Source organism: Pyrus communis, chromosome 4 (genome assembly GCF_963583255.1).
Source record: "Pyrus communis chromosome 4, drPyrComm1.1, whole genome shotgun sequence".
NCBI classification, from domain to species: domain Eukaryota; kingdom Viridiplantae; phylum Streptophyta; class Magnoliopsida; order Rosales; family Rosaceae; genus Pyrus; species Pyrus communis.
In genome coordinates, this window is record NC_084806.1 from 21353791 (window position 1) to 21425879 (window position 72089).

The following is a 72089-nucleotide window of genomic DNA, read 5'->3' on the forward strand; positions in this document are numbered from 1 at the left end:
TTGATTGATAACTTATTTATGTATGTTTATTGAGAATGCGCGCTTAATTTTCATGCATGAATATGACGCTAGAATATAAGTGAGTTTCACCTAATAGTTACGAACTTATATTCGCAAGTAGTGGAGGTTGCTTATAAACAATCGCGTTAAACAAATTCTTGGCATAAGTTTCATGCAATCATAGTAACGAATGCCTCGTCAACACTTATAATTTTCATAGAGCGTAATGATTCTTGCTTGTACCTCTTCTATGCATTCATGTTGAGGACTTGTGGGGAATGTTTTGAATTGTCGCATGCATCATCCAATTCAATAACGTTAGGAAGATTTGAAGGTTAATTAGTGCATCACGGTTAACTTGGGGTGTTGAGTATCATGATTTATTGAAATGCAATTGGAAATCATTTTATTATGCAAGTATAACATGTATGGAGATGAACCCCTTAGCTAGGTGATGCGAGAATTATACGCACACAAATTAAACCCTCTTTTTGACAATTGTAGTAATGATATAAGTAGGGATCGTTCTGGACCGGGGATTAGGAGGGATTGTTAATCACTTGGATTTGACTCAAAAACGTAAAAACACAATATAAAACACTATACTAGACTCAAAGAATTCAAAAATACTTTAAAACATAAACTAAATTGATTTCTAATTAAATTGAACAATAAAGTAAAGGGGGGATTGTGTTTGGACGAGATTAAATTAAATGGACAAATTGTAATTAAAGGCAAAACGTAAATATGAAATTGATGAAATGGAATGAATGGATGGTAGAATAGCTAAGGGGGTCATCTCCACATATGTTACACTTGCATAATAAAAAGATTTCCAATTGTATTTCAATAAATCATTAATTCTCAACGCCCCGGGTTAATTAGGTCCGCTTAAATTAACCGTCAAGTTTTCCTTAAGTTAATGAATTGGATGGGTTAGCGCAACGCAATTCACAACATTCTCCAAAAGTCCTTTACGTGAAAAGCACAATAAAGATACAATCAAAGATCATTAAGCATCATGAAAACTATAAGTATTGACGAGGCATTCGTTACTATGATGAGCATGAAACTCGTGCCAAGAATTCATTTAACGCGATTGTTTATAAGCAACCTCCACTACTTGTGAATATAAGTTCATAACGATTAGGTGAAACTCACTTATATTCTAGCGTCATATTCATGCATGAAAATTAAGCGCGCATTCTTAATAAACATACATAAATAAGTTATCAATCAAACGGTTAAACAAATTGAATCAACAACTTATGAAATGCAATTAGAAGTAATCAAATCAAAATGCAAGCATAAACATATATTTCGAATCCCCCCCTAGCCAAGGGGGGTTTAGTTCCTCATGGTACAAAACAAAGAGAATCAAAGAAACACCTAAACATTCCAACAACTCAAACTTGAATTGTATGAACGTTTAGGCCCTCTTCTCTTCCATGCCTCATTCGTACAAAACAAAGAGTATTGAAATTAAACATAGAAATCAAAGAAGCACCTAAACATTCTAACAACTCAAACTTGAATTGTATGAACGTTTAGGCATTCTTCTCTTCCTCTTCGTTGTAGCACAAGGTCTAGGGATAGTTTGATGGTGTGAATGGTTTGGGGAGTGGTGGAGGAATGGAAGAGGAGTTGTGGAGATGGAAGGATGGTGTTTGGATTTGTAGGGGAAGGGGGACTCACGGCAATGAGGGAATGGAAGTGTTTGTGGTGTGTTGTGTATGAAAATGAGATGGTCCATGAATGAATGAATGCAAGGGTATTTATAGGAGTAGTGGAGGGAACATATGGCTATGTCATTTGTAGGTGAAGTAAGTGTGTGAGGTTGGTGAAGTAGGTGGATGTTGTAGGTGAAGTAGGTGGATGTTGTAGGTGAAGTGGATGTTGTAGGTGAAGTAGGTGGATGTTGTAGGTGAAGTAGGTGGATGATATGTTAAGTGATAAGTGATAAGTGATATGATATGATAAGTGGTTAAGTGGTGATGATAAGTGATAAGTGCATGTGGGTTAACTAATGAAGGAAATGCATGTGCAATGACAATGTGTTAGAATGGATGTGTGTTATGCATGGCATGATTGGGATTAGGAAAGGTTTAAATGTCCTAAAACTAAAGAGAACAAGGTTCCAACACTTTGGCTCCAATTAGGTCTTCAATTTCGTCCAACACTTTGGCTTCAAGCATAAGCTATCCGTCCTTAGCCCAAAAGTGCTCCAAAAGTCTCCAAAATGCATCTTTTTGCTCCTTTAGCCCTTTGGACCTACAAACACACGAAAATAGCTTAAAGTACTAAAATAACTAAAGAAACATAACGTAAATGTACGAGAACAAGCCATTTAAGTCGCATAAATATGCTCCTATCAAATACCCCCACACTTAGCTTTTGCTAGTCCTCGAGCAAAACAGAAAAACAAAACAAAAAGAACAAAACACAACCTACACCTTCCAACAATCGTATCAGGGACTTCCAATGCACATGACAAGTTAAAAATCATTATTCTCACAGATTTGAGCCATCTTTACACTTAAGTACATTCTTAATCATAGTCACCACATACTAGTTCACAATTAAGCAATTAAAACACATTTCAAATGTAGTAACATGCCTTTAGAGAATTCCCTCAATTTCTTACTAGATGTACTCTCGTTTTTCACACAGATTTTCTGACTACACACCCTACACTAGGTATATGTGAGAAGATTGATGTAAACATGTAGACGAACACTCACATATGTTATAATAAGGAAAGCATTTTCTGGAGTTAATAAGCATGTTTAGATATGATCTCATGAATGGAATGCTACTACTTAGACGCGAGAACCAGTGACACCATAAGCTCATACCAAGTTCAAACTCCACAATTGAAATACATAACACTCAATATAGAAGTCAAAGGGTAGTAACGGGGCTAAGGTATTGGCTAACAATGAAAGGTGAAGGATAAACAAACATTCTTAAAGCAATAGTGAGCAAAGTATTGAATTAGGCACTTAGAATTCCCTTAAGAACGCAGAAGTCAACTTTGAACACCCAAGGGAAAATCACACAAAACTTAGGGCCATATTCAACTTTTTGGACCCTTTCTTCAACCATCAACGCTCGTGAGTTCATTCTTACTTATTTTCACTCCTTTTTTTTTTTTTTTTTTTTTTTTTTTTCTTTTCTTCTTCTTTTTCTTTTGAATCTCAAAACATACATATAAACGTAAGAACAAACTTTTACTCCCCCACACTCATTTTCTTGCATAATGTAACTCAAAAGGAATTCATTTAAGTCATGCTCACTAAACTTTAAGAACAAGGGTATAGGAAAGTCCTACTCTAAGCTAGGTAAGGGGTGATGTGGGTAAACAAGGAATAAAGGCAAAACGAGGCTCAACGGGGTTAAAACTTACAACATATACGAAGTATGGGAAGTAAGGCTATTTGGCTATGGTGGTGGTCACTACACAACTTCTTCTTGAATATGTGTTATGCAAATCAATAACATGCTTTGAATGAAATGGGCATGAGTTCTAGCATTTGGAACTATATGATGAAACGCCTTCTAAGTAGTAACCAAGCAAAGAATAATGAGATCATGCAACGACTTTAGAAAACAAGAAATCACAGATTATACTCTCCAAAGAACGTTATAGGCTCAAGTCTCTCAGGGTTGTAGCGTTTGTTTGAGTTCCTTCCTTCAAGCATGTTACAAAAACGAATTTTTTTCTTTTATGATTGCATGTGAAGTCATACATTATAACCATAACCAAGCATATACCAAGAGTAAATCAAACTTTTCTCTATGTTTATAACTCTTTCTAACCGTCATGCAATTATAAACCAAATCCTTATCATTGTGTTGGAAGGTACCCTAAGACACAAACACACAAAAACGACTCTTAAAACAACTCTTTTTGGGTTTTTCAAAACAATTTTTTCAAATTTTTATGGGATTTTCGAATTATAAAACAAAACACACTAAAACACTCTAAAACAACTTAAAAACACCTTAAAACTGGAAGGACAACATTTGAAGTTATGGGTGATAAAATCCCACGAATTTGCATTAAATATACTTAGTTACCCCCCCCATACTTAAATCAAACATTGTCCTCAATGTTTTAAGCATATGGTTCACACAAAACATAAGTAAACACACAAAAAGCAACTAAACATACTAAACATGGCAGAATGTAATTAACAAAGAGAAGAGTTTAGGGACGCAAATCTGGTTATGGAGTGTAAATTCCCTCTTCTCCTTGGTGATTGTATTGAGGCATGATCTTGTGATTCCACAGGCTTACTCTTGAACTGGTTTCTGCCCATCGTTGATTTTCCTTTGTGCTACTTCTTGAACTGGGCAGCAGGATGGTTCTTTTGGTTTCCCCCGAAGGTCTGAGCTTCCTCCTGTTATCTGTTTCTTTGTTCAATCTTTGCAGGAGTGGTCCCTTCTCTGGAAGTGTATCAACCGTTGAAGATGACTACTCGAGAGCAACGCTAGGTAAGCAATCAGGAATAGATTCCAGGCAGTTGGCTCCAGATCGGAAGACTGACTCCAAGTGCCGGCTGATTGCTTCTTTTACTTTGCCATGCAAGTAAGAACAAGGACAAAGAAAAAGACAGGGAAAGAGCATGATATGAGATACTTTTGCTTTTGACCTTGATGATATGAGATACCTTTGCTTTGAAGAAGCGGTGAATGAATCAGCACATGCTTCAATCCGCCGTTTCCTCCTGGGTCATATGTACTCCAGGCATCTGGTATCATCTTTGGGGAAGAAGAAAGAATTGAGTATTTTGAAAGGCTTTGCTGGGAGTGCGCCCTCAGAGGTGAGGGAGAGTTGGGCATTTTCTTCAGGTTTGCCCTGCCATAAAAGACGAAGGTCGACATATATAGAGATAATATCAAGTGGTGGTAATTTTTACCCTTGTCGACAAACGTTTTGATCCCGCAAATCCGGTTCTTTGAAATAGTGGCGCCTCTTCGATCTTTGAATACGTCTCTTCGATTTCTGAGCAGGCGCCCCTTCGATTTCTGAACGACGCCCCTTCGCTTTCTGAACGACACGTGGTAGTGCAGATGCGGCTCCTTTTGACAAAGCTGCACGCGTCTTCTGAAAAGCAGAGAAAGCGTCGCCGAACTTTGCGCTTGTCGGCTAAAGATGTGTAGATGCGATGATGGCCTCCACGTGTTTTCAGCTTTGTCAGAAATCTTTTGACAAAGTTGAACGCGTTTTCTTGAAAAGCCGAGGAGGCGTCGCCTAAATTACGCCGGAAAATCCGGCTCTTTGAATCGGTGGACGCGTCGTCTTGGCTTTTTATAGAGCTATCAATCACCCCAACACACACACTCTGAAGATTTCCCATTCCTGAAACTCGACTCCGGCCCTTTGTGAAATTTTAACTCCATCCACCCCTTCTCTTTGAACACTTTTGAAAAAAATGGCAAACTCATCGAACCTTAGCTTAGATTTGAGTCTCAGCAGCGATCCGGTTGCGCCCCGTCAAGGTAATGTATGGCGCCCTTCTTTTTTATCTTCTAACGGTCCTCTTTCAGGTGAAGACTCTGTGATGCAGGACGCCACAACAGCTACAATAGTAGCTAAAAACCTCCTCACTCCAAAAGATAGTAGGCTGCTGTCAGGACGGTCCGATGAGTTGGCCGTTCAAGAGTCCCTCGCACTTAGTGTTCAGTGTGCGAGTTCTGTGTCCAACATGGGCCAACGCCTGCTTGCCCGCTCCCGTCAGGTGGAATCATTGATGGCAGAGGTGGAAAGATCCAGCAGCTTAAGTATGAGAATAGAAGTTTGCATGTGCTTGCAAATAACTATTCGTCGGGCATGAAGAGGAAGCTTGATGAGCTGCAAGAATCTGAGGGTCGAATTCACAATGACCGTCAAAGGCTTGCGTCTTATCTCCAAAGGCACCTTTTTCCTGGGTCATCCAGCGCTTGGCCAAGTATTGAGGCCTGGAATGCTCTAGCTCCGATGGCTTCTGCTCCGATGCCTCCCGCTTCTATGCCTCCCGCTTCTGCGCCTTCCGCTTCTGCGCCTCGTAGTGGGGCTTCACGTAAACAACCTTTGTGAAGCTCCACCTTTCTCCATGTTTAGTATCTTTTTTTTTTTTTTTTTTTTTTTTTTTTTTTTTTTACATAAATAAAATCAAACGGCATGGAATTTATCTTTGAATGGGCGGTGATACTTGAAATGATCCGGTAATAGTTTAAATTCCAGATTGGGTGCCTGAATCATTAAAAACAACAAGTTAGTATAAAATGTAATGGAATTTGAAAAAAATGACTTACTTGTTTTGTCTGACAAGAACTCAATGACAAACACCACTCCTTTGAAAGTTTCAGGGATATTGGACTTGGCCAGATTGCATGTGATGGTTATGACTTGTCCAATGTCATCAAATTTAACTTCTTTGGATTTTGTGGTTTCAAGAACGTCCTCTTTGATGAATTCATGACATTCCTTACTTGTCACCTTTGGAAGGGCTTCCAAGATGTCTTTTTCACCTTCTTCTTCCTTGGAAGTCATGAATCTTGGAACAGGGTTAAAAATAATGAAATTTGGAACAACCATACCTGTATTAGATGGCATAGGAGCAATAGGTGCCTCCGGTAAAGGTGTTTCCACCCTTTCCGTGGGTTGGGTGTATTCCTCTTCCTTGTGATTTGATTTTGATGGTTGAGGGTCCGTTCCAACCTCCTTGTCACTTCTCAACATGATTTCCTTGGCAGTTTCAAATTCTCCTTTCGGATTTGCAATGGTTGAACTAGGGAGTTCGCCTTGGTCTCGAAACTGTCCTACGAACTCCGCGATCTGCCCAATTTGCTTATCCAAGTGGTCCAACCTTTGTGGTGGCTGCATAGGCGTTGAATAGAACTCCTCATATGGCTGCCAATATCCTTCTTGTTGAGCCTCATTGTCTTGAATTTGTGAGCCCTGCACCAAACAAATTAATTCATTAAGCTTTTGATTATAATCTATTGACGAACTTGAGTTTGGTTGGGCATATTGAATATGAGGTTGTGGTGGCTGCCAATATCCTCCTTGTTGAGCATTTTGAGGTTCCCACCACATAGAGTTTGAATGATCACTCCGATCCGAATTGTAAGTATTGGAAAACACATTATTCCTTGATTGAAGATTAAATATATCAACTCTTTGCATTTGGGACCTTTCCATGAGCTGTGACAAAAGAGAAGCGTTATCAAGTGCCATGTTGTTCTTAACAAACAAAACACAAATAAAAACTAAATCTAAAAGACAATACAGAAACAAACAATCCAAGGGATTAGCAAATTTTCTAATCCCCGGCAACGGCGCCAAAATTTGATGCGAGAATTATACGCACACAAATTAAACCCTCTTTTTGACAATTGTAGTAATGATATAAGTAGGGATCGTTCTGGACCGGGGATTAGGAGGGATTGTTAATTGATAGGAGCATATTTATGCGACTTAAATGGCTTGTTCTCGTACATTTACGTTATGTTTCTTTAGTTATTTTAGTACTTTAAGCTATTTTCGTGTGTTTGTAGGTCCAAAGGGCTAAAGGAGCAAAAAGATGCATTTTGGAGACTTTTGGAGCACTTTTGGGCTAAGGACGGATAGCTTATGCTTGAAGCCAAAGTGTTGGACGAAATTGAAGACCTAATTGGAGCCAAAGTGTTGGAACCTTGTTCTCTTTAGTTTTAGGACATTTAAACCTTTCCTAATCCCAATCATGCCATGCATAACACACATCCATTCTAACACATTGTCATTGCACATGCATTTCCTTCATTAGTTAACCCACATGCACTTATCACTTATCATCACCACATATCATATCACTTAATCACTTATCACTTATCATCACCACTTAACCACTTATCATATCATAACCACATATCATATCACTTATCACTTATCACTTAACATATCATCCACCTACTTCACCTACAACATCCACCTACTTCACCTACAACATCCACCTACAACATCCACTTCACCTACAACATCCACCTACTTCACCTACAACATCCACCTACTTCACCTACAAATGACATAGCCATATGTTCCCTCCACTACTCCTATAAATACCCTTGCATTCATTCATTCATGGACATCTCATTTCATACACATCACATTACAAACACATTCTCCCTTCCCTAGCCGTGAGCTTCCCATCTCTCCCCTTATAATCCAAAAACCATCTTTCCATTTCCATCACTCCTCACTCCATTCCACACTTCCATTCCCCCAAACCAACTATCCTTAGACCTTATGCTACAATAAAGAGGAAGAGAAGAGGGCCTAAACGTTCATACAATTCAAGTTTGAGTTGTTGGAATGTTTAGGTGTTTCTTTGAATTCAATGTTTAATTTTAATTCTCTTTGTTTTGTATGAGGAACTAAACCCCCCCTTAGCTAGGGGGTGATTCGAAATATATGTTTATGCTTGCATTTTGATTTGATTACTTCTAATTGCATTTCATAAGTTGTTGATTCAATTTGTTTAACCGTTTGATTGATAACTTATTTATGTATGTTTATTAAGAATGCGCGCTTAATTTTCATGCATGAATATGACGCTAGAATATAAGTGATTTTCACCTAATCGTTATGAACTTATATTCACAAGTAGTGGAGGTTGCTTATAAACAATCGCGTTAAATGAATTCTTGGCACGAGTTTCATGCTCATCATAGTAACGAATGCCTCGTCAACACTTATAGTTTTCATAATGCTTAATGATCTTTGATTGTATCTTTATTGTGCTGTTCACGTAAAGGACTTTTGGAGAATGTTGTGAATTGCGTTGCGCTAACCCATCCAATTCATTAACTTAAGGAAAACTTGACGGTTAATTTAAGCGGACCTAATTAACCCGGGGTGATGAGTTTCATAATTTATTGAAATGCAATTGGAAATCTTTTTATTATGCAAGTGTAACATATGTGGAGATGACCCCCTTAGCTATTCTATCATCCATTCATTCCATTTCATCAATTTCATATTTACATTCTGTCTAGTTTATTAACTTGTTTCGTTATTTCAAATTTCGTAAAACCTCAATCCCCCTTTTGCTTTAATGTTCATTTTAGTTAGAATTCAATTTAGTTTGTGTTTTTAAAGCATTTTGAGTTTTTGGTTTGTCTTAGTGTTTTAAACTTTAATTTTGTATTCTTTGAGTCTAGTTTAGTGTTTTAAACTGTGTTTTTAAGTTTTTGAGTCAAATCCAAGTGATTAGCAATCCCTCCTAATCCCCGGTCCAGAACGATCCCTACTTGCACCTATACTACAAATTGATAAAAAGAGGGTTTAATTTGTGCGCGTATAAATCTCGCATCAAATTTTGGCGCCGTTGCCGGGGATTAGAAAATTTGCTAATCCCTTGGATTGTTTTATTTTCGTTTGTTTTTATTTTATTCCAGATTCTTATGTTATTTTGTTTCTTGTTCTAGGTACTAGTTTATGACTCGGAGTTCTCATCCGATTCGTGAACGTATCCTGGAGTGATTGGGTTCTTCGTCTGGCTGCAAGACGTAAAAGAAAGCGCTACTTGGGAGGCAACCCAATGCATTTAAAAAAAAAAAAAAAAAAAAAAAAACATGGCAGAACGATGGAGGCTTTACAAAGGTTGTTTACTTAAAGACCCACTACGTGGCAAAACTCTTGAAGCGGAAGGCATCGAGACGGAAGGCATCGGGGCAGAAGACATAGGAGCGGAAGGCATCAGAGCTGGAGGCATCGAAGATAGAGCATTCGAGGCCTCAATACTTGGCCAAACGCTGGATGATCCAGGAAAAAGGTGCCTCTGGAGGAAAGACGAAAACCTTTGACGGTCACTTTGAATCCGACCTTCAGACTCTTGCAGTTCATCAAGCTTCCTCTTCATGCCCGTCGAATAGTTGTTGGCAAGCACGTGCAAACTTCTATTCTCATGCTTAAGCAGTTTGATCTCCTGCTTAAGACTTTCCACCTCTGCCATCAATGATTCCACCTGACGGGAGCGGGCAAGCAGGCGTTGGCCCATGTTGGACACAGAACTCGCACACTGAACACTAAGTGCGAGGGACTCTTGAACGGCCAACTCATCGGACCGTCCTGACAGCAGCCTACTATCTTTTGGAGTGAGGAGGTTCCTAGCTACTATTGTAGCTGTTGTGGCGTCCTGCATCACGGAGTCTTCACATGTGAGAGGACCGTTAGAAGATAAGAAAGAAGGGCGCCATACGTTACCTTGACGCGGCGTGCCCGTATCACTGCTCAGGCTCAATTCCAAGCTAAGGTTCGATGGGTTTGCCATTTTTCAAAAGTGTTCAAAGAGAGGGGCGGATGGAGTTAATTCTCAAAGGGCCGGAGTCGATTTTCAAGAATGGGAATTCTTCAGAGTGTGTTTGTTGTGGTGATCGATAGCTCTATAAAAGCCAAGGCGACGCGTCCACCGATTCAAGAAGCCGAAATTTCCGGCGTAATTTAGGCGACGCGTTCTCGGCTTTTCAGAAGACGCGTTCAACTTTATCAAAAGATTTCTGACAAAGCTGAAAACACGTGGAGGCCATCATCGCAACTACACATCTTTAGCCGACAAGCGCAAAGTTCGGCGACGCTTTCTCTGCTTTTCAGAAGACGTGTGCAGCTTTGTCAAAAGGAGCCGCATCTGCACTACCACGTGTCGTTCAGAAAGCAAAGGGGCGTCGTTCAGAAATCAAAGGGGCGCCTGCTCAGAAATCGAAGGGGCGTATTCAAAGATCGAAGAGGCGCCACTATTTCAAAAAGCCTGATTTGCGGGATCAAAACGTTTGTCGACAAGGGTAAAAAGTACCACCACTTGATATTATCTCTATATATGTCGACCTTCGTCTTTTATGGCAGGGCAAACCTGAAGAAAATGCCCAACTCTCCCTCACCTCTGAGGGCGCACTCCCAGCAAAGCCTTTCGAAATACTCAATTCTTTCTTCTTCCCCAAAGATGATACCAGATGCCTGGAGTACATATGACCCAGGAGAAAACGGCGGATTGAAGCATGTGCTGATTCATTCACCACTTCTTCAAAGCAAAGGTATCTCATATCATCAAGGTCAAAAGCAAAAATATCTCATATCATGCTCTTTCCCTGTCTTTTTCTTTGTTCTTGTTCTTACTTGCATGGCAAAGTAAAAGAAGCAATCAGCCGGCACTTGGAGTCAGTCTACCGATCTGGAGCCAACTGCCTGGAATCTATTCCTGATTGCTTACCTAGCGTTGCTCTCGAGTAGTCATCTTCAACGGTTGATACACTTCCAGAGAAGGGACCACTCCTGCAAAGATTGAACAAAGAAACAGATAGCAGGAGGAAGCTCAGACCTTCGGGGGAGACACTAAAGGGAATCCTGCTGCCCAGTTCAAGAGTAGCACAAAGGAAAATCAATGATGGGCGGAAACCAGTTCAAGAGTAAGCCTGTGGAATCACCAAGATCATGCCTCAATACAATCACCAAGGAGAAGAGGGAATTTACACTCCATAACCAGATTTGCGTCCCTAAACTCTTCTCTTTGTTAATTACATTCTGCCATGTTTAGTTGCTTTTTGTGTGTTTACTTATGTTTTGTGTGAACCATATGCTTAAAACATTGAGGACAATGTTTGATTTAAGTATGGGGGGGGGGGGGGTAATTAAGTATATTTAATGCAAATTCGTGGGATTTTATCACCCATAACTTCAAATGTTGTTCCTTGCTGTTTTAAGGTGTTTTTAAGTTGTTTTAGAGTGTTTTAGTGTGTTTTGTTTTATAATTCGAAAATCCCATAAAAATTTGAAAAATTGTTTTGAAAAACCCAAAAAGAGTTGTTTTAAGAGTCGTTTTTGTGTGTTTGTGTCTTAGGGTACCTTCCAACACAATGATAAGGAGTTATAAACATAGAGAAAAGTTTGATTTACTCTTGGTATAAGCTTGGTTATGGTTATAATGTATGACTTCACATGCAATCATAAAAGAAAAAAAATTCGTTTTTGTAACATGCTTGAAGGAAGGAACTCAAACAAACGCTACAACCCTGAGAGACTTGAGCCTATAACGTTCTTTGGAGAGTATAATCTGTGATTTCTTGTTTTCTAAAGTCGTTGCATGATCTCATTATTCTTTGCTTGGTTACTACTTAGAAGGCGTTTCATCATATAGTTCCAAATGCTAGAACTCATGCCCATTTCATTCAAAGCATGTTATTGATTTGCATAACACATATTCAAGAAGAAGTTGTGTAGTGACCACCACCATAGCCAAATAGCCTTACTTCCCATACTTCGTATATGTTGTAAGTTTTAACCCCGTTGAGCCTCGTTTTGCCTTTATTCCTTGTTTACCCACATCACCCCTTACCTAGCTTAGAGTAGGACTTTCCTATACCCTTGTTCTTAAAGTTTAGTGAGCATGACTTAAATGAATTCCTTTTGAGTTACATTATGCAAGAAAATGAGTGTGGGGGAGTAAAAGTTTGTTCTTACGTTTATTTGTATGTTTTGAGATTTAAAAGAAAAAGAAGAAAAAAAAAAAAAAAAAAAAAGGAGTGAAAATAAGTAAGAATGAACTCACGAGCGTTGATGGTTGAAGAAAGGGTCCAAAAAGTTGAATATGGCCCTAAGTTTTGTGTGATTTTCCCTTGGGTGTTCAAAGTTGACTTCTGCGTTCTTAAGGGAATTCTAAGTGCCTAATTCAATACTTTGCTCACTATTGCTTTAAGAATGTTTGTTTATCCTTCACCTTTCATTGTTAGCCAATACCCTAGCCCCGTTACTACCCTTTGACTTCTATATTGAGTGTTATGTATTTCAATTGTGGAGTTTGAACTTGGTATGAGCTTATGGTGTCACTGGTTCTCGCGTCTAAGTAGTAGCATTCCATTCATGAGATCATATCTAAACATGCTTATTAACTCCAGAAAATGCTTTCCTTATTATAACATATGTGAGTGTTCGCCTACATGTTTACATCAATCTTCTCACATATACCTAGTGTAGGGTGTGTAGTCAGAAAATCTGTGTGAAAAACGAGAGTACATCTAGTAAGAAATTGAGGGAATTCTCTAAAGGCATGTTACTACATTTGAAATGTGTTTTAATTGCTTAATTGTGAACTAGTATGTGGTGACTATGATTAAGAATGTACTTAAGTGTAAAGATGGCTCAAATCTGTGAGAATAATGATTTTTAACTTGTCATGTGCATTGGAAGTCCCTGATACGATTGTTGGAAGGTGTAGGTTGTGTTTTGTTCTTTTTGTTTTGTTTTTCTGTTTTGCTCGAGGACTAGCAAAAGCTAAGTGTGGGGGTATTTGATAGGAGCATATTTATGCGACTTAAATGGCTTGTTCTCGTACATTTACGTTATGTTTCTTTAGTTATTTTAGTACTTTAAGCTATTTTCGTGTGTTTGTAGGTCCAAAGGGCTAAAGGAGCAAAAAGATGCATTTTGGAGACTTTTGGAGCACTTTTGGGCTAAGGACGGATAGCTTATGCTTGAAGCCAAAGTGTTGGACGAAATTGAAGACCTAATTGGAGCCAAAGTGTTGGAACCTTGTTCTCTTTAGTTTTAGGACATTTAAACCTTTTCTAATCCCAATCATGCCATGCATAACACACATCCATTCTAACACATTGTCATTGCACATGCATTTCCTTCATTAGTTAACCCACATGCACTTATCACTTATCATCACCACATATCATATCACTTAATCACTTATCACTTATCATCACCACTTAACCACTTATCATATCATAACCACATATCATATCACTTATCACTTATCACTTAACATATCATCCACCTACTTCACCTACAACATCCACCTACTTCACCTACAACATCCACCTACAACATCCACTTCACCTACAACATCCACCTACTTCACCTACAACATCCACCTACTTCACCTACAAATGACATAGCCATATGTTCCCTCCACTACTCCTATAAATACCCTTGCATTCATTCATTCATGGACATCTCATTTCATACACATCACATTACAAACACATTCTCCCTTCCCTAGCCGTGAGCTTCCCATCTCTCCCCTTATAATCCAAAAACCATCTTTCCATTTCCATCACTCCTCACTCCATTCCACACTTCCATTCCCCCAAACCAACTATCCTTAGACCTTATGCTACAATAAAGAGGAAGAGAAGAGGGCCTAAACGTTCATACAATTCAAGTTTGAGTTGTTGGAATGTTTAGGTGTTTCTTTGATTTCAATGTTTAATTTTAATTCTCTTTGTTTTGTATGAGGAACTAAACCCCCCCTTAGCTAGGGGGTGATTCGAAATATATGTTTATGCTTGCATTTTGATTTGATTACTTCTAATTGCATTTCATAAGTTGTTGATTCAATTTGTTTAACCGTTTGATTGATAACTTATTTATGTATGTTTATTAAGAATGCGCGCTTAATTTTCATGCATGAATATGACGCTAGAATATAAGTGATTTTCACCTAATCGTTATGAACTTATATTCACAAGTAGTGGAGGTTGCTTATAAACAATCGCGTTAAATGAATTCTTGGCACGAGTTTCATGCTCATCATAGTAACGAATGCCTCGTCAACACTTATAGTTTTCATAATGCTTAATGATCTTTGATTGTATCTTTATTGTGCTGTTCACGTAAAGGACTTTTGGAGAATGTTGTGAATTGCGTTGCGCTAACCCATCCAATTCATTAACTTAAGGAAAACTTGACGGTTAATTTAAGCGGACCTAATTAACCCGGGGTGATGAGTTTCATAATTTATTGAAATGCAATTGAAAATCGTTTTATTATGCAAGTATAACATATGTGGAGATGAACCCCGTAGCTAACTTTCCATCCATTTGTTCTTTCTTTTCTTGTTTCTGTTTTCATGTTTAATTTAACTTGTTATTCAATTATGTTAAACATGTGAAACTAATTTCTTTTTAGTTAGAGGCGAATTTGAAGCCATGGACATATGTTGGTTATGATTTGATTTACTCCAGTTATGAATTCATGAACTTTAGATGTGGGTTACTTTTCTGTTTTGATTAAGAACTTGTTTATGTATGTGGGTTGAGGGTCGACACTTAATTTGCATGCCTAAGATTTGATGCTAGGATATAAGGGAATTTCACCTAATCGTTATGAACTTATATTCATGAGTAGTAAAAATCGCTAGTCACGATTGTGTTTAGTAAACCCTAGGCTGGATTAACATGCGTATTCCATAGTTATGAATGCCTAGTCAATGTTTATGATTTCCGTTGAACTTAATGATCTTTGTTGAATGTCTCTATCATGCGTATTCCATGTGAGAGACTTTGATTAGGAATAATTTGGTTGTAATGCGTATCCCATTCAATCCAATGAATCTAGGGAAATCTGAAGGTTAATTTAAGCGGACCTAATTAACTTGGAGCATTGTCATTCATCGTTTGTTGAAGTCATAACTGGGAGTCAAATTATATGCTTATGTTAATGTGTGGATAAGGAACCCTCTAACTAGTTTTTCTTCATTCTATTCCATCAATTTCGTTTGTACAATCTGTTTTGTTTCCAAGTTTCTATTTTAGTTTAATTTCGTCCAAAACCAATCCCCCATTTATTTTAAAGTGTTAAATTAGTTAGAAATACATTTATTTTGTGTTTTTACGTTTTTTTTAGTCAAATCCAAGTGATTAACAATCCCTCCTAATCCCCGGTCCAGAACGATCCCTACTTATACATATACTATAATTTGACGAAAAGAGGGTTTAATTTGTGTGCGATTTGACTAAAAAAAAACACAAAATAAAATACTATACTAGACTCAAATATTGCAAAACTAAACTTTAAAACACTAAAACAAACCAAAAGATTCAAACAAGTTCAAAAGACTCAAAACTCTTAAAAACACAAACTAAATTGATTTTTAACTAATTTGACATTAAAGTAAAGGGGGATTTAGATTTTAACGAAATTAAACTAAATGAACAAATTGCAAATTAAAGCAGAAGGGGGATTGAGGTTTTACGAAATTTGAAATAACGAAACAAGTTAATAAACTAGACAGAATGTAAATATGAAATTGATGAAATGGAATGAATGGATGATAGAATAGCTAAGGGGGTCATCTCCACATATGTTACACTTGCATAATAAAAAGATTTCCAATTGCATTTCAATAAATTATGAAACTCATCACCCCGGGTTAATTAGGTCCGCTTAAATTAACCGTCAAGTTTTCCTTAAGTTAATGAATTGGATGGGTTAGCGCAACGCAATTCACAACATTCTCCAAAAGTCCTTTACGTGAACAGCACAATAAAGATACAATCAAAGATCATTAAGCATTATGAAAACTATAAGTGTTGACGAGGCATTCGTTACTATGATGAGCATGAAACTCGTGCCAAGAATTCATTTAACGCGATTGTTTATAAGCAACCTCCACTACTTGTGAATATAAGTTCATAACGATTAGGTGAAAATCACTTATATTCTAGCGTCATATTCATGCATGAAAATTAAGCGCGCATTCTTAATAAACATACATAAATAAGTTATCAATCAAACGGTTAAACAAATTGAATCAACAACTTATGAAATGCAATTAGAAGTAATCAAATCAAAATGCAAGCATAAACATATATTTCGAATCACCCCCTAGCTAAGGGGGGGTTTAGTTCCTCATACAAAACAAAGAGAATTAAAATTAAACATTGAAATCAAAGAAACACCTAAACATTCCAACAACTCAAACTTGAATTGTATGAACGTTTAGGCCCTCTTCTCTTCCTCTTTATTGTAGCATAAGGTCTAAGGATAGTTGGTTTGGGGGAATGGAAGTGTGGAATGGAGTGAGGAGTGATGGAAATGGAAAGATGGTTTTTGGATTATAAGGGGAGAGATGGGAAGCTCACGGCTAGGGAAGGGAGAATGTGTTTGTAATGTGATGTGTATGAAATGAGATGTCCATGAATGAATGAATGCAAGGGTATTTATAGGAGTAGTGGAGGGAACATATGGCTATGTCATTTGTAGGTGAAGTAGGTGGATGTTGTAGGTGAAGTAGGTGGATGTTGTAGGTGAAGTGGATGTTGTAGGTGGATGTTGTAGGTGAAGTAGGTGGATGATATGTTAAGTGATAAGTGATAAGTGATATGATATGTGGTTATGATATGATAAGTGGTTAAGTGGTGATGATAAGTGATAAGTGATTAAGTGATATGATATGTGGTGATGATAAGTGATAAGTGCATGTGGGTTAACTAATGAAGGAAATGCATGTGCAATGACAATGTGTTAGAATGGATGTGTGTTATGCATGGCATGATTGGGATTAGGAAAGGTTTAAATGTCCTAAAACTAAAGAGAACAAGGTTCCAACACTTTGGCTCCAATTAGGTCTTCAATTTCGTCCAACACTTTAGCTTCAAGCATAAGCTATCCGTCCTTAGCCCAAAAGTGCTCCAAAAGTCTCCAAAATGCATCTTTTTGCTCCTTTAGCCCTTTGGACCTACAAACACACGAAAATAGCTTAAAGTACTAAAATAACTAAAGAAACATAACGTAAATGTACGAGAACAAGCCATTTAAGTCGCATAAATATGCTCCTATCATTAATCACTTGGATTTGACTCAAAAACGTAAAAACACAATATAAAACACTATACTAGACTCAAAGAATTCAAAAATACTTTAAAACATAAACTAAATTGATTTCTAATTAAATTGAACAATAAAGTAAAGGGGGGATTGTGTTTGGACGAGATTAAATTAAATGGACAAATTGTAATTAAAGGCAAAACGTAAATATGAAATTGATGAAATGGAATGAATGGATGGTAGAATAGCTAAGGGGGTCATCTCCACATATGTTACACTTGCATAATAAAAAGATTTCCAATTGTATTTCAATAAATCATTAATTCTCAACGCCCCGGGTTAATTAGGTCCGCTTAAATTAACCGTCAAGTTTTCCTTAAGTTAATGAATTGGATGGGTTAGCGCAACGCAATTCACAACATTCTCCAAAAGTCCTTTACGTGAAAAGCACAATAAAGATACAATCAAAGATCATTAAGCATCATGAAAACTATAAGTATTGACGAGGCATTCGTTACTATGATGAGCATGAAACTCGTGCCAAGAATTCATTTAACGCGATTGTTTATAAGCAACCTCCACTACTTGTGAATATAAGTTCATAACGATTAGGTGAAACTCACTTATATTCTAGCGTCATATTCATGCATGAAAATTAAGCGCGCATTCTTAATAAACATACATAAATAAGTTATCAATCAAACGGTTAAACAAATTGAATCAACAACTTATGAAATGCAATTAGAAGTAATCAAATCAAAATGCAAGCATAAACATATATTTCGAATCCCCCCCTAGCCAAGGGGGGTTTAGTTCCTCATGGTACAAAACAAAGAGAATCAAAGAAACACCTAAACATTCCAACAACTCAAACTTGAATTGTATGAACGTTTAGGCCCTCTTCTCTTCCATGCCTCATTCGTACAAAACAAAGAGTATTGAAATTAAACATAGAAATCAAAGAAGCACCTAAACATTCTAACAACTCAAACTTGAATTGTATGAACGTTTAGGCATTCTTCTCTTCCTCTTCGTTGTAGCACAAGGTCTAGGGATAGTTTGATGGTGTGAATGGTTTGGGGAGTGGTGGAGGAATGGAAGAGGAGTTGTGGAGATGGAAGGATGGTGTTTGGATTTGTAGGGGAAGGGGGACTCACGGCAATGAGGGAATGGAAGTGTTTGTGGTGTGTTGTGTATGAAAATGAGATGGTCCATGAATGAATGAATGCAAGGGTATTTATAGGAGTAGTGGAGGGAACATATGGCTATGTCATTTGTAGGTGAAGTAAGTGTGTGAGGTTGGTGAAGTAAGTGGAGGTTGTAGGTGAAGTAGGTGGATGTTGTAGGTGAAGTAGGTGGATGTTGTAGGTGAAGTAGGTGGATGATATGTTAAGTGATAAGTGATAAGTGATATGATATGATAAGTGGTTAAGTGGTGATGATAAGTGATAAGTGCATGTGGGTTAACTAATGAAGGAAATGCATGTGCAATGACAATGTGTTAGAATGGATGTGTGTTATGCATGGCATGATTGGGATTAGGAAAGGTTTAAATGTCCTAAAACTAAAGAGAACAAGGTTCCAACACTTTGGCTCCAATTAGGTCTTCAATTTCGTCCAACACTTTGGCTTCAAGCATAAGCTATCCGTCCTTAGCCCAAAAGTGCTCCAAAAGTCTCCAAAATGCATCTTTTTGCTCCTTTAGCCCTTTGGACCTACAAACACACGAAAATAGCTTAAAGTACTAAAATAACTAAAGAAACATAACGTAAATGTACGAGAACAAGCCATTTAAGTCGCATAAATATGCTCCTATCACTAGGTTCCCATCCATTCATTTTCATCAAATTCATCTTTACTATCTGTTTTAACTTAGAATCTGTACATTTTATTTAATTTCATCAAAAACCAAATCCCCCTTTACTTTATTGTCCATTTTAGTTAGAAAGTATCTTATTTTGTGTTTCTAAGTATTTTGAATCAATTTATTACCCAATTTCGTCCAAATTCACCAAAGTGCTCAAAACTGCCCAGAAAGTGATTTTAAGGCAGTTTTGAGTGTTTTGGGTGATGTTTGAGTCTTTTGGTTTGTTTTAATGTTTTAAGTGTTTAGTTTTACATTCTTTGAGTTAGTTTAGTGTTTTATATTGTGTTTTTACGTTCTTGAGTCAAGTTATTACTTAATTTCGTCCAAATTTGTGTTTGTGCTCAAATCTGCCCAGAAAGTGGTTTTTAGGCAGATTTGAGTGTGTTTGTGTTGTTTTGAGTCTTTTGGTTTGTCTTAGTGTTTTAAAGTTTAGTTTTGAATTCTTTGAGTCTAGTATAGTGTTTCATATTGTTATTTTACGTTTTTGAGTCAAATCCAAGTGGTTAACAATCCCTCCTAATCCCCGGTCCAGAACGATCCCTACTTATACATATACTACAATTGACAAAAAGAGGGTTTAATTTGTGTGCGTATAAATCTCGCATCAAATTTTGGCGCCGTTGCCGGGGATTAGAAAATTTGCTAATCCCTTGGATTGTTTGTTTCTGTATTGTCTTTTAGATTTAGTTTTTATTTGTGTTTTGTTTGTTAAGAACAACATGGCACTTGATAACGCTTCTCTTTTGTCACAGCTCATGGAAAGGTCCCAAATGCAAAGAGTTGATATATCTAATCTTCAATCAAGGAATAACGTGTTTTCCAATACTTACAATTCGGATTGGAGTGATCATTCAAACTCTATGTGGTGGGAACCTCAAAATGCTCAACAAGGAGGATATTGGCAGCCACCACAACCTCATATTCAATATGCCCAACCAAACTCAAGTTCGTCAATAGATTATAATGAAAAGCTTAATGAATTAATTTGTTTGGTGCAGGGCTCACAAAATCAAGACAATGAGGCTCAACAAGAAGGATATTGGCAGCCATATGAGGAGTTCTATTCAACGCCTATGCAGCCACCACAAAGGTTGGACCACTTGGATAAGCAAATTGGGCAGATCGCGGAGTTCGTAGGACAGTTTCGAGACCAAGGCGAACTCCCTAGTTCAACCATTGCAAATCAGAAGGGAGAATTTGAAAACACCAATGCTATCATGTTGAGAAGTGACAAGGAGGTTGGAACGGACCCTCAACCATCAAAATCAAATCACAAGGAAGAGGAATACACCCAACCCACGGAAAGGGTGGAAACACCTTTACCGGAGGCACCTATTGCTCCTATGCCATCTAATACAGGTATGGTTGTTCCAAATTTCATTATTTTTAACCCCGTTCCAACAAGTATCCCTATTCCTTACAGATTCATGACTTCCAAGGAAGAAGAAGGTGAAAAAGACATCTTGGAAGCCCTTTCAAAGGTGACAAGTAGGGAATGTCATGAATTCATCAAAGAGGACGTTCTTGAAACCACAAAATCCAAAGAAGTTAAATTTGATGACATTGGACAAGTCATAACCATCACTTGCAATCTGGCCAAGTCCAATATCCCTGAAACTTTCAAAGGAGTGGTGTTTGTCATTGAGTTCTTGTCGGACAAAACAAGTAAGTTTTTTTCAAATTCCTTTACATTTTATACTAACTTGCTGTTTTTTATGAATCAGGCACCTACACTAGAATTCAAACCATTGCCGGTTCACTTCAAGTATCACCTTCCATTCAAGGACCAATTCCATGCCGTTTGATTTTATTTATGTTAATAAAATAAAAAAAATAAAAAAAAAATAAAAAAAAAAGAGAGAAAGAAAGATACTAAACATGGAGAAAGGTGGAGCTTCACAAAGGTTGTTTGCGTGAAGCCCCACTACGAGGCGCAGAAGCGGAAGGCATAGAAGCGGGAGGCATAGAAGCGGGAGGCATCGGAGCGGAAGCCATCGGAGCGGGAGGCATCGGAGCTAGAGCATTCCAGGCCTCAATACTTGGCCAAGCGCTGGATGACCCAGGAAAAAGGTGCCTCTGGAGATAAGACGCAAGCCTTTGACGGTCACTGTGAATTTGACCCTCAGATTCTTGCAGGTCATCAAGCTTCCTCTTCATCCCCGACGAATAGTTATTTGCAAGCACATGCAAACTTCTATTCTCGTACTTAAGCTGCTGGATCTCTTGCTTAAGTCTTTCCACCTCTGCCATCAACGATTCCACTTGGCGGGACCGAGCAAGCAGGCGTTGGCCCATGTTGGACACAGAACTCACACACTGAACACTAAGTGCGAGGGACTCTTGAACGGCCAACTCATCGGACCGTCCTGACAGCAGCCTACTATCTTTCGGAGTGAGGAAGTTTTTAGCTACTATTGTAGCTGTTGTGGCGTCCTGCATCACAGAGTCTTCACCTGAAAGAGGACCGTTAGAAGATAAAAAAGAAGGGCGCCATACATTACCTTGACAGGGCGCAACCGGATCGCTGCTGAGACTCAAATCTAAGCTAAGGTTCGATGAGTTTGCCATTTTTTTCAAAAGTGTTCAAAGAGAAGGGGTGGATGGAGTTAAAATTTCACAAAGGGCCGGAGTCGAGTTTCAGGAATGAGAAATCTTCAGAGTGTGTGTGTTGGGTGATAGGAGCATATTTAGGCGACTTAACTAGCTTATTCTTGTGCATTTGTGCTATTATTTCTTAGTTAATGTCGTATTACAACTCAATTTCGTGTGTTTGTAGGTCCTATGGGTTAAAGTATCAAGAAAGTGCATTTTGGTGCATTTTGGAGCTATTTTGGACACTAGGTGGTGAGCTTGCATGTGGGCTAACATGGATGGACGAATTTGGACTTCAAGAAGTTGGAAATGTGATAAGAAGAGGAAGGAACTAAGCTAAGGACAAAGTGGATAAGGAAAGTGCAAGAAAAGAGGAAACATTATCCAATTATCCAAAACATTATCCAACCTTATCCAACATTATCCAATTATCCAAAACATTATCCAAACCTTATCTCATCTTATCCTATCCAAACCTTATCATGTCTTACTCCTAATTACATGGGGACTTAAATGGATCATTCTAGAACCTATTTCTAGAAGCATCCTAGTCTAGAAGGCCCAAATCTGCCACAAAACCTATTCTTTCTAGAAACCCTAGAAAAGTGGCGCCCAAACCTTTCTAGAAGGCTTTACCTTGCCTTGCAAGCCAAGCTACCCTCTCCCCTAAATCAGCCGCACCTTCCTAGGCCTAATCCCTTTGGGATTCTGAATTCCAAGGCCTAATCCTTGTGGATTTGGGTATACAAATCAGTTTATAAAAATATGTGGGCCAAAACCTTCTCCTAAGTGGATTTGATTAACCCTAGCCGAATTCTAGGGCCCTAATCCACCAAACCTGTTAAGTAAACCCTAATCTAATAAACCCTAGGACTATATAAACATATTTTCAGCCACAAATTCGTAGACCCCTTATGCTAGACAGAAAACCCTTGTGCCGCACCTCCATTCTCCATTCTAAGCCTCCATAGACCTCCCTACACATCCATACATCTCTGCCGCACCCTTCCCCACCATAATCAACCATCCTCCATCCCTCCAAACAAGAAAACACCACCCAAAACCACAAATTCCATCACCCAAACTTTGTGCCGCAGCAAGGAGGAGGAAGAGGAGCCAATCTGTGCATCGAATCCATCTTGGAATTGCTGGGCATTTAGGTGTAATCTTTCTTATGATTTCAATGTTTAAATTCAATACTTTTTGTTGTGCAAGCATGAGGAACTAATCCTCCCTTTGGCTAGGGGGGAATTTCGAAACCATGGTTATATTTGCATGATGATTTGATTACTTTTAGTTGTGATTTCATGAATGATGAATTCAATTTGCTTATCTGTTTTAATTAAAACTTGCTTATGTATATGAATTGAGAGTGCACGCTTAATTTGCATGCATAAACATGATGCTAGGGTATGAGGGAACTTCACCTAATCGTTGGGAACTTATATTCATGAGTAGTTAAGATTGTTGGTCACAATTATGATAAGTGAATTCTTGGCATAAGTATCATGCGCTTTCATAGTTACGAATGCCTCGTCAACACCTATGATTTCCATAGAACCTAATGATCTTTGATTGTCTTTCTATCATGCGCTTTCATATAGAAAACTTTTAAGGAATAATTTGATTGCAATGCGCTAATTCCATTCAATTCAATGACTTAAGGGAAATCTGAGAGTTAATTTAAGCGTACCTAATTAACTTGGGGTGTTGAGGTTCATAAATTCATCGAATAAGCAACTGGAGATTATTTTGTATGCAATTATGCCATGTGTGGAGAAAAACCTCCTAGCCATCTCACCATTCATTTAATTTCACCAATTTCGTCAGAATCTGCCTATTTTACATATTTGTTTTGTTTGTTTGATTTTCGTCAAAAACCAAATCCCCAATTGTCTTAGAGTGTCTAATTGGTCCAAATATGTTTTAGATTGTGTTTTTAAGAGTTTTGAGTCAAGTTAGAACCAATTTTCGTCCAAAAGTGTGTTTAGGCTCAAAACTGCCCAGATTGTGTTTTTGAGCCAGTTTTGAGTGTTTTTAGCCTATTTTGAGTTTTGTGAACGTGTTTGAGTCTTTTTAAGTGAGTTTAAGTGTTTTAAAGATTAAGTTTATTTATTTGAGTCAGTTTAGAGTGTTTAGCAAGCCCTCCTAATCCCCGGTGTAAGAACGATCCCTACTTATTTATATGCTACAATTGTCAAAAGAGGGTTAATTTGTGTGTTAAGTTAATTTTCGCATCAAATTTTGGCGCCGTTGCCGGGGATTAGCAACTTTGCTAATCCCTTGTTATTTCTTTTTAGTTATTTTCGTGTGTTATTAGTTTGTTATTTGTTTTAGTTTCTGACCTATTTGTTTCCTTGTTTTAGGCACTAGTTTATGACTCGGAGTTCTCAACCGGTTCATTCGCATATCTTAGACTTTGACGACGATTTTGAGCGAGCCTTGAGAAGAAAGAAGAATCAACAAGAGCCTCAACCATCTCAACCTGCACCTGAGCTTGAAGAGGACGAAATACAAGTGGAGGAGGAGGCCACGGCAAGGGTTGTTGAGGAAGAACAAGTTATGGCAGCCGACAACCGAACAATCAAGGAGCTTTCCGCTTCGGGATTGGTTAATGCCACGCCTCTATGCATTCAATATCCAAGGGCAGCCCCCGACAAGACTGACGAGTTCGAACTCAAGTCCAGTTTATTGCACCATATTCCTAAGTTCCATGGGTTGTCCATGGAAGATCCTAATAAACACTTGAAGGAGTTCGAGGTTGTTGGCTCAAGTATGACCCCGGTGAATGTTGATGGGAGCATTTTAAAAATGAAGGCTTTTCCCTTTTCTCTCTTGGAAAAGGCTAAAGATTGGTTGTATGAACTAGCCCCCGGAACTGTCACGTCATGGGAGAGTATGAAAAGGGCGTTTTTAGAGAAGTTTTTCCCAACTTCTCGAGTCATTCTTTTACGTAAAAGAATTAGTGGCATTCAGCAAGATCAAGGTGAATCATTTCCAACTTATTATGAACGTTTTAAAACCCTTGTTGCTTCATGTCCACAGCACCAAATGAAGGAGGAGCTTCTTCTTCAATATTTCTACGAAGGGCTTCTACCAATTGAACGTCAAATGCTAGACGCCTCAGCGGGTGGAGCTTTAGTGGACAAAACACCTATGGCCGCCAAGACTCTCATTGCCAACCGAGCTTTGAATGCTCAACAATACGAAGGAGTTGGCCAAAGAGACATGCCACGGCAGCAACAAGTTAATGAGGTAAGTGCTATTTCCGAACTTCAAAATCAAATGGCTAATCTTACTTCTCTACTTTCGCAGGTGGTTGAATTACCGAAGGTACAAAGTGTGGCTGTTTGTGGCGTGTGCTCCATGAATGGACATCTCACGGACAAGTGCCCTCAATTGATTGAGAACGGAGGGTGGGAATCTGCCAATGCCGTGGGTTATGGGAACCAAAACCAACCAAGGAATGATCCTTTCTCTAACACATACAATCCCGGTTGGAGAGATCATCCAAATTTCAAATGGAGGGAGCCACAAAAACCTCAACAACAAAGCACATTTAGGCAGCAACCTCCGGGGTTCTACCAAAGGCCGCATGCACCCACACCACCCCAAGCACAACCTACACAACCGAAATCAGGTTCGTCCATAGATAATGATCAAATTTTTCAATTACTAACTTCTATGGCGCAGGGAATGCAAACTAGGGACAAAAAGGTTGATGAATTAGAAAAGCAAGTAGGGCAGATTGCGGAGTTCATGGGCCAATTTAGAGAACAAGGTAAGTTACCTAGTTCAACCGTTGTCAACCCAAAAGGAGGATTTGAATCTGCCAAAGCAATCATGTTGCGAAGTGGAAAACAAGTTGGAACGGCTTCACAACCCTCTAACTCAGCCCCAACGGAGGATGAAAAGTTGCAATTGGAGGAGGGGGAGCAAGAACAAGCCACGGCAAGGGTAAAAAGTACCTTGCCGCAGCCACCTAACCTACACCATTCGGCTTCCAAGGGTAAGAATGTTCCAAGTTCGATTATTTCTAATGCTATTCCTCCAAATGTACCCTTTCCTCGCAGATTCATGCAAACAAAGAAGGAGGAAGTTGAAAAGGACATTTTAGAGACATTTAGAAAAGTACAAGTCAATATACCACTTTTGGATGCAATTAAGCAAGTTCCAAGGTATGCTAAGTTTTTAAAAGAACTTTGCACCACTAGGAAGAGAATTTCTAACAAAGAGGTTGTAAAGGTAAGTGAAAATGTCTCAGCCATCTTACAACGTAAATTGCCCCCTAAATGCAAAGATCCGGGTAGTTTTACAATTCCTTGTGTTATTGGCAATAATCGGTTTGAACATGCCATGCTAGACTTAGGTGCATCTATTAATGTTATGCCTTACTCAATTTATGCATCTATGAACCTAGGTGAGTTAAAAAATGATGGTGTGATTATCCAATTGGCCGATAGATCTAATGCCTATCCAAAGGGTGTTTTGGAAGATGTGTTAGTGCAGGTTAATCATCTAATCTTTCCGGCGGACTTCTATGTATTGGAAATGGAGGAATCAAACCATGCCCCGTCCTTGCCAATTCTTCTTGGCCGGCCCTTTATGAAAACCGCCCGCACAAAGATTGATGTGTTTAATGGGACCTTGACAATGGAATTTGATGGGGAAGTGATTAATTTCAATCTTTCTGAATCTATTAAGTACCCTCTTGATGATCATTCATGTTTTGCTATTGATGTAATTGATTCGTTGGCGCAGGACCATTTTGAACAATTGAACGAAGATGCACTTGAATTGGTCATCACAAAGGGAATGGAACTCAAGGACAAGGAAGTAGGGCAAGTGCATACCCACGGCATGCATGGTGAGCACCATGCCGTGCCCCCTAGTAATGACATGGTTGAGATAGTGGCTGCCCTTGAGTCATTGCCACTACAATCTGGTAAGTCCTCGGACCCAATTTCAATTCCAATTTCGACTGATAAGCCCATTCCTTCAGTTGTGCAGCCACCTTCCCTTGAACTTAAACCATTGCCAAGTCATTTGAAGTATGTTTTCTTGGGAGATCAAGAGACCTTGCCCGTCATCATATCCTCCTCACTCACGGCACAAGAAGAAGGTAAGTTAGTGAGGGTGTTAAAGGAGTACAAAACCGCCATTGGGTGGACCTTGGCCGACATCAAGGGAATAAGCCCGACTACGTGCATGCATCGTATACTTTTGGAGGAGGGGTCCAAAACATCTCGAGAGGCTCAACGCCGACTCAACCCTCCAATGATGGAAGTTGTGAAGAAGGAGATAATCAAGCTCTTGGATTGTGGAGTGATCTATCCAATTTCAGACAGTCGGTGGGTGTCTCCGGTGCAATGTGTTCCAAAGAAATCCGGAGTAACTGTGGTGACAAATGCCGAAAATGAACTTGTTCCTACGCGAATCCAAACAGGTTGGAGGGTTTGTATTGACTATAGGAAGCTCAATGCCACGACAAGGAAAGATCATTTTCCCTTGCCATTCATTGATCAAATGCTTGAAAGGTTAGCGGGTTATGCTTTTTATTGTTTTCTTGATGGATATTCAGGTTATAATCAAATTGTGATAGCTCCGGAAGATCAAGAAAAAACCACTTTCACATGCCCTTTTGGTACATTTGCTTATCGTCGTATGCCATTTGGTTTATGTAATGCACCTGCCACATTTCAAAGATGCATGATGAGCATATTTTCCGATTATGTTGAGAAAATTATTGAAGTTTTTATGGATGATTTCAGCGTTTTTGGTGATTCATTTGATGGTTGTTTGAATAATCTTAGTTTGATTTTAAAACGATGCATTGAAACTAACCTTGTGTTAAATTGGGAGAAATGTCATTTCATGGTTAAACAAGGCATAGTTTTAGGTCATATTATTTCTGAAAAAGGTATTGAGGTAGATAAATCAAAAATAGATCTTGTGCGTCACTTACCCTCTCCTACTTCGGTTAGAGAGGTTCGTTCGTTCCTTGGCCATGCAGGTTTTTATAGGAGGTTCATCAAGGACTTCTCGAAGATCTCCCAACCTTTATGCCGCCTCCTACAAAAAGAGGCACCTTTCGACTTCACCAAGGAATGCACGGCAGCTTTCCAACTCCTCAAGGACATGCTAACCACGGCACCCATCATTGTGCCACCAGATTGGAGCCTTCCGTTCGAGCTAATGTGTGATGCATCCGACTATGCATTAGGGGCTGTTTTAGGCCAAAGGAAGGACAAGCAGCCGCATGTTATCTACTACGCATCTCGGACGTTGAATGACGCTCAATTGAACTATTCAACTACTGAAAAAGAACTTCTTGCCATTGTCTTTGCTTTAGATAAATTTCGATCATATTTACTTGGTACTAAGGTTATTATTTTCACTGATCATGCAGCTTTAAAGTACTTGTTCACAAAGAAGGAAGCCAAACCACGACTAATTCGATGGATGCTACTTCTTCAAGAGTTTGACATCGAAATCAAGGACAAAAAGGGAAGTGAAAATGTGGTGGCTGACCACCTAAGCCGCATGATACATGAAGAGGAGCCGTACCCTATTGTAGAGACCTTCCCCGACGAGCAATTGTTATCCATTAAGGTAAGTGAGCCTTGGTATGCGGATTTGGTAAATTATTTGGTGACTAAACAAGTTCCTAACACTTTAAATAGAAACCAACGTGATAAATTGAAAAAAGACGCTAGGTTTTATGTTTGGGATGATCCATATTTGTGGAAATATTGCTCGGATCAGATTATACGTAAGTGTGTGCATGACATGGAATTCACTTCTATTTTAACATTTTGTCACACTTATGCATGTGGGGGACACTTTGGGACACAACGCACAGCCCTTAAGGTTTTAGAATGTGGATTCTATTGGCCAACTTTATTTAAGGATGCTAGAAACTTTTGTATGTCTTGTGATCGTTGCCAAAGAATGGGCAACATTAGTGCAAAGGATCAAATGCCGCAAAATGTTATTCTCCCGGTTGAAATTTTTGATGTTTGGGGTATTGATTTTATGGGTCCTTTTCCTTCCTCACATGGTTTCTTGTATATCTTACTTGCTGTGGATTATGTGTCGAAATGGGTGGAAGCAAAAGCCACCCGAACTAATGATTCTCGAGTGGTTGCAGATTTCATTAGAACTAACCTATTTGCAAGGTTTGGAATGCCACGAGTGATCATAAGTGATGGAGGATCTCACTTTTGCAATCGAACCATTGAGGCTTTGCTCAAGAAGTACAACGTCACGCATAAGGTTTCAACACCTTATCATCCTCAGACCAATGGGCAAGCCGAGGTTTCCAATAGGGAGATTAAGCAGATTCTAGAAAAAACCGTGGGCCCTACAAGGAAGGATTGGAGTGCACGATTGGAGGATGCGTTGTGGGCATATCGCACGGCTTACAAGACCCCCCTGGGCATGTCCCCATTTCGGCTCATTTATGGCAAACCATGCCATCTTCCCGTGGAATTGGAGCACAAGGCGCATTGGGCCATCAAGACATTCAATATGGACATTGATGCCGCTGGAATTCACAGGAAGCTCCAATTGAATGAATTAGAAGAGATTAGGAACGAGGCGTATGAAAATGCTCGACTTTACAAGGAGAAGACCAAGGCTTTCCATGATAAGATGATTCGAGGCAAATCATTCTCCATTGGGCAGAAAGTGCTACTCTTTAATTCCCGCCTTCGCTTGTTTCCTGGTAAGTTGCGTTCTAAGTGGGTTGGCCCGTTTGTTATTACTAATGTTTTTCCTTATGGTGCAGTCCAAGTTCAAAGCTTGAAAACAGGACAAGAGTTCACGGTGAATGGCCATCGATTAAAGCCTTACTATGAGAAGTTCGAGGAGCATGTGGTGGATGATGTACCCCTCCATGCCGTGGGTACTACTAGTGAAGCTTAGCATGGCGTATTCGTCCGGCTGGAAGACGTTAAAGCAAGCGCTTCTTGGGAGGCAACCCATGCATTCAACAAGGAGAAGATGGAACTTCCACTCCAAACCCAGATTTGCGTTTCTAAACCCTTCTCCTTTCTGTTTATTTTATCATGCTTAGTTGTTTATTATTTGTTTGCTTTTATGTGAGTCTTTGTGTGAAACATTGAGGACAATGTTTGATTTAAGTGTGGGGGGGTAAACAAGTGTTTTTATGCAAAATTCGTGGGATTCTATCACCTATCACTTCTAATGTTGTTTCTCACTGTTTTTAAGTGTTTTTAGTGCATTTTAAGTTGTTTTGGTGTGTGTTGAAGTAAAAATCCGAAAATTTGAAAAAAAAATCGAAAAAAGTGTTTTGAAAAAGTTAAAAAGAGTTGTTTTTGTGTGTTTGTTTGTGTCTTAGGGTACCTTCCAACACAATGATGAGGATTTGGTTTTTAATGCATGACTGTTAAAGAGAGTTACAAACAATGATGGAAGTTTGATATGCTCTTTGATTTATGCTTGGTTTTAGTTATAGTTTACGAATTCACATGTAATCATAAAGGATAAAATCAGTTTTGTAACATGCTTGAAGGAAAGAACTCAAACAAACGCTACATCCCTGAGAGACTTGAGCCTAAACGTTTATTTGGAGAGTTATTAATCTGTGCATTCTTGTTTTCAAAAGTCGTTGCATGATCTCATTATTCTTTGCTTGGTTGCTACTTAGAATGCGTTTCATCACTATAGTTCCAAATACTAGAACTCATACCCGTTTCATTCAAAGCATGAAATTGATTAGCATAACAAATAACAAGATGAAGTTGTGTAGTAGTCACCACCATAGCCAAATAGCCGAATCCACCCTTGTCATTTGTATTGTAGGTTTAAACCCCTTTGAGCCTTATTTAGCCTATTTTCTTGTTAACCACATCATCCTTACCTAGCCTAGAATAGGACTTTCCATACCCTTGTTCTTGAAGCATAGTGGAGCGTAACTTAGAAGGAATTCCTATTGAGTGACATTTGTGCAGAAAGCAAGTGTGGGGGAAGGGATTTTGTGAGTGTGGGTGTGCCAAAGTCTTAAAAGGGGCACAAGAAAAAGAAAGAAAAAAAAACGAAAAGAAAAAAAAAAAATTTGTGAAAAAGAAGAAAAGGAAGAAAAGGAATGAAAATAAGTGAGAATGAACTCACAAGTGAGATTGTTGAAGAAAGGGTCCAAAAAGTTGAATGTGGCTCTAATTTTTGTGTGACTTCCCCCTTGGGTATTCAAAGTTGACTTCTACATTCTGAAGGGAATTCTAAGTGCCTAATTCATTACTTTGCTCACTATTGCTTTAAGAATGTTTGTTTCCTCTACCTTTCCTTGTTAACCAATACCTTAGCCTCGTTACAACCCTTTGACTTCTATCTTAATTGTTATGTGTTTCAATATGTGGAGTTTAAAAATTGGTTTGAGCATATGGTATCCCTGGTTCTCGCGTCTAAGTAGTAGCATTCCATTCATGAGATCATATCTACACATGTTTAATTACTCCAGAAATTGCGTTCTTTGTTATAACATATGTGAGTACTAGTCTTTCATGTTTACATCAATCTTCTCACATATAACTAGTGTAGGGTGTGTAGTCAGAAAATCTGAGTGAAAATTGAGTGCATAACTAGTGAGGAATTGAGGGAATTCTCTAAGGCATGTTACTACAGTCAAAAATGTGTTTTCATTGATTAAATGCGAACTAGTGAATGGTGACTATGATTAAGTATGATCGAGGGTAAGGATTGCTTAAATCTATGTGAGTAGTGATCTTTAACATGTTATGTTTCATTGGAAATCCCTGAGGCAACGTTGGAAGGTTTAGAGTTATGTTTTGTTTCTTTTGTTTATTTGTTTTGCTCGAGGACTAGCAAAAGATAAGTGTGGGGGAATTTGATAGGAGCATATTTAGGCGACTTAACTAGCTTATTCTTGTGCATTTGTGCTATTATTTCTTAGTTAATGTCGTATTACAACTCAATTTCGTGTGTTTGTAGGTCCTATGGGTTAAAGTATCAAGAAAGTGCATTTTGGTGCATTTTGGAGCTATTTTGGACACTAGGTGGTGAGCTTGCATGTGGGCTAACATGGATGGACGAATTTGGACTTCAAGAAGTTGGAAATGTGATAAGAAGAGGAAGGAACTAAGCTAAGGACAAAGTGGATAAGGAAAGTGCAAGAAAAGAGGAAACATTATCCAATTATCCAAAACATTATCCAACCTTATCCAACATTATCCAATTATCCAAAACATTATCCAAACCTTATCTCATCTTATCCTATCCAAACCTTATCATGTCTTACTCCTAATTACATGGGGACTTAAATGGATCATTCTAGAACCTATTTCTAGAAGCATCCTAGTCTAGAAGGCCCAAATCTGCCACAAAACCTATTCTTTCTAGAAACCCTAGAAAAGTGGCGCCCAAACCTTTCTAGAAGGCTTTACCTTGCCTTGCAAGCCAAGCTACCCTCTCCCCTAAATCAGCCGCACCTTCCTAGGCCTAATCCCTTTGGGATTCTGAATTCCAAGGCCTAATCCTTGTGGATTTGGGTATACAAATCAGTTTATAAAAATATGTGGGCCAAAACCTTCTCCTAAGTGGATTTGATTAACCCTAGCCGAATTCTAGGGCCCTAATCCACCAAACCTGTTAAGTAAACCCTAATCTAATAAACCCTAGGACTATATAAACATATTTTCAGCCACAAATTCGTAGACCCCTTATGCTAGACAGAAAACCCTTGTGCCGCACCTCCATTCTCCATTCTAAGCCTCCATAGACCTCCCTACACATCCATACATCTCTGCCGCACCCTTCCCCACCATAATCAACCATCCTCCATCCCTCCAAACAAGAAAACACCACCCAAAACCACAAATTCCATCACCCAAACTTTGTGCCGCAGCAAGGAGGAGGAAGAGGAGCCAATCTGTGCATCGAATCCATCTTGGAATTGCTGGGCATTTAGGTGTAATCTTTCTTATGATTTCAATGTTTAAATTCAATACTTTTTGTTGTGCAAGCATGAGGAACTAATCCCCCCTTTGGCTAGGGGGGAATTTCGAAACCATGGTTATATTTGCATGATGATTTGATTACTTTTAGTTGTGATTTCATGAATGATGAATTCAATTTGCTTATCTGTTTTAATTAAAACTTGCTTATGTATATGAATTGAGAGTGCACGCTTAATTTGCATGCATAAACATGATGCTAGGGTATGAGGGAACTTCACCTAATCGTTGGGAACTTATATTCATGAGTAGTTAAGATTGTTGGTCACAATTATGATAAGTGAATTCTTGGCATAAGTATCATGCGCTTTCATAGTTACGAATGCCTCGTCAACACCTATGATTTCCATAGAACCTAATGATCTTTGATTGTCTTTCTATCATGCGCTTTCATATAGAAAACTTTTAAGGAATAATTTGATTGCAATGCGCTAATTCCATTCAATTCAATGACTTAAGGGAAATCTGAGAGTTAATTTAAGCGTACCTAATTAACTTGGGGTGTTGAGGTTCATAAATTCATCGAATAAGCAACTGGAGATTATTTTGTATGCAATTATGCCATGTGTGGAGAAAAACCTCCTAGCCATCTCACCATTCATTTAATTTCACCAATTTCGTCAGAATCTGCCTATTTTACATATTTGTTTTGTTTGTTTGATTTTCGTCAAAAACCAAATCCCCAATTGTCTTAGAGTGTCTAATTGGTCCAAATATGTTTTAGATTGTGTTTTTAAGAGTTTTGAGTCAAGTTAGAACCAATTTTCGTCCAAAAGTGTGTTTAGGCTCAAAACTGCCCAGATTGTGTTTTTGAGCCAGTTTTGAGTGTTTTTAGCCTATTTTGAGTTTTGTGAACGTGTTTGAGTCTTTTTAAGTGAGTTTAAGTGTTTTAAAGATTAAGTTTATTTATTTGAGTCAGTTTAGAGTGTTTAGCAAGCCCTCCTAATCCCCGGTGTAAGAACGATCCCTACTTATTTATATGCTACAATTGTCAAAAGAGGGTTAATTTGTGTGTTAAGTTAATTTTCGCATCATTGGGGTGATTGATAGCTCTATAAAAAGCCAAGACGACGCGTCCACCGATTCAAAGAGCCGGATTTTCCGGCGTAATTTAGGCGACGCTCCCTCGGCTTTTCAGAAAACGCGTTCAACTTTGTCAAAAGATTTCTGACAAAGCTGAAAACACGTGGAGGCCATCATCGCATCTACACATCTTTAGCCGACAAGCGCAAAGTTCGGCGACGCTTTCTCTGCTTTTCAGAAGATGCGTGCAGCTTTGTCAAAAGGAGCCGCATCTGCACTACCACGTGTCGTTCAAAAAGCGAAGGGGCGTCGTTCAGAAATCGAAGGGGCGCCTGCTCAGAAATCGAAGAGGTGTATTCAAAGATCGAAGAGGCGCCACTATTTCAAAGAGCCGGATTTGCGGGATCAAAACGTTTGTCGACAAGGGTAAAATGTACCACCACTTGATATTATCTCTATATATGTCGACCTTCGTCTTTTATGGCAGGGCAAACCTGAAGAAAATGCCCAACTCTCCCTCACCTCTGAGGGCGCACTCCCAGCAAAGCCTTTCAAAATACTCAATTCTTTCTTCTTCCCCAAAGATGATACCAGATGCCTGGAGTACATATGACCCAGGAGGAAACGGCGGATTGAAGCATGTGCTGATTCATTCACCGCTTCTTCAAAGCAAAGGTATCTCATATCATCAAGGTCAAAAGCAAAAGTATCTCATATCATGCTCTTTCCCTGTCTTTTTCTTTGTCCTTGTTCTTACTTGCATGGCAAAGTAAAAGAAGCAATCAGCCGGCACTTGGAGTCAGTCTTCCGATCTGGAGCCAACGGCCTGGAATCTATTCCTGATTGCTTACCTAGCGTTGCTCTCGAGTAGTCATCTTCAACGGTTGTTACACTTCCAGAGAAGGGACCACTCCTGCAAAGATTGAACAAAGAAACAGATAACAGGAGGAAGCTCAGACCTTCGGGGGAAACCAAAAGAACCATCCTGCTGCCCAGTTCAAGAAGTAGCACAAAGGAAAATCAACGATGGGCAGAAACCAGTTCAAGAGTAAGCCTGTGGAATCACAAAGATCAAAGCCTCAATGCAATCACCAAGGAGAAGAGGGAATTTACACTCCATAACCAGATTTGCGTCCCTAAACTCTTCTCTTTGTTAATTACATTACGCCATGTTTAATATGTTTATTTGCTTTTTGTGTGTTTACTTATGTTTTGTGTGAATCTATGCTTAAAACATTGAGGACAATGTTTGATTTAAGTGTGGGGGGGTAACTAAAGTGTTTTGATGCAAATTCGTGGGATTTTATCACCCATAACTTCAAATGTTGTTCCTTGCTGTTTTAAGGTGTTTTTAAGTTGTTTTAGAGTGTTTTAGTATGTTTTGTTTTATAACTCCGAAAATCACATAAAAATTTGAAAAACATGTTTCGAAAAGCCTAAAAAGAGTGTTTTGAGTCGTTTTTGTGTGTTTGTGTCTTAGGGTACCTTCCAACACAATGATAAGGATTTGGTTTGTAATTGCATGGCTGTTAAAGAGAGTTATAAACATGGATGAAAGTTTGATTTACTCTTGGTATATGCTTGGTTATGGTTATAATGTATGACTTCACATGCAATCATAAAAGAAAAATTCGTTTTTGTAACATGCTTGAAGGAAGAAACTCATAATAACGCTACATCCCTGTGAGACTCGAGCCATTACTTTCTTTGGAGAGTTATTTTCTGTGATTCTTTGTTTTCTAAAGTTGTTGCATGATCTCATTATCCTTGCTTGGTTGCTACTTAGAATGCAATTGTATCATGATAGAACTAAATGCTAGAACTTATATCCGTTTCATTCAAAGCATGACATTGAATTGCATAACATATATCAAGATGAAGTTGTGTAGTTGCCACCATAGCCAAATAGCCTTACTTCCCATATTTCGTATATGTTGTAAGTTTTAACCCCGTTGAGCCTTGTTTAGCCCATGTTCTTTGTTAACCCATATCATCCTCACCTAGCCTAGATTAGGACCATCCGTACCCTTGTTCTTGAAGCATAGTAAGCATGACGGATAATGAATTCCTTTTGATTAATATGTTGCAGAAAATAAGTGTGGGGGAAGGGATTTTTGTGTGTATGTATGTGCCTAAGTCTTAAAGGAGGCACGGGAAAAAGAAAAAAAATGTGAGAAAAAGAAGAAGAAAAGAAAGAAAAAGAGTGAAAATAAGTGAGAATGGACTCACAAGTGTGATTGTTGAAGAAAGGGCCCAAAAAGTTGAATATGGCCCTAAGTTTTGTGACTTCCCCTTGGTGTTCAAAGTTGACTTCTGCGTTCTAAAGGGAATTCTAAGTACCTAATTCAATACTTTGCTCACTATTGCTTTAAGAATGTTTGCTTATCCTTCACCTTTCATTGTTAGCCAATAGCCTAGCCTCGTTACAACCCTTTGACTTCTATCTTGATTGTTATGTGTTTCAATTTGTGGAGTTTGAACTTGGTATAAGCTTATGGTGTCACTGGTTCTCGCTTCTAAGTAGTAGCATTCCATTCATGAGATCATACCTAGACATGCTTATTAACTCCAGAAATTGCTCACTTTATGATACATATATGTGAGTGTTCGTTTTCATGTTTACATCAATCTTCTCACATATAACTAGTGTAGGGTGTGAAGTTAGAAAATCTGTGTGAAAAACGAGAGTACATCTAGTAAGGAATTGAGGGAATTCTCTAAGGCATGTTACTACATTCAAAACATGGTTTTAAATGCTTAATTGTGAACTAGTATGTGGTGACTATGATTAAAAATGTACTTAAGTGTAAAGATGGCTAAAATCTGTGGGAATAATGATTTTTAACTTGTCATGTGCATTGGAAATCCCTGAGACGATTGTTGGAAGGTATAGGTTGTGTTTTGTTCGTTTTGTTTTGTTTTTGGTTTCTTTTGTTTTGTTTTGCTCGAGGACTAGCAAAAGATAAGTGTGGGGGTATTTGATAGGATCATATTCATGCGACTTAAATGGCTTGTTCTCGTGCATTTACGTTATGTTTCTTTAGTTATTTTAGTACTTTAAGCTATTTTCGTGTGTTTGTAGGTCCAAAGGGCTAAAGGAGCAAAAAGATGCATTTTGGAGACTTTTGGAGCACTTTTGGGCTAAGGATGGATAGCTTATGCTTGGAGCCAAAGTGTTGGACGAAATTGAAGACCTAATTGAAGACCAAAGTGTTGGAACCTTGTTCCCTTTAGTTTTAGGACATTTAAACCTTTCCTAATCCCATTCATCAACACATGCATCCACATGCATTCACCCTTTAAACCATTAAATCCACATGCTTTCCTATTCAATTAAATCAGCCACATGCATTCATCATCATAACCTAGCTGTCATTTGATGCGAGATTTATACGCGCACAAATTAAACCCTCTTTTTGTCAATTGTAGTATAAGTATAAGTAGGGGTCGTTCTGGACCGGGGATTAGGAGGGATTGTTAATCTCTTGGAAACTGACTTAAAAACGTAAAAACAATATAAAACACTAAACTAGACTCAAAGAATGTAAAACTAAACTTTAAAACACTAAGACAAACCAAAGACTCAAAATGCTTTTAAAAACACTAACTAAAATGATTTCTAACTAAATTGGCATTAAAGTAAAGGGGGATTTAAGTTTATACGAAAATTGAAATAACGAAACAAGTTAAATAAACTAGACAGAATGTAAATATTAAATTGATGAAATGGAATGAATGGATGATAGAATAGCTAAGGGGGTCATCTCCACATATGTTACACTTGCATAATAAAAAGATTTCCAGTTGATCTTTCGATAAATTATGAAACTCATCACCCCGGGTTAATTAGGTCCGCTTAAATTAACCGTCAAGTTTTCCTTAAGTTAATGAATTGGATGGGTTAGCGCAACGTGATAGGAGCATATTCATGCGACTTAGATAGCTTGTTCTCGTACATTTACGTTATGTTTCTTTAGTTATTTTAGTACTTTAAGCTATTTTCGTGTGTTTGTAGGTCCAAAGGGCTAAAGGAGCAAAAAGATGCATTTTGGAGACTTTTGGAGCACTTTTGGGCTAAGGACGGATAGCTTATGCTTGAAGCCAAAGTGTTGGACGAAATTGAAGACCTAATTGGAGCCAAAGTGTTGGAACCTTGTTCTCTTTAGTTTTAGGACATTTAAACCTTTCCTAATGATAGGAGCATATTCATGCGACTTAAATAGCTTGTTCTCGTACATTTACGTTATGTTTCTTTAGTTATTTTAGTACTTTAAGCTATTTTCGTGTGTTTGTAGGTCCAAAGGGCTAAAGGAGCAAAAAGATGCATTTTGGAGACTTTTGGAGCACTTTTGGGCTAAGGACGGATAGCTTATGCTTGAAGCCAAAGTGTTGGACGAAATTGAAGACCTAATTGGAGCCAAAGTGTTGGAACCTTGTTCTCTTTAGTTTTAGGACATTTAAACCTTTCCTAATCCCAATCATGCCATGCATAACACACATCCATTCTAACACATTGTCATTGAACATGCATTTCCTTCATTAGTTAACCCACATGCACTTATCACTTATCATCACCACATATCATATCACTTAATCACTTAATCACTTATCACTTATCATCACCACTTAACCACTTATCATATCATAACCACATATCATATCACTTATCACTTATCACTTAACATAACATCCACCTACTTCACCTACAACATCCACCCACTTCACCTACAACATCCACCTACTTCACCTACAACATCCACTTCACCTACAACATCCACCTACTTCACCTACAAATGACATAGCCATATGTTCCCTCCACTACTCCTATAAATACCCTTGCATTCATTCATTCATGAACATCTCATTTCATACACAACACACCATTTTTCCATTTCCCTTGTAATCCAAACACCATTTTTCCATTCCCCTTCCACTTCTACACCACTCCTCATCCATTTCCATAATCCCCCAAACCTCACCTTAGACCTTGTGCTACAACAACGAGGAAGATAAGAGGGCCTAAACGTTCATACAATTCAAGTGTGAGTTGTTGGAATGTTTAGGTGTTTCTTTGATTTCAAAGTTTAAATTTAATTCTCTTTGTTTTGTACGTATGAGGAATGGAAGAGAAGAGTGCCTAAACGTTCATACAATTCAAGTTTGAGTTGTTGGAATGTTTAGGTGTTTCTTTGATTTCAAAGTTATGATAAACTAAACCCCCCTTTAGCTAGGGGGTGATTCGAAATATATGTTTATGCTTGCATTTTGATTTGATTACTTCTAATTACGTTTCATAAGTTGTGAATTCAATTTGTTTAACTGTTTTATTGATAACCTATTTATGTATGTTTATTGAGAGTGCACACTTAATTTTCATGCATGAATTTGACGTTAGAATATAAGTGAATTTCACCTAATCGTTATGAACTTATATTCACAAGTAGTGGAGGTTGCTTATAAACAATCGCGTTAAACGAATTCTTGGCATAAGTTTCATGCAATCATAGTAACGAATGCCTCGTCAACACTTATAGTTTTCATAATGCTTAATGATCTTTGATTGTATCTTTATTGTGCTGTTCACGTAAAGGACTTTTGGAGAATGTTGTGAATTGCGTTGCGCTAACCCATCCAATTCATTAACTTAAGGAAAACTTGACGGTTAATTTAAGCGGACCTAATTAACCCGGGGTGATGAGTTTAATAATTTATTGAAATGTAATTGGAAATCTTTTTATTATGCAAGTGTAACATATGTGGAGATGACCCCCTTAGCTATTCTATCATCCATTCATTCCATTTCATCAATTTCATATTTACATTCTGTCTAGTTTATTTAACTTGTTTCGTTATTTCAATTTTCGTATAAACTTAAATCCCCCTTTACTTTAATGTCAATTTAGTTAGAAATCATTTTAGTTTGTGTTTTTAAAAGCATTTTGAGTCTTTGGTTTGTCTTAGTGTTTTAAAGTTTAGTTTTACATTCTTTGAGTCTAGTATAGTGTTTTAAAGTTTAGTTTTACATTCTTTGAGTCTAGTTTAGTGTTTTATATTGTGTTTTTACGTTTTTGAGTCAAATCCAAGTGATTAACAATCCCTCCTAATCCCCGGTCCAGAACGATCCCTACTTGCACCTATACTACAATTGATAAAAAGAGGGTTTAATTTGTGTGCGTATAATTCTCGCATCACCTAATCCCAATCATGCCATGCATAACACACATCCATTCTAACACATTGTCATTGAACATGCATTTCCTTCATTAGTTAACCCACATGCACTTATCACTTATCATCACCACATATCATATCACTTAATCACTTATCACTTATCATCACCACTTAACCACTTATCATATCATAACCACATATCATATCACTTATCACTTATCACTTAACATAACATCCACCTACTTCACCTACAACATCCACCTACTTCACCTACAACATCCACTTCACCTACAACATCCACCTACTTCACCTACAACATCCACCCACTTCACCTACAACATCCACCCACTTCACCTACAACATCCACCTACTTCACCTACAACATCCACCCACTTCACCTACAACATCCACCCACTTCACCTACAACATCCACTTCACCTACAACATCCACCTACTTCACCTACAAATGACATAGCCATATGTTCCCTCCACTACTCCTATAAATACCCTTGCATTCATTCATTCAGAAACATCTCAATTTCATACACAACACACCATTTTTCCATTTCCCTTGTAATCCAAACACCATTTTTCCATTTCCCTATTAATCCAAACACCACTCCCCAAACCATTCACACCATCAAACTATCCTTAGACCTTGTGCTACAACAACGAGGAAGAGAAGAGTGCCTAAACGTTCATACAATTCAAGTTTGAGTTGTTGGAATGTTTAGGTGTTTCTTTGATTTCAATGTTTAAATTCAATTCTCTTTGTTTGTACGTATGAGGAATGGAAGAGAAGAGTGCCTAAACGTTCATACAATTCAAGTTTGAGTTGTTGGAATGTTTAGGTATTTCTTTGATTTCAAAGTTATAATAAACTAAACCCCCTTTAGCTAGGGGGTGATTCGAAATATATGTTTATGCTTGCATTTTGATTTGATTACTTCTAATTGCATTTCATAAGTTGTTGATTCAATTTGTTTAACCGTTTGATTGATAACTTATTTATGTATGTTTATTAAGAATGCGCGCTTAATTTTCATGCATGAATATGACGCTAGAATATAAGTGATTTTCACCTAATCGTTATGAACTTATATTCACAAGTAGTGGAGGTTGCTTATAAACAATCGCGTTAAATAAATTCTTGGCACGAGTTTCATGCTCATCATAGTAACGAATGCCTCGTCAACACTTATAGTTTTCATAATGTTTAATGATCTTTGATTGTATCTTTATTGTGCTGTTCACGTAAAGGACTTTTGGAGAATGTTGTGAATTGCGTTGCGCTAACCCATCCAATTCATTAACTTAAGGAAAACTTGACGGTTAATTTAAGCGGACCTAATTAACCCGGGGTGATGAGTTTCATAATTTATTGAAATGTAATTGGAAATCTTTTTATTATGTAAGTGTAACATGTGTGGAGAAGAACCCCTTAGCTATTCTATCATCCATTCATTCCATTTCATCAATTTCGTTTTTATAATCTGTTTTAATTAGAATCTGTCCATTTAGTTTATTTTCGTCCAAACCTCAATCCCCATTTATTTTAAAGTGTTAGATTAGTTAGAAATACTTTTAGTTTGTGTTTATAAGTGTTTTGATTCAATTTGTTAAACAAATTCGTCCAAATTTGTGTTTGTGCTCAAATCTGCCCAGAAAGTGGTTTTTAGGCAGATTTAAGTGTGTTTGTGTTGTTTTGAGTCTTTTGGTTTGTTTGAGTGTTTTAAAGTTTAGTTTTGCATTCTTTGAGTCTAGTATAGTGTTTCATATTGCGTTTTTACGTTTTTGAGTCAGTTTCCAAGTGATTAACAATCCCTCCTAATCCCCGGTCCAGAACGATCCCTACTTATACATATACTACAATTTGACGAAAAGAGGGTTTAATTTGTGTGCGTATAAAACTCGCATCAAATTTTGGCGCCGTTGCCGGGGATTAGAAAATTTGTTAATCCCTTGGATTATTTGTTTCTGTATTGTCTTTTAGATTTAGTTTTTTTTATTTGTGTTTTGTTTGTTAAGAACAACATGGCACTTGATAACGCTTCTCTTTTGTCACAGCTCATGGAAAGGTCCCAAATGCAAAGAGTTGATATATTTGATCTTCAATCAAGGAATAACGTGTTTTCCAATACTTACAATTCGGATTGGAGTGATCATTCAAACTCTATGTGGTGGGATCCTCAACATGTTCAACAAGAAGGATATTGGCAGCCACCACAACCTCATATTCAATATGCCCAACCAAATTTAAGTTCGTCAATAGATTATAATCAAAAGCTTAATGAATTAATTTGTTTGGTGCAGGGCTCACAAAATCAAGACAATGAGGCTCAACAAGAAGGATATTGGCAGCCGTATGAGGAGTTCTATTCAACGCCTATGCAGCCACCACAACCTGCCCAAAGTAATGTAGGTAATTCAAATGAAAATGATACGATTTTTCAATTACTTACTACTCTGGAAAAGCAAATTGGGCAGATAGCGGAGTTCGAAGGACAATTTTGCGACCAAGGTGAACTCCCTAGTTCAACCATTGCAAATCAGAAGGGAGAATTTGAAACCACCAATGCTATCATGTTGAGAAGTGACAAGGAGGTTGGAACGGACCCTCAACCATCAAAATCAAATCACAAGGAAGAGGAATACACCCAACCCACGGAAAGGGTGGAAACACCTTTGCCGGAAGCACTTATTGCTCCTACGCCATCTAATTCAAGTAAGGTTGTTCCAATTAGTTCTAACCCCATTCCACCTAATATCCCTATTCCTTGCAGGTTCATGAATTCCAAGGAAGAAGAAAGTGAAAAAGACATCTTGGAAGCCATTCCAAAGGTGCAAAGTAGGGAATTTCATGAATTCATCAAAGGGGATATACTTGAGACAACAATGCCCAAAGAAGTTGAATTTGATGACATTGGACAAGTCATAACCATCACATGCAATCTGGCCAAGTCCAATATCCCTGAAACTTTCAAAGGAGTGGTGTTTGTCATTGAGTTCTTGTCAGACAAAACAAGTAAGTCATTTTTTTCAAATTCCATTACATTTTATACTAACTTGTTGTTTTTTATGAATCAGGCACCTACATTAGAATTCAAACCAATGCCGGTTCACTTCAAGTATCACCTTCCATTCAAGGACCAATTCCATGCCGTTTGATTTTATTTATGTTAAAAATAAAAAAATTAAAAAAAAAAAAAAAAAGAAAAAAAAAAAAAAAAGAAAGATACTAAACATGGAGAAAGATGGAGCCTTCACATAGGATGTTTACGTGAAGCCCCACTACGAGGCGTCGAAGCAGAAGGAATAGAAGCGGAAGGCATAGGAGCAGAAGGCATAGAAGCAGGAGGCATAGAAGCGGAAGGCATCGGAGCGGAAGGCATCGGAGCTAGAGCATTCCAGGCCTCAATACTTGGCCAAACGCTGGATGACCCAGGAAAAAGGTGCCTCTGGAGATAAGACGCAAGCCTTTGACGGTCATTGTGAATTCGACCCTCAGATTCTTGCAGCTCATCAAGCTTCCTCTTCATCCCCGACGAATAGTTATTTGCAAGCACATGCAAACTTCTATTCTCGTACTTAAGCTGCTGGATCTCTTGCTTAAGTCTTTCCACCTCTGCCATGAACGATTCCACTTGGCGGGACCGAGCAAGCAGGCGTTGGCCCATGTTGGACACAGAACTCGCACACTGAACACTAAGTGCGAGGGACTCTTGAACGGCCAACTCATCGGACCGTCCTGACAGCAGCCTACTATCTTTTGGAGTGAGGAGGTTTTTAGCTACTATTGTAGCTGTTGTGGCGTCCTGCATCACAGAGTCTTCACCTGAAAGAGGACCGTTAGAAGATAAAAAAGAAGGGCGCCATACATTACCTTGACGGGGCGCAACCGGATCGCTGCTGAGACTCAAATCTAAGCTAAGGTTCGATGAGTTTGCCATTTTTTTCAAAAGTGTTCAAAGAGAAGGGGTGGATGGAGTTAAAATTTCACAAAGGGCCGGAGTCGAGTTTCAGGAATGGGAAATCTTCAGAGTGTGTGTGTTGGGGTGATTGATAGCTCTATAAAAAGCCAAGACGACGCGTCCACCGATTCAAAGAGCCGGATTTTCCGGCGTAATTTAGGCGACGCTCCCTCGGCTTTTCAGAAAACGTGTTCAACTTTGTCAAAAGATTTCTGACAAAGCTGAAAACACGTGGAGGCCATCATCGCATCTACACATCTTTAGCCGACAAGCGCAAAGTTCGGCGACGCTTTCTCTGCTTTTCAGAAGACGCGTGCATCTTTGTCAAAAGGAGCCGCATCTGCACTACCACGTGTCGTTCAGAAAGCGAAGGGGCGTCGTTCAGAAATCGAAGGGGCGCCTGCTCAGAAATCGAAGAGGCGTATTCAAAGATCGAAGAGGCGCCACTATTTCAAAGAGCCGGATTTGCGGGATCAAAACGTTTGTCGACAAGGGTAAAAAGTACCACCACTTGATATTATCTCTATATATGTCGACCTTCGTCTTTTATGGCAGGGCAAACCTAAAGAAAATGCCCAACTCTCCCTCACCTCTGAGGGCGCACTCCTAGCAAAGCCTTTCAAAATACTCAATTCTTTCTTCTTCCCCAAAGATGATACCAGATGCCTGGAGTACATATGACCCAGGAGGAAACGGCGGATTGAAGCATGTGCTGATTCATTCACCGCTTCTTCAAAGCAAAGGTATCTCATATCATCAAGGTCAAAAGCAAAAGTATCTCATATCATGCTCTTTCCCTGTCTTTTTCTTTGTCCTTGTTCTTACTTGCATGGCAAAGTAAAAGAAGCAATCAGCCGGCACTTGGAGTCAGTCTTCCGATCTGGAGCCAACTGCCTGGAATCTATTCCTGATTGCTTACCTAGCGTTGCTCTCGAGTAGTCATCTTCAACGGTTGATACACTTCCAGAGAAGGGACCACTCCTGCAAAGATTGAACAAAGAAACAGATAACAGGAGGAAGCTCAGACCTTCGGGGGAAACCAAAAGAACCATCCTGCTGCCCAGTTCAAGAAGTAGCACAAAGGAAAATCAACGATGGGCAGAAACCAGTTCAAGAGTAAGCCTGTGGAATCACAAAGATCAAAGCCTCAATGCAATCACCAAGGAGAAGAGGGAATTTACACTCCATAACCAGATTTGCGTCCCTAAACTCTTCTTTTTGTTAATTACATTATGCCATGTTTAAAATGTTTAGTTGCATTTTGTGTGTTTACTTATGTTTTGTGTGAATCTATGCTTAAAACATTGAGGACAATGTTTGATTTAAGTGTGGGGGGGTAACTAAAGTGTTTTGATGCAAATTCGTAGGGTTTTATCCACCATAACTTCTAATGTTGTTCCTTGCTGTTTTAAGGTGTTTTTAAGTTGTTTTAGAGTGTTTTAGTGTGTTTTGTTTTATAATTCGAAAATCCCATAAAAATTTGAAAAATTGTTTTGAAAAACCCAAAAAGAGTTGTTTTAAAAGTCGTTTTTGTGTGTTTGTGTCTTAGGGTACCTTCCAACACAATGATAAGGATTTGGTTTATAATTGCATGACGGTTAGAAAGAGTTATAAACATAGAGAAAGGTTTGATTTACTCTTGGTATATGCTTGGTTATGGTTATAATGTATGACTTCACATGCAATCATAAAAGAAAAATTCGTTTTTGTAACATGCTTGAAGGAAGAAACTCAAACAAACGCTACATCCCTGTGAGACTCGAGCCATTACTTTCTTTGGAGAGTTATTTTCTGTGATTCTTTATTTTCTAAAGTTGTTGCATGATCTCATTATTCCTTGCTTGGTTGCTACTTAGAATGCAATTGTATCATGATAGAACTAAATGCTAGAACTCATGCGCATTTCATTCAAAGCATGTTATTGATTTGCATAACACATATTCAAGAAGAAGTTGTGTAGTGACCACCACCATAGCCAAATAGCCTTACTTCCCATACTTCGTATATGTTGTAAGTTTTAACCCCGTTGAGCCTTGTTTAGCCTTTATTCTTTGTTTACCCACATTTTCCTCACCTAGCCTAGTTTAGGACAATCCCCACCCTTGTTCTTAAAAGATAGTGAGCATGACTTAATTGAATTCCTTTTGAGTTACATTATGAAAGAAAATAAGTGTGGGGGAGAGAATGTTTAAGTGTTGATGTTTTGAGATTCAAAAGAAAAGAAAAAAAAAAGAGAAAAGAAAGAAAGAAAGAAAGAAAAAAAAAGAGCTTGAAAAAAAAAAAAAAAAAAAAAAAAAAAATGAAAGAATAAGTGATTGAAGAAAGGTTCCAAAACACCAATTCTGGGCGTAAATTGTCTAAATTCTCCCTTTTTGTTCAAAAGTTGAGTTTTCATTCAAAAGTGAATTCTAAGTTGATTCAAATGCTTTGCTCACTATTTCTTTAAAAAACCTTTGTTTTCCATATCCCTTCTTTGTTATCCACATACCCCAAGCCCCGTTACAACCCTTGACTTCTATCTTCAGTGTTGTGTATTTCAATTTGTGGAGTTTGAACTTGGTATGAGCATATGGTATCACTGGTTCTCGCGTCTAAGTAGTAGCATTCCATTCATGAGATCATATCTAAACATGCTTATTAACTCCAGAAATTGCTTCCTTTGAAATACATATATGTGAGTGTTCGTTTTTATGATTACATCAATCTTCTCACATATAACTAGTTTAGGGTGTGTAGTCAGAAAATCTGTGTGAAAAACGAGAGCATATCTTGTAAGGAATTGAGCAAATTCTCTAAGGCATGTTACTACATTCAAAATATAGTTTTAAATGCTTAATTGTGAATTAGTATGTGGTGACTATGATTAAGAATGTACTTAAGTGTCAAGATGGCTAAAATCTGTGGGAATAATGATTTTTAACTTGTCTTGTGCATTGGAAATCCGTGAGACGATTGTTGGAAGGTGTAGGTTGTGTTTTGTTCGTTTTGTCTAGTTTCGTGTTCTTTTGTTTTGTTTTGCTCGAGGACTAGCAAAAGATAAGTGTGGGGGTATTCGATAAGAGCATATTCATGCGACTTAGATAGCTTGTTCTCGTACATTTACGTTATGTTTCTTTAGTTATTTTAGTACTTTAAGCTATTTTCGTGTGTTTGTAGGTCCAAAGGGCTAAAGGAGCAAAAAGATGCATTTTGGAGACTTTTGGAGCACTTTTGGGCTAAGGACGGATAACTTATGCTTGAAGCCAAAGTGTTGGACGAAATTGAAGACCTAATTGGAGCCAAAGTGTTGGAACCTTGTTCTCTTTAGTTTTAGGACATTTAAACCTTTCCTAATCCCAATCATGCCATGCATAACACACATCCATTCTAACACATTGTCATTGAACATGCATTTCCTTCATTAGTTAACCCACATGCACTTATCACTTATCATCACCACATATCATATCACTTAATCACTTATCACTTATCATCACCACTTAACCACTTATCATATCATAACCACATATCATATCACTTATCACTTATCACTTAACATAACATCCACCTACTTCACCTACAACATCCACTTCACCTACAACATCCACCTACTTCACCTACAACATCCACTTCACCTACAACATCCACCTACTTCACCTACAACATCCACCCACTTCACCTACAACATCCACCCACTTCACCTACAACATCCACCTACTTCACCTACAACATCCACCCACTTCACCTACAACATCCACCCACTTCACCTACAACATCCACTTCACCTACAACATCCACCTACTTCACCTACAACATCCACCTACTTCACCTACAAATGACATAGCCATATGTTCCCTCCACTACTCCTATAAATACCCTTGCATTCATTCATTCAGAAACATCTCAATTTCATACACAACACACCATTTTTCCATTTCCCTTGTAATCCAAACACCATTTTTCCATTTCCCTATTAATCCAAACACCACTCCCCAAACCATTCACACCATCAAACTATCCTTAGACCTTGTGCTACAACAACGAGGAAGAGAAGAGTGCCTAAACGTTCATACAATTCAAGTTTGAGTTGTTGGAATGTTTAGGTGTTTCTTTGATTTCAATGTTTAAATTCAATTCTCTTTGTTTGTACGTATGAGGAATGGAAGAGAAGAGTGCCTAAACGTTCATACAATTCAAGTTTGAGTTGTTGGAATGTTTAGGTATTTCTTTGATTTCAAAGTTATAATAAACTAAACCCCCTTTAGCTAGGGGGTGATTCGAAATATATGTTTATGCTTGCATTTTGATTTGATTACTTCTAATTGCATTTCATAAGTTGTTGATTCAATTTGTTTAACCGTTTGATTGATAACTTATTTATGTATGTTTATTAAGAATGCGCGCTTAATTTTCATGCATGAATATGACGCTAGAATATAAGTGATTTTCACCTAATCGTTATGAACTTATATTCACAAGTAGTGGAGGTTTCTTATAAACAATCGCGTTAAATGAATTCTTGGCACGAGTTTCATGCTCATCATAGTAACGAATGCCTCGTCAACACTTATAGTTTTCATAATGTTTAATGATCTTTGATTGTATCTTTATTGTGCTGTTCACGTAAAGGACTTTTGGAGAATGTTGTGAATTGCGTTGCGCTAACCCATCCAATTCATTAACTTAAGGAAAACTTGACGGTTAATTTAAGCGGACCTAATTAACCCGGGGTGATGAGTTTCATAATTTATTGAAATGTAATTGGAAATCTTTTTATTATGTAAGTGTAACATGTGTGGAGAAGAACCCCTTAGCTATTCTATCATCCATTCATTCCATTTCATCAATTTCGTTTTTATAATCTGTTTTAAATAGAATCTGTCCATTTAGTTTATTTTCGTCCAAACCTCAATCCCCATTTATTTTAAAGTGTTAGATTAGTTAGAAATACTTTTAGTTTGTGTTTATAAGTGTTTTGATTCAATTTGTTAAACAAATTCGTCCAAATTTGTGTTTGTGCTCAAATCTGCCCAGAAAGTGGTTTTTAGGCAGATTTAAGTGTGTTTGTGTTGTTTTGAGTCTTTTGGTTTGTTTGAGTGTTTTAAAGTTTAGTTTTGCATTCTTTGAGTCTAGTATAGTGTTTCATATTGCGTTTTTACGTTTTTGAGTCAGTTTCCAAGTGATTAACAATCCCTCCTAATCCCCGGTCCAGAACGATCCCTACTTATACATATACTACAATTTGACGAAAAGAGGGTTTAATTTGTGTGCGTATAAAACTCGCATCACAACGCAATTCACAACATTCTCCAAAAGTCCTTTACGTGAACAGCACAATAAAGATACAATCAAAGATCATTAAGCATTATGAAAACTATAAGTGTTGACGAGGCATTCGTTACTATGATGAGCATGAAACTCGTGCCAAGAATTCATTTAACGCGATTGTTTATAAGCAACCTCCACTACTTGTGAATATAAGTTCATAACGATTAGGTGAAAATCACTTATATTCTAGCGTCATATTCATGCATGAAAATTAAGCGCGCATTCTTAATAAACATACATAAATAAGTTATCAATCAAACGGTTAAACAAATGGAATCAACAACTTATGAAATGCAATTAGAAGTAATCAAATCAAAATGCAAGCATAAACATATATTTCGAATCACCCCCTAGCTAAGGGGGGGGTTTAGTTCCTCATACAAAACAAAGAGAATTAAAATTAAACATTGAAATCAAAGAAACACCTAAACATTCCAACAACTCAAACTTGAATTGTATGAACGTTTAGGCCCTCTTCTCTTCCTCTTTATTGTAGCATAAGGTCTAAGGATAGTTGGTTTGGGGGAATGGAAGTGTGGAATGGAGTGAGGAGTGATGGAAATGGAAAGATGGTTTTTGGATTCTAAGGGAGACTCACGGCTAAGAGAGAAAGGGATGTGTTTGTGGTGTGTTGTGTATGAAATGAGATGTCCATGAATGAATGAATGCAAGGGTATTTATAGGAGTAGTGGAGGGAACATATGGCTATGTCATTTGTAGGTGAAGTAGGTGGATGTTGTAGGTGAAGTAGGTGGATGTTGTAGGTGAAGTAGGTGGATGTTATGTTAAGTGATAAGTGATAAGTGATATGATATGTGGTTATGATATGATAAGTGGTTAAGTGGTGATGATAAGTGATAAGTGATTAAGTGATATGATATGTGGTGATGATAAGTGATAAGTGCATGTGGGTTAACTAATGAAGGAAATGCATGTGCAATGACAATGTGTTAGAATGGATGTGTGTTATGCATGGCATGATTGGGATTAGGAAAGGTTTAAATGTCCTAAAACTAAAGAGAACAAGGTTCCAACACTTTGGCTCCAATTAGGTCTTCAATTTCGTCCAACACTTTGGCTTCAAGCATAAGCTATCCGTCCTTAGCCCAAAAGTGCTCCAAAAGTCTCCAAAATGCATCTTTTTGCTCCTTTAGCCCTTTGGACCTACAAACACACGAAAATAGCTTAAAGTACTAAAATAACTAAAGAAACATAACGTAAATGTACGAGAACAAGCCATTTAAGTCGCATAAATATGCTCCTATCATCATTCCACTTCATTGCACATGCATCTTCAAATAAATCAGCCATTCCACATGCATATTCAACCTAGCTGTCATTGCACATGCATTCACTCTTTAATTCACATGCATTTACTCTTTAATTCACATGCAAAACATCCCATTCCATCTCCCATCAGATTTCCATCATATTCACATGCATTCCATCCTTTAAAACATTGCACATGCACTCCCTTTAATTAATTAAGCCACATGCACTCCCATCCATTTCATCATTGCAGCCAACACATGCTTTCACATGCATTTTCAGATTGTCCCCTTGCACATGCAACCACATATTCATTGCACATGCAATTCCAACCCACATGCATCCTTTAATCATTCAAACATGCAGCCACATTCCCTCCTAGCTGTCATGTTCCCCCCATTTCACCTATAAATAAGCATCCATTGCATACACATTTCATTCATACACTCTTCCATATTCCAGAAATTCGTCAAAACCTCTCCACACCCTCATTGCAGCCACTCCAACCACTCCCCAAACCATTCACACCATCAAACTATCCTTAGACCTTGTGCTACAACGAAGAGGAAGAGAAGAGTGCCTAAACGTTCATACAATTCAAGTTTGAGTTGTTGGAATGTTTAGGTGTTTCTTTGATTTCAATGTTTAATTTCAATACTCTTTGTTTTGTACGTATGAGGAATGGAAGAGAAGAGTGCCTAAACGTTCATACAATTCAAGTTTGAGTTGTTGGAATGTTTAGGTGTTTCTTTGATTCCAATGTTTAAATTCAACTAAACCCCCCTTGGCTAGGGGGGGATTCGAAATATATGTTTATGCTTGCATTTTGATTTGATTACTTCTAATTGCGTTTCATAAGTTGTGGATTCAATTTGTTTAACCGTTTGATTGATAACTTATTTATGTATGTTTATTGAGAATGCGCGCTTAATTTTCATGCATGAATATGACGCTAGAATATAAGTGAGTTTCACCTAATAGTTACGAACTTATATTCGCAAGTAGTGGAGGTTGCTTATAAACAATCGCGTTAAACAAATTCTTGGCATAAGTTTCATGCAATCATAGTAACGAATGCCTCGTCAACACTTATAATTTTCATAGAGCGTAATGATTCTTGCTTGTACCTCTTCTATGCATTCATGTTGAGGACTTGTGGGGAATGTTTTGAATTGTCGCATGCATCATCCAATTCAATAACGTTAGGAAGATTTGAAGGTTAATTAGTGCATCACGGTTAACTTGGGGTGTTGAGTATCATGATTTATTGAAATGCAATTGGAAATCATTTTATTATGCAAGTATAACATGTATGGAGATGAACCCCTTAGCTAGGTTCCCATCCATTCATTTTCATCAAATTCATCTTTACTATCTGTTTTAACTTAGAATCTGTACATTTTATTTAATTTCATGAAAAACCAAATCCCCCTTTACTTTATTGTCCATTTTAGTTAGAAAGTATCTTATTTTGTGTTTCTAAGTATTTTGAATCAATTTATTACCCAATTTCGTCCAAATTCACCAAAGTGCTCAAAACTGCCCAGAAAGTGATTTTAAGGCAGTTTTGAGTGTTTTGGGTGATGTTTGAGTCTTTTGGTTTGTTTTAATGTTTTAAGTGTTTAGTTTTACATTCTTTGAGTTAGTTTAGTGTTTTATATTGTGTTTTTACGTTCTTGAGTCAAGTTATTACTTAATTTCGTCCAAATTTGTGTTTGTGCTCAAATCTGCCCAGAAAGTGGTTTTTAGGCAGATTTGAGTGTGTTTGTGTTGTTTTGAGTCTTTTGGTTTGTCTTAGTGTTTTAAAGTTTAGTTTTGAATTCTTTGAGTCTAGTATAGTGTTTCATATTGTTATTTTACGTTTTTGAGTCAAATCCAAGTGGTTAACAATCCCTCCTAATCCCCGGTCCAGAACGATCCCTACTTATACATATACTACAATTGACAAAAAGAGGGTTTAATTTGTGTCCGTATAAATCTCGCATCAGGTACCCTAAGACACAAACACACAAAAACGACTTTTAAAACAACTCTTTTTGGGTTTTTCAAAGCAATTTTTCAAATTTTTATGGGATTTTCGAATTATAAAACAAAACACACTAAAACACTCTAAAACAACTTAAAAACACCTTAAAACAGCAAGGAACAACATTAGAAGTTATGGTGGATAAAACCCTACGAATTTGCATCAAAACACTTTAGTTACACCCCCACACTTAAATCAAACATTGTCCTCAATGTTTTAAGCATAGATTCACACAAAACATAAGTAAACACACAAAAAGCAACTAAACATATTAAACATGGCATAATGTATTTAACAAAGAGAAGAGTTTAGGGACGCAAATCTGGTTATGGAGTGTAAATTCCCTCTTCTCCTTGGTGATTGCATTGAGGCTTTGATCTTTGTGATTCCACAGGCTTACTCTTGAACTGGTTTCTGCCCATCGTTGATTTTCCTTTGTGCTACTTCTTGAACTGGGCAGCAGGATGGTTCTTTTGGTTTCCCCCGAAGGTCTGAGCTTCCTCCTGTTATCTGTTTCTTTGTTCAATCTTTGCAGGAGTGGTCCCTTCTCTGGAAGTGTAACAACCGTTGAAGATGACTACTCGAGAGCAACGCTAGGTAAGCAATCAGGAATAGATTCCAGGCAGTTGGCTCCAGATCGGAAGACTGACTCCAAGTGCCGGCTGATTGCTTCTTTTACTTTGCCATGCAAATAAGAACAAGGACAAAGAAAAAGACAGGGAAAGAGCATGATATGAGATACTTTTGCTTTTGACCTTGATGATATGAGATACCTTTGCTTTGAAGAAGCGATGAATGAATCAGCACATGTTTCAATCCGCCGTTTCCTCCTGGGTCATATGTACTCCAGGCATCTGGTATCATCTTTGGGGAAGAAGAAAGAATTGAGTATTTTGAAAGGCTTTGCTGGGAGTGCGCCCTCAGAGGTGAGGGAGAGTTGGGCATTTTCTTCAGGTTTGCCCTGCCATAAAAGACGAAGGTCGACATATATAGAGATAATATCAAGTGGTGGTACTTTTTACCCTTGTTGACAAACGTTTTGATCCCGCAAATCCGGCTCTTTGAAATAGTGGCGCCTCTTCGATCTTTGAATATGCCTCTTCGATTTCTGAGCAGGCGCCCCTTCGATTTCTGAACGACGCCCCTTCGCTTTCTGAACGACACGTGGTAGTGCAGATGCGGCTCCTTTTGACAAAGCTGCACGCGTCTTCTGAAAAGCAGAGAAAGCGTCGCCGAACTTTGCGCTTGTCGGCTAAAGATGTGTAGATGCGATGATGGCCTCCACGTGTTTTCAGCTTTGTCAGAAATCTTTTGACAAAGTTGAACGCGTTTTCTGAAAAGCCGAGGGAGCGTCGCCTAAATTACGCCGGAAAATCCGGCTCTTTGAATCGGTGGACGCGTCGTCTTGGCTTTTTATAGAGCTATCAATCACCCCAACACACACACTCTGAAGATTTCCCATTCCTGAAACTCGACTCCGGCCCTTTGTGAAATTTTAACTCCATCCACCCCTTCTCTTTGAACACTTTTGAAAAAAATGGCAAACTCATCGAACCTTAGCTTAGATTTGAGTCTCAGCAGCGATCCGGTTGCACCCCGTCAAGGTAATGTATGGCGCCCTTCTTTTTTATCTTCTAACGGTCCTCTTTCAGGTGAAGACTCTGTGATGCAGGACGCCACAACAGCTACAATAGTAGCTAAAAACCTCCTCACTCCAAAAGATAGTAGGCTGCTGTCAGGACGGTCCGATGAGTTGGCCGTTCAAGAGTCCCTCGCACTTAGTGTTCAGTGTGCGAATTCTATGTCCAACATGGGCCAACGCCTGCTTGCTCAGTCCCGCCAAGTGGAATCGTTGATGGCAGAGGTGGAAAGACTTAAGCAAGAGATCCAGCAGCTTAAGTACGAGAATAGAAGTTTGCATGTGCTTGCAAATAACTATTCGTCGGGGATGAAGAGGAAGCTTGATGAGCTGCAAGAATCTGAGGGTCGAATTCACAGTGACCGTCAAAGGCTTGCGTCTTATCTCCAGAGGCACCTTTTTCCTGGGTCATCCAGCGCTTGGCCAAGTATTGAGGCCTGGAATGCTCTAGCTCCGATGGCTTCCGCTCCGATGCCTCCCGCTTCTACGCCTTCCGCTTCTGCGCCTCGTAGTGGGGCTTCACGCAAACAACCTTTGTGAAGCTCCACCTTTCTCCATGTTTAGTATCTTTCTTTCTCTTTTTTTTTTTTTTTTTTTTTTTTTTTTTTTTTTTAATTAACATAAATAAAATCAAACGGCATGGAATTGGTCCTTGAATGGAAGGTGATACTTGAAGTGAACCGGCAATGGTTTGAATTCTAGTGTAGGTGCCTGATTCATAAAAAACAGCAAGTTAGTATAAAATGTAAAGGAATTTGAAAAAAACTTACTTGTTTTGTCCGACAAGAACTCAATGACAAACACCACTCCTTTGAAAGTTTCAGGGATATTGGACTTGGCCAGATTGCAAGTGATGGTTATGACTTGTCCAATGTCATCAAATTTAACTTCTTTGGATTTTGTGGTTTCAAGAACGTCCTCTTTGATGAATTCATGACATTCCCTACTTGTCACCTTTGAAAGGGCTTCCAAGATGTCTTTTTCACCTTCTTCTTCCTTGGAAGTCATGAATCTGCAAGGAATAGGGATACTTGTTGGAACGGGGTTAAAAATAATGAAATTTGGAACAACCATACCTGTATTAGATGGCATAGGAGCAATAGGTGCCTCCGGTAAAGGTGTTTCCACCCTTTCCGTGGGTTGGGTGTATTCCTCTTCCTTGTGATTTGATTTTGATGGTTGAGGGTCCGTTCCAACCTCCTTGTCACTTCTCAACATGATAGCATTGGTGTTTTCAAATTCTCCCTTCTGATTTGCAATGGTTGAACTAGGGAGTTCGCCTTGGTCTCGAAACTGTCCTACGAACTCCGCGATCTGCCCTATTTGCTTATCCAAGTGGTCCAACCTTTGTGGTGGCTGCATGGGCGTTGAATAGAACTCCTCATATGGCTGCCAATATCCTTCTTGTTGAGCCTCATTGTCTTGATTTTGTGAGCCCTGCATCAAACAAATTAATTCATTAAGCTTTTGATTATAATCTATTGACGAACTTGAGTTTGGTTGGGCATATTGAATATGAGGTTGTGGTGGCTGCCAATATCCTCCTTGTTGAGCATTTTGAGGTTCCCACCACATAGAGTTTGAATGATCACTCCAATCCGAATTGTAAGTATTGGAAAACACGTTATTCCTTGATTGAAGATCAAATATATCAACTCTTTGCATTTGGGACCTTTCCATGAGCTGTGACAAAAGAGAAGCGTTATCAAGTGCCATGTTGTTCTTAACAAACAAAACACAAATAAAAAAAACTAAATCTAAAAGACAATACAGAAACAAACAATCCAAGGGATTAGCAAATTTTCTAATCCCCGGCAACGGCGCCAAAATTTGATGCGTGATTTATACGCACACAAATTAAACCCTCTTTTCGTCAAATTGTAGTAAGTATATAAGTAGGGATCGTTCTGGACCGGGGATTAGGAGGGATTGTTAATCACTTGGATTTGACTCAAAAACGTAAAAACGTAATAATAAACACTAAACTAGACTCAAAGAATGTAAAACTAAACTTTAAAACACTAAGACAAACCAAAGACTCAAAATGCTTTTAAAAACACAAACTAAAATGATTTCTAACTAAATTGACATTAAAGTAAAGGGGGATTTAAGTTTATACGAAATTAAATTAAATGAACAAATTAAAACAGAATGTAAATATGAAATTGATGAAATAGAATGGATGAATGCTAGCTAAGGGGGTCATCTCCACATATGTTACACTTGCATAATAAAAAGATTTCCAATTACATTTCAATAAATTATGAATTCTCATCACCCCAAGTTAATTAGGTCCGCTTAAATTAACCGTCAAGTTTTCCTTAAGTTAATGAATTGGATGGGTTAGCGCAACGCAATTCACTACATTCTCCAAAAGTCCTTTACGTGAACAGCACAATAAAGATACAATCAAAGATCATTAAGCATTATGAAAACTATAAGTGTTGACGAGGCATTCGTTACTATGATGAGCATGAAACTCGTGCCAAGAATTCATTTAACGCGATTGTTTATAAGCAACCTCCACTACTTGTGAATATAAGTTCATAACGATTAGGTGAAACTCACTTATATTCTAGCGTCATATTCATGCATGAAAATTAAGCGTGCACTCTCAATGAACATACATAAATAAGTTATCAATCAAACGGTTAAACAAATTGAATCCACAACTTATGAAACGCAATTAGAAGTAATCAAATCAAAATGCAAGCATAAACATATATTTCGAATCCCCCCCTAGCCAAGGGGGGTTTAGTTCCTCATGGTACAAAACAAAGAGAATCAAAATAAAATCAAACGGCATGGAATTGGTCCTTGAATGGAAGGTGATACTTGAAGTGAACCGGCATTGGTTTGAATTCTAGTGTAGGTGCCTGATTAAAAAAAAAACAGCAAGTTAGTATAAAATGTAATGGAATTTGGAAAAAAAAACTTACTTGTTTTGTCCGATAAGAACTCAATGACAAACACCACTCCTTTGAAAGTTTCAGGGATATTGGACTTGGCCAGATTGCAAGTGATGGTTATGACTTGTCCAATGTCATCAAATTTAACTTCTTCGGATTTTTTGGTTTCAAGAACGTCCTCTTTGATGAATTCATGACATTCCCTACTTTGCACCTTTGGAAGGGCTTCCAAGATGTCTTTTTCACTTTCTTCTTCCTTGGAATTCATGAACCTGCAAGGAATAGGGATATTTGTTGGAATGGGGTTAGAACTAATTGGAACAACCTTACTTGAATTAGATGGCGTAGGAGCAATAAGTGCTTCTGACAAAGGTGCTTCAAATCCTCCCTTCGGATTTACAATGGTTGAACTAGGGAGTTTGCCTTGGTCGCAAAATTGTCCTACGAACTCCGCTATCTGCCCAATTTGCTTTTCCAAGTGGTCCAACCTTTTGTCCTCTTGTCGAGCCTCATTGTCTTGATTTTGTGAGCCCTGCACCAAACCAATTAATTCGTTAAGCTTTTGATTATAATCTATTGACGAACTTAAATTTGGTTGGGCATATTGAATATGAGGTTGTGGTGGGTGTCTATGTCTTGAATAGAACTCCTCATATGGCTGCCAATATCCTTCTTCTTGAACATGTTGAGGTTCCCACCACATAGAGTTTGAATGATCACTCCAATCTGAACTGTAAGTATTGGAAAACACGTTATTCCTTGATTGAAGATCAAATATATCAATACTTTGCATTTGAGACCTTTCCATGAGCTGTGACAAAAGAGAAGCATTATCAAGTGCCATGTTGTTCTTCTCTAGTATTTGAATTCAACAAACAAAACAAAAATCAAAAACTAAAACTAAAACTAAAATACATAACAGAAACAAACAATCCAAGAGATTAGCAAATTTGCTAATCCCCGGCAACGGCGCCAAAATTTGGTGCGAGATTTATACGCGCACAAATTAAACCCTCTTTTTGTCAATTGTAGTATAAGTATAAGTAGGGATCGTTCTTAACCGGGGATTAGGAGGGATTGCAAATCACTTGGAAACTGACTCAAAAACGTAAAATAAAGTTAAAAACGTTCACAAAGACTCAAAGGACTCAAAACAAGTTCAAAAGACTCAAAACTGCCTAAAAACACTAACTAGGCAGTTTTTGACCTTAAACCTAATGTTGGACGAATTTAAGATTATGGTTTGATTCAAACGTAAAAACACAATATAAAACACTATACTAGACTCAAAGAATGCAAAACTAAACTTTAAAACACTAAAACAAACCAAAAGACTCAAACATCACCCAAAACACTCAAAACAGCCTTAAAATCACTTTCTGGGCAGTTTTGAGCACTTTGGTGAATTTGGACGAATTTTGGGAAATAAATTGAATCAAAACACTTTAAAACATACTAAACAAAGTCTAAACACTAAAGAACAAGAAAGTAAAGGGGGGTTTTAAATTGACGAGAATTGAAATAACGAAAGAAGTTAATAAACTAGACAGAATGTAAAGATGAATTTGATGGAATTGAATGGATGGGAACCTAGCTAAGGGGTTCATCTCCATACATGTTATACTTGCATAATAAAATGATTTCCAATTGCATTTCAATAAACTATGATACTCAACACCCCAAGTTAACCGTGATGCACTAATTAACCTTCAAATCTTCCTAACGTTATTGAATTGGATGATGCATGCGACAATTCAAAACATTCCCCACAAGTCCTCAACATGAATGCATAGAAGAGTTACAAGCAAGAATCATTACGCTCTATGAAAATTATAAGTGTTGACGAGGCATTCGTTACTATGATTGCATGAAACTTATGCCAAGAATTTGTTTAACGCGATTGTTTATAAGCAACCTCCACTACTTGCGAATATAAGTTCGTAACTATTAGGTGAAACTCACTTATATTCTAGCGTCATATTCATGCATGAAAATTAAGCGCGCATTCTCAATAAACATACATAAATAAGTTATCAATCAAACGGTTAAACAAATTGAATCCACAACTTATGAAACGCAATTAGAAGTAATCAAATCAAAATGCAAGCATAAACATATATTTCGAATTCCCCCCTAGCCAAGGGGGGTTTAGTTGAATTTAAACATTGAAATCAAAGAAACACCTAAACATTCCAACAACTCAAACTTGAATTGTATGAACGTTTAGGCACTCTTCTCTTCCATTCCTCATACGTACAAAACAAAGAGTATTGAAATTAAACATTGAAATCAAAGAAACACCTAAACATTCCAACAACTCAAACTTGAATTGTATGAACGTTTAGGCACTCTTCTCTTCCTCTTCGTTGTAGCACAAGGTCTAAGGATAGTTTGATGGTGTGAATGGTTTGGGGAGTGGTTGGAGTGGCTGAAATGGAGGAGAAAAGTGTTTTGGTGGCTGCAATGAGGGTGTGGAGAGGTTTTGACGAATTTTTGGAATATGGAAGAGTGTATGAGAATGAATGCAATGGATGCTTATTTATAGGTGAAATGGGGGGAACATGACAGCTAGGAGGGAATGTCTCTGCATGTTTAAGGGGACAATCTGAAAATGCATGTGAAAGCATGTGTTGGCTGCAATGATGAAATGGATGGGAGTGCATGTGGCTTAATTAATTAAAGGGAGTGCATGTGCAATGTTTTAAAGGATGGAATGCATGTGAATATGATGGAAATCTGATTTATTTGAAGATGCATGTGCAATGAAGTGGAATGACAGCTAGGTTATGATGATGAATGCATGTGGCTGATTTAATTGAATAGGAAAGCATGTGGATTTAATGGTTTAAAGGGTGAATGCATGTGGATGCATGTGTTGATGAATGGGATTGTGGAGTGGCTGGAATGATGAAAGAATAAAGGGTGCATGTGGGTTAATTAATTAAAGGGAGTGCATGTGCAATGTTGTTGTTGGTGCAATGATGGAGGAACAAGTGCATGTGGCTGAAATGTGGAAGGTGTGTGGCTACTTCAAGTAGGAATCCTTGTGACATCAACTCTTCAATTTCGTCCATTCCTTTTGCTCCAAGTATAAGTTATCCCTTCCAAGTCCGATTTTGCTCCAAAATGCATCTTTTTGCTTCCTTAGCCACATGAACCTAAAAACACACGAAAATGGCTTAAACGCCAAAAACAACTATGAATTAACAATATAAATGCACGAAAACAAGCTAAGTAAGTCGCCTAAATATGCTCCTATCACTTGGTTTCTGCCATAAAGGAATTCCATTTGAATCATGCTTACTATACTTTAAGAACGAGGGTATGGATAGTCCTAATCTAGGCTAGGTGAGGGTAATGTGGGTTAACAAAGAAAAGGCTAAACAAGGCTCAATGGGGTTAACACCTAAACATATAATGGAGTAGGGCACACGGCTTTTTGGCTAAAGTGGTGGTCACTACACAACTTCATCTTGAAAATGTGTTATGCTAATCAATACCATGCTTTGAATGAAATGGGCATGACTTCTAGTGTTTGGAACTAAATGATGAAACGCCTTCTAAGTAGCAACCAAGCAAAGAATAATGAGATCATGCAACGATTTTAGAAAACAAAGAATGCACAGATTTTAACTCTCCAAATAAACGTTTAGGTTCAAGTCTCACAAGGTTGTAGCGTTAATTTGAGTTCCTTCCTTCAAGCATGTTACAAAAACTGATTTTTTTCTTTTATGATTGCATGTGAATTCATAAGTTATAACCACAACCAAGCATAAACATAGAGTAAATCAAACTTTCATCCATGTTAATCACTCTCTTTAACAGCCATGTATTTAAAAACCAAATCCTCATCATTGTGTTGGAAGGTACCCTAAGACACAAACAAACACACAAAAACAACTCTTTTTTGGGTTTTTTAAAACAAATTTTTCAAATTTTTCTTTGATTTTCGGATTTTTACTTCAAAACATACTAAAACACACCAAAACTGCTTAAAAACACTTAAAAACAGCAAGGAACAAGTTTTGAAATAATGGGTGATAAAATCCCACGAATTTGCATGAAAAACACTTAGTTACCCCCCCACACTTAAATCAAACATTGTCCCTTCGATCTTTGAATACGCCTCTTCGATTTCTGAGCAGGCGCCCCTTCGATTTCTGAACGACGCCCCTTCGCTTTCTGAACGACACGTGGTAGTGCAGATGCGGCTCCTTTTGACAAAGCTGCACACGTCTTCTAAAAAGCAGAGAAAGCGTCGCCGAACTTTGCGCTTGTCGGCTAAAGATGTGTAGTTGCGATGATGGCCTCCACGTGTTTTCAGCTTTGTCAGAAATCTTTTGACAAAGTTGAACGCGTCTTCTGAAAAGTCGAGAACGCGTCGCCTAAATTACGCCGGAAATTCCGGCTTCTTGAATCGGTGGACGCGTCGCCTTGGCTTTTATAGAGCTATCGATCACCACAACAAACACACTCTGAAGAATTCCCATTCTTGAAAATCGACTCCGGCCCTTTGAGAATTAACTCCATCCGCCCCTCTCTTTGAACACTTTTGAAAAATGGCAAACCCATCGAACCTTAGCTTGGAATTGAGCCTTAGCAGTGATACGGGCGCGCCGCGTCAAGGTAACGTATGGCGCCCTTCTTTCTTATCTTCTAACGGTCCTCTCACAGGTGAAGACTCCGTGATGCAGGACGCCACAACAGCTACAATAGTAGCTAGGAACCTCCTCACTCCAAAAGATAGTAGGCTGCTGTCAGGACGGTCTGATGAGTTGGCTGTTCAAGAGTCCCTCGCACTTAGTGTTCAGTGTGCGAGTTCTGTGTCCAACATGGGCCAACGCCTGCTTGCCCGCTCCCGTCAGGTGGAATCATTGATGGCAGAGGTGGAAAGTCTTAAGCAGGCGATCAAACTGCTTAAGCATGAGAATAGAAGTTTGCACGTGCTTGCCAACAACTATTCGACGGGCATGAAGAGGAAGCTTGATGAACTGCAAGAGTCTGAAGGTCGGATTCAAAGTGACCGTCAAAGGTTTTCGTCTTTCCTCCAGAGGCACCTTTTTCCTGGATCATCCAGCGTTTGGCCAAGTATTGAGGCCTCGAATGCTCTATCTTCGATGCCTCCAGCTCCGATGCCTTCCGCTCCTATGTCTTAGCCCCGATGCCTTCCGTCCCGATGTCTTCCGTCCCGATGCCTTCCGCTTCAAGAGTTTTGCCACGTAGTGGGTCTTCAAGTAAACAACCTTTGTGAAGCCTCCATCGTTCTGCCATGTTTTTTTTTTTTTTTTTTTTTTCAAAATGCATTGGGTTGCCTCCCAAGTAGCGCTTTCTTTTACGTCTTGCAGCCGGACGAAGAACCCAATCACTCCAGGATACGTTCACGAATCGGATGAGAACTCCGAGTCATAAACTAGTACCTAGAACAAGAAACAAAATAACATAAGAATCTGGAATAAAATAAAAATAAACGAAAATAAAACAATCCAAGGGATTAGGAAATTTTCTAATCCCCGGCAACGGCGCCAAAATTTGATGCGAGATTTATACGCACACAAATTAAACCCTCTTTTCGTCAAATTGTAGTATATGTATAAGTAGGGATCGTTCTGGACCGGGGATTAGGAGGGATTGTTAATCACTTGGATTTGACTAAAAAAAAACGTAAAAACACAAAATAAATGTATTTCTAACTAATCTAACACTTTAAAATAAATGGGGGATTGGTTTTGGACGAAATTAAATTAAAATAGAAACTTGGAAACAAAACAGATTGTACAAACGAAATTGATGGAATAGAATGAAGAAAAACTAGTTAGAGGGTTCCTTATCCACACATGAACATAAGCATATAATTTGACTCCCAGTTATGACTTCAACAAACGATGAATGACAATGCTCCAAGTTAATTAGGTCCGCTTAAATTAACCTTCAGATTTCCCTAGATTCATTGGATTGAATGGGATACGCATTACAACCAAATTATTCCTAATCAAAGTCTCTCACATGGAATACGCATGATAGAGACATTCAACAAAGATCATTAAGTTCAACGGAAATCATAAACATTGACTAGGCATTCATAACTATGGAATACGCATGTTAATCCAGCCTAGGGTTTACTAAACACAATCGTGACTAGCGATTTTTACTACTCATGAATATAAGTTCATAACGATTAGGTGAAATTCCCTTATATCCTAGCATCAAATCTTAGGCATGCAAATTAAGTGTCGACCCTCAACCCACAAACATAAACAAGTTCTTAATCAAAACAGAAAAGTAACCCACATCTAAAGTTCATGAATTCATAACTGGAGTAAATCAAATCATAACCAACATATGTCCATGGCTTCAAATTCGCCTCTAACTAAAAAGAAATTAGTTTCACATGTTTAACATAATTGAATAACAAGTTAAATTAAACATGAAAACAGAAACAAGAAAAGAAAGAACAAATGGATGGAAAGTTAGCTACGGGGTTCATCTCCACATATGTTATACTTGCACAATAAAACGATTTCCAATTGCATTTCAACAAATCATTAATTCTCAACGCCCCGGGTCAATTAGGTCCGCTTAAATTAACCGTCAAGTTTTCCTTAAGTTAATGAATTGGATGGGTTAGCGCAACGCAATTCACAACATTCTCCAAAAGTCCTTTACGTGAAAAGCACAATAAAGATACAATCAAAGATCATTAAGCATCATGAAAACTTTAAGTGTTGACGAGGCATTCGTTACTATGGACTACGCATGAAACTTATGCCAAGAATTTATTTAACACGATTGTTTATAAGCAACCTCCACTACTTGTGAATATAAGTTCGTAACTATTAGGTGAAACTCACTTATATTCTAGCGTCATATTGATAGGAGCATATTTATGCGACTTAAATGGCTTGTTCTCGTACATTTACGTTATGTTTCTTTAGTTATTTTAGTACTTTAAGCTATTTTCGTGTGTTTGTAGGTCCAAAGGGCTAAAGGAGCAAAAAGATGCATTTTGGAGACTTTTGGAGCACTTTTGGGCTAAGGACGGATAGCTTATGCTTGGAGCCAAAGTGTTGGAACCTTGTTCTCTTTAGTTTTAGGACATTTAAACCTTTCCTAATCCCAATCATGCCATGCATAACACACATCCATTCTAACACATTGTCATTGCACATGCATTTCCTTCATTAGTTAACCCACATGCACTTATCACTTATCATCACCACATATCATATCACTTATCACTTATCACTTAACATATCATCCACCTACTTCACCTACAACATCCACCTACTTCACCTACAACATCCACTTCACCTACAACATCCACCTACTTCACCTACAACATCCACCTACTTCACCTACAACATCCACTTCACCTACAACATCCACCTACTTCACCTACAAATGACATAGCCATATGTTCCCTCCACTACTCCTATAAATACCCTTGCATTCATTCATTCATGGACATCTCATTTCATACACAACACATTACAAACACATTCTCCCTTCCCTAGCCAGACATCTCATTTCATACACAACACACCACAAACACATCCCTTTCTCTCCTAGCCGTGAGCTTCCCATCTCTCCCCTTATAATCCAAACACCATTTTTCCATTTCCCTATTAATCCAAACACCACTCCCCAAACCATTCACACCATCAAACTATCCTTAGACCTTGTGCTACAAGTATCACTTCAAGTATCACCTTCCATTCAAGGACCAATTCCATGCCGTTTGATTTTATTTATGTTAATAAAAAAAATAAAAAAAATAAAAAAAAAAGAAAGAAAGATACTAAACATGGAGAAAGGTGGAGCTTCACAAAGGTTGTTTGCGTGAAGCCCCACTACGAGGCGCAGAAGCGGAAGGCATAGAAGCGGGAGGCATAGAAGCGGGAGGCATCGGAGCGGAAGCCATCGGAGCGGGAGGCATCGGAGCTAGAGCATTCCAGGCCTCAATACTTGGCCAAGCGCTGGATGACCCAGGAAAAATGTGCCTCTGGAGATAAGACGCAAGCCTTTGACGGTCACTGTGAATTTGACCCTCAGATTCTTGCAGCTCATCAAGCTTCCTCTTCATCCCCGACGAATAGTTATTTGCAAGCACATGCAAACTTCTATTCTCGTACTTAAGCTGCTGGATCTCTTGCTTAAGTCTTTCCACCTCTGCCATCAACGATTCCACTTGGCGGGACCGAGCAAGCAGGCGTTGGCCCATGTTGGACACAGAACTCGCACACTGAACACTAAGTGCGAGGGACTCTTGAACGGCCAACTCATCGGACCGTCCTGACAGCAGCCTACTATCTTTTGGAGTGAGGAGGTTTTTAGCTACTATTGTAGCTGTTGTGGCGTCCTGCATCACAGAGTCTTCACCTGAAAGAGGACCGTTAGAAGATAAAAAAGAAGGGCGCCATACATTACCTTGACGGGGCGCAACCGGATCGCTGCTGAGACTCAAATCTAAGCTAAGGTTCGATGAGTTTTCCATTTTTTTCAAAAGTGTTCAAAGAGAAGGGGTGGATGGAGTTAAAATTTCACAAAGGGCCGGAGTCAAGTTTCAGGAATGGGAAATCTTCAGAGTGTGTGTGTTGGGGTGATTGACAGCTCTATAAAAAGCCAAGACGATGCGTCCATCGATTCAAAGAGCCGGATTTTCCGGCGTAATTTAGGCGACGCTCCCTCGGCTTTTCAGAAAACGCGTTCAACTTTGTCAAAAGATTTCTGACAAAGCTGAAAACACGTGGAGGCCATCATCGCATCTACACATCTTTAGCCGACAAGCGCAAACTTCGGCGACGCTTTCTCTGCTTTTCAGAAGACGCGTGCAGCTTTGTCAAAAGGAGCCGCATCTGCACTACCACGTGTCGTTCAGAAAGCGAAGGGGCGTCGTTCAGAAATCGAAGGGGCGCCTGCTCAGAAATCGAAGAGGCGTATTCAAAGATCGAAGAGGCGCCACTATTTCAAAGAGCCGGATTTGCGGGATCAAAACGTTTGTCGACAAGGGTAAAAAGTACCACCACTTGATATTATCTCTATATATGTCGACCTTCGTCTTTTATGGCAGGGCAAACCTGAAGAAAATGCCCAACTCTCCCTCACCTCTGAGGGCGCACTCCCAGCAAAGCCTTTCAAAATACTCAATTCTTTCTTCTTCCCCAGAGATGATACCAGATGCCTGGAGTACATATGACCCAGGAGGAAACGGCGGATTGAAGCATGTGCTGATTCATTCACCGCTTCTTCAAAGCAAAGGTATCTCATATCATCAAGGTCAAAAGCAAAAGTATCTCATATCATGCTCTTTCCCTGTCTTTTTCTTTGTCCTTGTTCTTACTTGCATGGCAAAGTAAAAGAAGCAATCAGCCGGCACTTGGAGTCAGTCTTCCGATCTGGAGCCAATTGCCTGGAATCTATTCCTGATTGCTTACCTAGCGTTGCTCTCGAGTAGTCATCTTCAACGGTTGTTACACTTCCAGATAAGGGACCACTCCTGCAAAGATTGAACAAAGAAACAGATAACAGGAGGAAGCTCAGACCTTCGGGGGAAACCAAAAGAACCATCCTGCTGCCCAGATCAAGAGTAGCACAAAGGAAAATCAATGATGGGCGGAAACCAGTTCAAGAGTAAGCCTGTGGAGTCACTATGATCAAAGCCTCAATGCAATTACCAAGGAGAAGATGGAATTTACACTCCATAACCAGATTTGCGTCCCTAAACTCTTCTCTTTGTTAATTACATTCTGCCATGTTTAGTATGTTTAAATTGCTTTTTGTGTGTTTACTTATGTTTTGTGTGAATCTATGCTTAAAACATTGAGGACAATGTTTGATTTAAGTGTGGGGGGGGGGGGGGGGGTAACTAATGTTGTTAATTTAAATTCGTGGGATTTTATCACCCATAACTTCAAATGTTGTTCCTTGCTGTTTTAAGGTGTTTTTAAGTTGTTTTAGAGTGTTTTAGTGTGTTTTGTTTTATAATTCGAAAATCCCATAAAAATTTGAAAAATCGTTTTGAAAAACCCAAAAAGAGTTGTTTTAAGAGTCGTTTTTGTTTGTTTGTGTCTTAGGGTACCTTCCAACACAATGATAAGGATTTGGTTTATAATTGCATGACGGTTAGAAAGAGTTATAAACATAGAGAAAAGTTTGATTTACTCTTGGTATATGCTTGGTTATGGTTATAATGTATGACTTCACATGCAATCATAAAAGAAAAAAATTCGTTTTTGTAACATGCTTGAAGGAAGGAACTCAAACAAACGCTACAACCCTGAGAGACTTGAGCCTATAACGTTCTTTGGAGAGTATAATCTGTGATTTCTTGTTTTCTAAAGTCGTTGCATGATCTCATTATTCTTTGCTTGGTTACTACTTAGAAGGCGTTTCATCATATAGTTCCAAATGCTAGAACTCATGCCCATTTCATTCAAAGCATGTTATTGACTTGCATAACACATATTCAAGAAGAAGTTGTGTAGTGACCACCACCATAGCCAAATAGCCTTACTTCCCATACTTCGTATATGTTGTAAGTTTTAACCCCGTTGAGCCTCGTTTTGCCTTTATTCCTTGTTTACCCACATCACCCCTTACCTAGCTTAGAGTAGGACTTTCCTATACCCTTGTTCTTAAAGTTTAGTGAGCATGACTTAAATGAATTCCTTTTGAGTTACATTATGCAAGAAAATGAGTGTGGGGGAGTAAAAGTTTGTTCTTACGTTTATCTGTATGTTTTGAGATTCAAAAGAAAAAGAAGAAAAGAAAAAAAAAAAAAAAAAAAAAAAAAAAAAGGAGTGAAAATAAGAAAGAATGAACTCACGAGCGTTGATGGTTGAAGAAAGGGTCCAAAAAGTTGAATATGGCCCTAAGTTTTGTGTGATTTTCCCTTGGGTGTTCAAAGTTGACTTCTGCGTTCTTAAGGGAATTCTAAGTGCCTAATTCAATACTTTGCTCACTATTGCTTTAAGAATGTTTGTTTATCCTTCACCTTTCATTGTTAGCCAATACCCTAGCCCCGTTACTACCCTTTGACTTCTATATTGAGTGTTATGTATTTCAATTGTGGAGTTTGAACTTGGTATGAGCTTATGGTGTCACTGGTTCTCGCGTCTAAGTAGTAGCATTTCATTCATGAGATCATATCTAAACATGCTTATTAACTCCAGAAAATGCTTTCCTTATTATAACATATGTGAGTGTTCGTCTACATGTTTACATCAATCTTCTCACATATACCTAGTGTAGGGTGTGTAGTCAGAAAATATGTGTGAAAAACGAGAGTACATCTAGTAAGAAATTGAGGGAATTCTCTAAAGGCATGTTACTACATTTGAAATGTGTTTTAATTGCTTAATTGTGAACTAGTATGTGGTGACTATGATTAAGAATGTACTTAAGTGTAAAGATGGCTCAAATCTGTGAGAATAATGATTTTTAACTTGTCATGTGCATTGGAAGTCCCTCATACGATTGTTGGAAGGTGTAGGTTGTGTTTTGTTCTTTTTGTTTTGTTTTTCTGTTTTGCTCGAGGACTAGCAAAAGCTAAGTGTGGGGGTATTTGATAGGAGCATATTTATGCGACTTAAATGGCTTGTTCTCGTACATTTACGTTATGTTTCTTTAGTTATTTTAGTACTTTAAGCTATTTTCGTGTGTTTGTAGGTCCAAAGGGCTAAAGGAGCAAAAAGATGCATTTTGGAGACTTTTGGAGCACTTTTGGGCTAAGGACGGATAGCTTATGCTTGGAGCCAAAGTGTTGGAACCTTGTTCTCTTTAGTTTTAGGACATTTAAACCTTTCCTAATCCCAATCATGCCATGCATAACACACATCCATTCTAACACATTGTCATTGCACATGCATTTCCTTCATTAGTTAACCCACATGCACTTATCACTTATCATCACCACATATCATATCACTTATCACTTATCACTTAACATATCATCCACCTACTTCACCTACAACATCCACCTACTTCACCTACAACATCCACTTCACCTACAACATCCACCTACTTCACCTACAACATCCACCTACTTCACCTACAACATCCACTTCACCTACAACATCCACCTACTTCACCTACAAATGACATAGCCATATGTTCCCTCCACTACTCCTATAAATACCCTTGCATTCATTCATTCATGGACATCTCATTTCATACACAACACATTACAAACACATTCTCCCTTCCCTAGCCAGACATCTCATTTCATACACAACACACCACAAACACATCCCTTTCTCTCTTAGCCGTGAGTCTCCCTTAGAATCCAAAAACCATCTTCCATTTCCATCACTCCCCACTCCATTCCACACTTCCATCCCCCCAACCAACTATCCCTAGACCTTATGCTACAACGAAGAGGAAGAGAAGAGGGCCTAAACGTTCATACAATTCAAGTTTGAGTTGTTGGAATGTTTAGGTGTTTCTTTGATTTCAATGTTTAATTTCAATACTCTTTGTTTTGTACGAATGAGGAATGGAAGAGAAGAGGGCCTAAACGTTCATACAATTCAAGTTTGAGTTGTTGGAATGTTTAGGTGTTTCTTTGATTCTCTTTGTTTTGTACCATGAGGAACTAAACCCCCCTTTGCTAGGGGGGGATTCGAAATAAATGTTTATGCTTGCATTTTGATTTGATTACTTCTAATTGCGTTTCATAAGTTGTGGATTCAATTTGTTTAACCGTTTGATTGATAACTTATTTATGTATGTTTATTGAGAGTGCACGCTTAATTTTCATGCATGAATATGACGCTAGAATATAAGTGAGTTTCACCTAATCGTTATGAACTTATATTCACAAGTAGTGGAGGTTGCTTATAAACAATCGCGTTAAATGAATTCTTGGCACGAGTTTCATGCTCATCATAGTAACGAATGCCTCGTCAACACTTATAGTTTTCATAATGCTTAATGATCTTTGATTGTATCTTTATTGTGCTGTTCACGTAAAGGACTTTTGAAGAATGTAGTGAATTGCGTTGCGCTAACCCATCCAATTCATTAACTTAAGGAAAACTTGACGGTTAATTTAAGCGGACCTAATTAACCCGGGGTGATGAGTTTAATAATTTATTGAAATGCAATTGGAAATCTTTTTATTATGCAAGTGTAGCATGTGTGGAGATGAACCCCTTGGCTAGCATCCATTCATTCCATTTCATCAATTTCATATTTACATTCTGTCTAGTTTATTAACTTGTTTCGTTATTTCAATTTTCGTCAAACATCAATCCCCCTTTTGCTTTAATGTTCAATTTAGTTAGAAATCAATTTAGTTTGTGTTTTTAAAGCATTTTGAGTCTTTGGTTTATCTTAGTGTTTTAACGTTTAGTTTCGCATTCTTTGAGTCTAGTTTAGTGTTTTATATTGTTTTTACGTTTTTAAGTCAGTTTCCAAGAGATTAACAATCCCTCCTAATCCCCGGTCCAGAACGATCCCTACTTATACTTATACTACAATTGTCAAAAAGAGGGTTTAATTTGTGTGCGTATAAATCACGCATCACATATTGATGCATGAAAATTAAGCGCGCATTCTTAATAAACATTCATAAATAAGTTATCAATCAAACGGTTAAACAAATTGAACCACAACTTATGAAACGCAATTAGAATTAATCAAATCAAAATGCAAGCATAAACATATATTTCGAATCACCCCCTAGCTAAAGGGGGTTTAGTTTATTATAACTTTGAAATCAAAGAAATACCTAAACATTCCAACAACTCAAACTTGAATTGTATGAACGTTTAGGCACTCTTCTCTTCCATTCCTCATACGTACAAACAAAGAGAATTGAATTTAAACATTGAAATCAAAGAAACACCTAAACATTCCAACAACTCAAACTTGAATTGTATGAACGTTTAGGCACTCTTCTCTTCCTCGTTGTTGTAGCACAAGGTCTAAGGATAGTTTGATGGTGTGAATAGTTTGGGGAGTGGTGTTTGGATTAATAGGGAAATGGAAAAATGGTGTTTGGATTACAAGGGAACTCACGGCAAAGAGAAGGAATGGAAGTGTTTGTGGTGTGTTGTGTATGAAATGAGATGTCCATGAATGAATGAATGCAAGGGTATTTATAGGAGTAGTGGAGGGAACATATGGCTATGTCATTTGTAGGTGAAGTAGGTGGATGTTGTAGGTGAAGTAGGTGGATGTTGTAGGTGAAGTGGATGTTGTAGGTGAAGTAGGTGGATGTTGTAGGTGAAGTAGGTGGATGTTGTAGGTGAAGTGGATGTTGTAGGTGAAGTAGGTGGATGTTGTAGGTGAAGTAGGTGGATGTTGTAGGTGAAGTAGGTGGATGATATGTTAAGTGATAAGTGATAAGTGATATGATATGTGGTTATGATATGATAAGTGGTTAAGTGGTATGATATGTGGTGATGATAAGTGATAAGTGCATGTGGTTTAACTAATGAAGGAAATGCATGTGCAATGACAATGTGTTAGAATGGATGTGTGTTATGCATGGCATGATTGGGATTAGGAAAGGTTTAAATGTCCTAAAACTAAAGAGAACAAGGTTCCAACACTTTGGCTCCAATTAGGTCTTCAATTTCGTCCAACACTTTGGCTTCAAGCATAAGCTATCCGTCCTTAGCCCAAAAGTGCTCCAAAAGTCTCCAAAATGCGTCTTTTTGCTCCTTTTAGCCCTTTGGACCTACAAACACACGAAAATAGCTTAAAGTACTAAAATAACTAAAGAAACATAACGTAAATGTACGAGAAC